Source organism: Chenopodium album, chromosome 9, assembly GCF_948465745.1.
Source record: "Chenopodium album chromosome 9, dcCheAlbu1.1, whole genome shotgun sequence".
NCBI classification, from domain to species: Eukaryota; Viridiplantae; Streptophyta; class Magnoliopsida; order Caryophyllales; family Amaranthaceae; genus Chenopodium; species Chenopodium album.
The window spans coordinates 56,370,947-56,443,035 of NC_137842.1; the positions used below are offsets into that span (position 1 = coordinate 56,370,947).

The window sequence follows — 72,089 nt, forward strand, 5'->3', positions numbered from 1 at the left end:
TAGCTATCTATAAGATCATCTAATGATCTCTAAACATTTAAATTATATGTTTGTGTACTTAATATACTTCTTGTTTTGCTTATCAACTCTAGTTGCTATTCAATATTTCTATAAAAAACTCCATTTGTATTTGGTTGTTTAACATGCTTGCAAATTGCAACATCATTGAATCTAGTGAGAAGCTCTCCTTAACATAACAAATTTTTTGACAAATCTAGACTGAATGATTGTAGAAGGCTTCTTGTGAACTTAATTCAAAATTTGTTGATACTTGTTAGGGATCTCAATAAAAGACGAAAGAGCTCACCATTATAGCCTTTATAGGGTATTTTTTAATATTACGATTTTTAAGTCTCTTATAAAAACAGAAAAGAATAGAGAGAAAATAAAAGGCTAATATGGGATCAAGAGTTCCCTTCAAAAAAAAAAAGAAAAAAAAAAGGATCAACACAATTGGTCTTACATGCATCCTGTAGACACCCATTTGTGTCTTCCCAAAATCAAGCCCAGTGATGAGTACCTTTCACGTCAAAACATAATCGAATGAAGTGAAAGTGTGGAAAGTCTAGTGTTGCGGTTAGTTTTTATTTCTTTTCTTTCTCTGTGTTTTTAAAACCTATTTTAAGAAAACAGCCAATTCAGTTTAGTTTGGTCCATGGCAAGGGTCCAATAATGGTGTAGTTGGGTCGGGTTCGAAAAAAGTTTTCCAATGATATATTATAAGCCCAATTCCGATGAATAAAGAGGAAGTTATGGCCAAATTACTAAACTGGGCCCGGTTTGATCTTTATATGCGGCCCAATGATCTAGAGGAGGGGCTGTTATTGATTTATCATTCCTAATGCGATTAGGATTGATTATAGTTTTCTAGAATCTTCTAGAACGTTCTTTTGAATCCTAATTTAATTAGCATTGATAAATTGACTTTTAAGAGTTTTAATTAGAATAAAAGAAGTGTTTTTAAGGAAAATACAGTTTTACCCTCTTGTACGCCTAAATCTTATCAAAATATGAAAACGCGTGGAAAACTGTTTGCAGCACCGTACGACAGCTTTGTCGTCTGGCGACAAGCGCGTGTTTGGCGACAACGTCATGTTTTATTCTTTTCGAAACTCTGATTCGTTTTTTATCATATCCGGCTGATTTTCTTTATAAATAGCCTCCTAAAACCTCCGTTTTCAATCATCAATCCTCATCAATTCTTCTCATCTCTCTAATCACCAACTCTCATCAAGAAATTCTTAATATTCTCTCTCTCTCTTTTCTAAACTAGCTTTTCTCATACAAAATTCCGCATTCACAAGATCTAGATGACAGGGTAAAGTCGTATCCCCTAATCAAAAGTAATTCCTAAATCCTCTAACTAATATAGATAGGGAAGTAGGGTCGAATCCACAGAGAAACGAGTCTTTCTATTCCTAATTAATTAATATAATCTAGATTATAAAGTAACCAAAATATAATAATCGAAGGAAACTAAACTACTAAGAGTAAAAGTGGGAAAGAATAAAAGTAGGAGGAGAAACAATGAATAAAAGGCCTAGGGCATAGGTTCACCAATAAATAATATTGCAGGGTAAAACATAATAATCAATCATCAATGCATAAATTAATCAGATCATAAAGGGCTTTCGCTACGTATTACAATCACAGAATTAATTTACCGGTATTAAATCTCATCTTTCGAATCTTGACTTAACCATTTATAAATTAACCTGCCTATTGAAACTAGACCTAAACATCAATTCTCATCTGTCGAATCTCGAATCAATATTGTCAAACTCATGCATAAAAGATCAGGCCTAATCTAGTCACAGAGCATTAAATCAATCAATAGGAAATTAATCTAGCATTGATAATTAACAACAATAAATTACCCCTTCATATTATTTATGGATCCCCACAAACCCTAGAAATAAAACTACTCACACATAATTAAATCTAAACTTATCTAAGTAATAAAGCAAGACATGATAAAAAGAATAAAGTAAATAACTAAGATTAAGAGAAGAGAAATCGTTACCAAAATAAATCTGGAATTAAGTGTAGAATTAAGAACAAAGGTTTAAGAGAAAAGAAATCTAAGAGAATAATTAAGAGAGTAAAGAAAGTGTAAAAAGTGAGAAGAAGAGATCCTAAAATCGTATTACGGAGGAGTATTTATACTCCGTACAAAAATCCTAAACTAAAAACAAATTAAAACGACGTTAAGCGTCTCCTAACAATAACACGCGCCCGATCGGGCGAGGCACCGCCCGATCGGGCGCGCCTTTTTATCCTTACTACTAATCTCACGCCCGGCCGGGCGCGTCACCGGGCGCCAGCCTAAGATTCTCCCGCCCGGCCGGGCGCGCCTCTGGGCGCCAGCCTTTTTGGCCCGGCGGCTCATTTGGGCCACTATTTGGACTTCGATTGGGCTCCAACTCTTCGGGCCAATCTGGATTTCCTCTTCCGGTCTTGAATACTCGGTCCAAATGCCCCGGTATCACCTATACCGAGCCCTTAATCACCGGTTCGATGGCTCTAACCGGCCCTGGGCTATAGAATCTGGTCGTGCTTCTCCAATGTTCGTGATTGCTCCAAAATATCTCGGGAAAATACTCCAAAAGCATAAATCCCTGCAAAAGTCAACCAAATCTACGAAAACACTAGAAAACACCAATTAGTAATAAAAGTGGCTCTAAAGAGCCAAAAACACTACTAATTATGACCAAGGGACGGGGGTAAAATACTATATAAAAACACCTAACATAGTTCGAAGTTGCCTTCGCTCTAGACGTGAAAGGTTTAATTTCTGAGGATTTGGTCCCAAATCTCTATTTCAATTATTTAATTTAATTGTTTTGTTTTATATTTTCCTTGAAGTTATTAACGTGTGTATTTTGTTATTAGAAAGAGATACGAGACATCCAAATAAGTGCTTTAATTGTTTGCATTGCTATTATGATATAGAAATCATGTCTAGGTTCCTATTTTGATTCCTAGTATCATGTTAGGATGCTTGATGTTTTGAATGACAACAATGATTTCTACTACTACCTCCGGTCCAAATTACTCGCAACTTTGGAATATTTTATATCTCACAAATAATACCCCAAAGTTGCGAGTAATTTGGACCGGAGGTAGTATTATGTTTAGGGAAAAGGTTGTAATATCAAATATGCTTATGATTCCTGCGATGCCTTTTATTGTCTTTCTTAATATTCATGTTAGTATCATGTTAGGGCTATATATTTGATCTTTGATTGTAATACCCTAAAATTTTCTACTTTAAGTTTCGGGACGAAACTTGTTTTAAGGAGGGTAGATTGTAATACCCTAAAATTTTCTATTTTAAGTTTCGGGGACGAAACTTGTTTTAAGGAGGGTAGATTGTAATACCCGAATATTTTATGATTTTATATAATATATTTTATAAAAATATAGTTTATTTTTATTTATTACCTAACTTTTCTAGTCTCATATTTTTTTAGAGTTTTAAAACCCTATCTTGTTTAAATAGCACTGTACAATTCAAAACGTATATAAACAATTTTAAACCCTAAAAATATTCTTAATTCTCAAAAGATATTTTATTTAAAAAAATATATAAAAAAAAATCCGTATGAATCTCTTTTGTGCGTGATGACTTCCATGATCCAACCCCAAAACTTGATTTTTCATTAAAGTCTTTCTTTCATTATTATTCTCCAATCTCCATACAATATTTAATTCTCCAAACTCATTGGATTTGCAAAATCAAAGCCCACAAATTTCAACGTCAGTGCACATATTTTGTCTTGAATGTTGTGGTTCGATTGTAACTAGTTGGAAGGTAATCACACTATCAACCCTTAGATCGTTTGTTTATAATTTGATTGTATTATTTATTTTATGTAATCATACGATTTATCATCTTGGAATTGTTTGATTAATTTGTTTACATTGATCTTACTCTATATTATTATATGTAAATTTTATGATTCGTTGTTATTTGTATGATCAAGATGTATTACTAATTAGTGTTTTGTATTATACGAAGTATGATTTAAGTGTCTTATTATTTGATTGTGTTATTATGTTAGGTTTTTATTGTTGTTTCTATAGGGAGTATTGTTTTATCGAGGTTTTAAGATTGTTAATGCAGAGTGTTATTTTTGGGTTGAGATTTGATTATATTTGGGTTATTAGTATTATTTCCCTAAGAGTTGAGATACTTATGAATCGAATTATTATGTCATTTGGGAACATGTGCCATTGTTGAGATTGTTTATGAATAATTATTTGATCAATGTATGAGATTAAAAGGTTGAGAATTATTATTTTGTTCTTGGTTTGAGGCTCGGCGTTATATAACTTAGTCCTTAACTTGTTGGTAAAAGGGTAATAATCATGAGTTAAGAATGAGGTACAATCTTTATTATTTATTTTTCTATGGTCCCCTACAGTGGGAATTGACCCGTATGTGGTCTAGTTCAAAGTGTTTTCTAGTTATTGGGAGTATTCAAGTTTTTATACTTGTTGGTTTTATTCGAATTACCCATGTCCAAGGCTAGGTATAAAACAACGAGCATGGCACACTTGTGGGTTATATGAGTAGATTGAATAAAGGTTTGTATTCTTATTCGAGGTTGAGTTGATAAAGGTTATTTTCATAGTACAATGTGTAATGTAGTTTTGAACTACATTGTTTAATTGAGCTAGTAGTGTTAATTATTCTATTATTCTTTGTGTTATGATAAGTGGTGATTACTCAGCTTTTTGCTGACGTGTGTATTGTTTTGTTGTGCTATTTGTGTTTGCGGCCATGTATTTTTCTTATGGTGGCCCTGTGACGATCTATTTTGGAATTTGTCCTTAATGATGAGCAGTCAAGATTGTTTGAGCAGGTTAATCAAGTGATCGTAGCTAAAGGAGCTCAAGTGATCGATTAGTATTTTTTATATCGAGTTTGAAAAGTTGTATAAATAGCTCACTTAGATTTATTGGGTTGTAATTATTGGGATTTTTGTAAGCCTTAACACTTGACAAGTTGTCGAGTGTGGCGGTAATACCTCCGATTTAGGTGTATGCTTCCGCAATTTTATTTAAAAGTTGTTTATTTTCCCTTTATTTATTGTTTATTAATAGCTAGTAAATCGGGGGTGTTACATTGATGCTTAGTGACATGCTAGGGTTTGTTATTAATCTTGTTAGTATCATGCCTAGGATCTTGCTATTATTATGCTTTAACATGATTATAATTATGATTATGATTATTTTTATAATTGTTATGATTATTATGAATATTATTGTTATGTTTCTTGATATTTATTGCTTGATCACACCTTTTATGCATGTTTAAAGGGAATTTGTACTTGTAATCACGCTTAATAAGACAATTAATAATCTTGTTAGGGTTAATATGGTTATAATTCAAGTGATCGCCTATAATAGATTTGTTTGTGCATTAATATTCAACCAACATAGATTAAACAGGTTTAGGGTTAAACCTATTGATTGCATGTTAGTCAGAAAGCGCACATGAATACGATCAGAATAAAGTATAGGTTTATTATTAGGGCAGGTTCAATCTCTTTTAGGTTGGATTTGTACCTTCATCCCCCAACTTCCAGTCATGGTTTCAGACCTATTGGAGTTAACGATATCTTGGATCGTTAAGGAGTGTAACCTTCACCCTGTGAACGGTTTACAAGTTCCTAAAACTTGTTGGCGACTCTTTTGCTCTAGCTTCCTTCCCTTTGGACGCCAGTTGCAAAACTCATCCAAAAGAAAATGCTACCCACTTCCCAACCGCCATATTTTGGCTTTCGATAAGTATAAATATATATATATATATATATATATATATATATATATATATATGTATATATATATATATATATATATATGTATATATATATATATATGTATATATATATATATGTATATATATATATATATATATATATATATATATATATATATATATATATATATATATTAAAAAAGAGTCATTTTACTTCTCTCTCATTAATTTTTAAAAAATTTCTGCAATTAATTTCTCTGATTTTCTCTCACCAAACTTCATTCTCTCTCCTCTACATGATTTTACTTTACTAAAAACTGAAAAATCAATAATGGATATACGAGAAGAGATGCAAAATCAACATGATCATCCTAAGAAAAGGTAAATTTTCTCTGATTTTGTCCAAATTTATGTGAATTTTTATCTGAATTTTTCGAAACTCTGCTCTTCAAACATTTTCTGTTAATTAGTGAAATTTACTGTTCATATTCTTTATGCATCCACTAAGGAAAACAATTAATATGTTCATATTTTGAATGGTTATGTTCACTGTTTGAAGTGCATGTGTTCATATGTCTATGTTCACTTGCTGAAAAGCATGCCTATGTTCATATATCTATTATGAAAAGCCTGTGTTCATATATTTTATGCCTATGTTCACTTTCTGAAAAAGTTTGTGTTCACTTTTAGGGAACCTAAGCATATGTTCATATTTTGCTTGATTTATGTTCACTTTCTAAAATGCATATGTTCATATTTTTTATGAATATGTTCATTTTCTTAAATTCTTATGTTCTTATTTTGAATGCTTATGTAAACTTTCTAAAATGCTTTTGTAAACTTTCTGAAATGTATATGTTCACTTTTTGAAATCCATATGTTCATATTTTTTATGTATATGTTCACCTTCTGAAATGCTTGTGTTTATACGCATTCAAAAAATGAACCAATGCATATGTTCATGTTTTGAATGCGTAAGTTCATTTACTAAAATGCATGTGTTCATATTTTAAATCAAAATTCATACACAGATCAAATTGATCAAAGCCAACAAAATGCAATTCATATGAATTCAAAAAATCGGATAAAACTTAATCAATCGAAATTAAGCACAAAATCACCACATAATAAATCGAAATTCATAAACAAAAATTATGAACAAAAATAAATCATGAAGAACGAAATTTACACAAAATTCATACATAATAAATCGAAATTGATCAAAGCTAACCAAAAATCAAACAAAAAAAATACAATTAAAACTAACATAAAAAAAATAAAAAATAAAAACCTAATTACAAATAAACAAAACAAAACACTAATCTAGGGAATAACAACTAATTCCATGTTGTAAGATACAAATTCAATCAAAAAAGTGAAATAAAAGTGAAAATAAAAAAAATTTAAAAAAAATAAAACAGGAGAGAGAAAATGAAGAACAAATTAAAGGAGAAGAAAAGAGAAGAAGAAAATTATATTGAAGAATTTGATGATAATTTGGATCAAAATTATTACTCCTTTCGTTTTTTTTAAATGCATCACTTCGATTTTTGCACTATTCACATACTATGGTTGACTTAATTTTTTTACGTCTATAAAATAAATAAATGTTATTATATAATACTTCATTCGTTCTTTTTTACTTGACCCGCTTTGATTTTTACACTTTGTGAATAATATGTAATGATAAACATATTCATGTGATATATTTTTGAATTCGTCTCGATAAGTACTATCATAATATATGAACAAAAAAAAATGATTTTGTTGGCACTTTTAGCACCGGTTAACCGGTGCCAAAATCATTGAATTAATTTTTTTGAGATTTTTTTGCACCGGTTAACCGGTGGCAATTCCGACTTTTGCCACCGGTTTGAACCGGTGGCATTTAAAACCACTTATTAGCACCCCCCACATTGGCACCGGTTCAAACCGGTGGCATTAAGGGGTTTTGAAACGGTGCCAATTTTGTTTTTTCACCTAGTGTTGGTACTTATGCAACTATAGGTAGCTCATTGGAGATAGGCATATCAGTATAAGGTGCTACAAGATTTGAACCCTCTTTTCTTGGCCTGCCCTTCTGCTTCTTTTGAGGAGGTTCACCAACAGGTGGTTAGTCTTTGTTAGGGCACCTCCTTTTATTGTGCCCTTTCACTAAGCAGTGGCTGCAAGTCATCTCCATGCCTACCCTTGATAAATGCCCTGGTTTGGAAGGGATTTCTGCAAGATCCTTTATCCTGTTCTTTCTAGGCCTTCCTGGGCCAATCTTGATTAGGGGAGGTTCCACTGTGTAGTTCACCTTTGGCCAATGTCTCTCACCTTCACATGGTGGAATTGATCCTGTTCCAAAAATAGTAACTTAGTTAACATGATATGTATGATATGTGAATAAACATTATTAACTTAAAAACAAAACAAACACATCACCTGCATAAGCTTTAAAATAAACCTCCCTCCAATAGCAGCTGCCAACATAATCTTCAGCATCTTGGTGCAAGAAGAAAATACAGGCAATGGCATGACAACATGGTATTCCAACCATGTCCCACTTTCTACATGTACGTACATGTCTTAGCCTCCAAATTAACAACCAGTTGGTCATAAATAGTGGCTGACAATAAAAAGAGTCTCTGTGGAAGGGCTGACATCACACATAGCTGCTTTCTCATTATCTTTCTCAAGCCTTATTTGAATCTTAGGGCAAAGCTTTGAGGTGCACTTCTGCATTTCAAGCCTTTTTTTTGCAGAAGTCTTTGCATCAGAGCACACCTAATGTCTTCAAGCATGTATATTAGATGCTTTGTTCTAGCATTGATTATGTAACCATTGAAGGTCTCAGCCATGTTTGATGTAATTGCATCTGACTTGACAGAGCAATCCAAAAAAGCCCTGCAGAAGAGCTTTGGGTTATAAGCTTTGAATGCCACTGCTGCATATGGGTCCAACTTGTTCAAATCCTCAATAGCATCATTATAATCAGCTAAGTTGTAACACTTAGCAATTTTCCAAAAATGAAGCTTCATTTCATCCTCCCTAAATGATTTAGGCCAATGTGCAAACACATGCCTACCACAGTGTTTGTGTTCTGCCTTTGGCAAGACACTCTTCACAGCATTCAAAATACCCTACAAATATCAATTCAGAAGATTGTGAATAAATTCACAACCTATCTAAACAATCAAACCTATAGCCATGAACACATTAATAACTGTGAATAAATTCAGAAGATTGTGACTCACCATGTGTTCATCTGATATAATGCACACACCCTGACCTTCATCAAGCTCCAAGCAGTCTTTGAGATGCAGAAAGAACCACTCCCATGACAAATTGTTCTCACCCTCAGCTACTGCCCATGCTATTGGATACATCTGGTCATTTCCATCCCTCCCCATTGCTGATAATAACTGCCCTCCCAAGAAAGTTTTCAGAAAAAATCCATCAACACAAATGACCTTCCTGGATCCCTCTTTCCATCCCTTTTTCAGCCCCTCAAAGCAAGTAAAAATCCTTTGAAATACAGTTGGAGAAGGTTGTTGTACAAAATTGTTTAATCTTGTGACAATTACCAACTCAAAGGTGCCACCATGGCTGATATTCCTCGTTGCAGCTATGTATCCTCCTACCTTTTGCTAATGCTCATGCATTGAACCATGGAGCATTTTATGAGCAACATACTTAACCTTGTATGCAAATCCCCTTTTCACAACAATCTTGAATGCCCTCTTCACAATTTCTATTATTTCTTTTGCTGGCAGTGAGGTTTGCTTTTGAAAACCTCAAGAAACTGTCTTGCTACCCAACCTGACTTGAGTTGTTTGTTTTTTTTTTCATGTTCTTACAGCAACTATGTTCTGGTTTCACCCTCCTAACAACAAAGGTTGCTCTCCTTGAATCCCAAGACCCATACAGGAAAAAACTACACCCCTGTACACATCTAACACTTAATCTTTGTTGTCTGTGTATATCACTAATTTCAACACTCACATCCCTACCTTGTCAAATACCATACCTAGCTACAACATCCCTAAAAGCAACCCTTGAAGAGAATCTTTGCCCAACCTTCCAATTAAAGACACTGAAATCTGTATCTGCACTTATAAGACCACCTGACCTCTTCCTCCTCTCAGATTTACTTTCTTCTTCATCTCCACTGTTGTAGACACCCATTTGTGTCTCCCCAAAACCAAAACCAGTGATGAGTACCTTTCACGTCGAATCATAATCGAATGAAACGAAAGTGTGGAAAGGTCTAGTGTTGCGGAAAGTTTTAATTTCTTTTCTTTTCTCTCTGTTTTTGAAAACTTATTTTAAGAAAACAGCCAATCCAGTTTGGTTGGTCCATGATATGGGTCCAATAGTAGTGTAGTTGGATGGGGATTGCAAAGACCTTTCCAACGATATATTATAAGCCCAATTCCGATGAATATTGAGGAAATTATGGCCAATTTACTAAACTGGGCCCGGTTTGAGCTTTATGTACGGCCCAATGATCTAGGGGAGGGCCTAATATGATTTATCATTCCTAATGCAATTAGGAATGGTTTTAGTCTTCTAGATTCTTCTAGAAGGTTCTTTTCATTCCTAATTCAATTAGCATTGATAAATTGACTTTTGTTGACTTTTCAGAGTTTTAATCAAAATCAAATAGCATTTTCGAGGAAATTATATTATTTTATCCTCCAGTACGGTAAACTTATCGGATTTTCGAAAATGCGTTGGAATCAGGCTTGGCGCCTAACCCCAGGCCTTGGCGCCTGGAACCAAGCCTGGCGCCTGGCGCTAGCCATTGGCGCCTGGCGCTAGTGCTGGTGCCTGGCGCCAGCTAGCCAAGGTTGGCGCCAGCCCTGTTTTCTGAGCGTCAAACTCTGTTTTGTTTAATTTATCTTTTTGGCTGATTTTCTATATAAATATCGTATTAAAACTCCATTTTCATTCATCAATTCTCCTCATTCATCTACATTCATCTACATTCACCAATTCTCCTCATTCGCAAGTTTTTATCAACAATCATTAATTCTTTAGCATTCTCTACAATCAATCATTCATCTCTCTTAAACATTCAATTCTTTCTTGCTTTGCTTTTCATATACAAAATTCCGCATTCGCAAGATCTAGAAACACCTAGCCATATTCGAAGCTGCCTTCGCCCTAGACGTGAAAGGTTTTAATTTCTGAGGGTTTGGTCCCAAATCTCTATTTCCATTATTTAATTTAATTGTTTGATTATTATTTTCCTTGAAGTTACTAACGTGTGTATTTTGTTATTAGAAAGAGGTACGAGACATCAAAGTAAGTACTTTAATGGTTTTAATTGATTTATGATGTAGAAATCATGCTTAGATTGTTATTTTGATTCCTAGTATCATGTCTAGGGTAACTTTAATATTAAATATGATTGTTGTGATGCTTCCTATGTTCTTCCTAATATTTATGATTGTTAGTATCATGTTAGGGTTAAAGATTTGATTTTTATTGCTTAGTGACATGCTAGGGTTTGTTATTAATCTTGTTAGTATCATGCCTAGGATCTTGCTATGTTTATTATACTTTAATGTTAACATGAATATGATGATGATTATAATTGTTATAATTTATAATGATTGTGAATATTATTATTATTATTATTATTATTATTATTATTATTATTATTATTATTATTATTATTATTATTATTATTATTATTATTATTATTATTATTATTATTATTATTATTATTATTATTATTATTATTATTATTATTATTATTATTATTATTATTATTATTATTATTATTATTATTATTATTATTATTATTATTATTATTATTATTTTGATGATGATTATTTTATTCATGATATTGATTATTTATTATGTTGCTTGATATTTATTTTTATTGCTTGATCACACCTTTTTATGCATGTTTAAAGGGAATTTGGTACTTGTAATCACGCTTAATAAGATATTAATAATCTTGTTTAGGGTTAATGTGATTATAATTCAAGTGATCGCCAATAATAGTTTATTTGTGCATTAATATTCAACCAACATAGATTAAACAGGTTTAGGGTTAATCCTATTGATTGCATGTTAATTGAAAAGCGCACATGAATACGATCAGAATAAAGTAGAGGCCTATTATTAGGGCAGGTTCAATCTCTTTTAGGTTGGATTTGTACCTTCATCCCCGAACCCTTATTTGGTTCTAGACCTTATGGAGTTGACGATCTCTTGGATCGTTAAGGGGTGTAACCTTCACCTCGTGAACGGTTTATAAGTTCCTAAAACTTGTTGGCGACTCTTTTGCTCTATCTTCTTCCCTTTTGGACGCCACCGTACTTTAGTGTATGATCACAGTGGGGTTCAAGCTAGTGGGATTAAGGCTTGAAATTATTCCCTACAACTGTTGTTTGGAGTTAGCATATCATCCTCACTGTCATCATATTCACTCTCATACCCCTGTTCAGTAGATTGATCTTCTTTTTCCACATGTGGTTTTTCCCTGTAGCTTTGTCCCATGATTCAATCCCTAACCTCCCTGCAGCTGCCTCTAACTGAAGTTGATTTGCTAGCTCTATTAACCTGGAAGAGCAAGATCTAACTCTCTCCTTTGTTGTTTGTACCCTTCATCACTCAGGTCATTCTCGTCCCCACATGATTCATCATTTACACCCTCATTCAAATGTTCATCACCACTTAAATTAAGCTCATCTTCCAGATCTAGGCTGCAGTCATCACTATCATCAAACTCATCCTCAACACCAACAATTGTTGTACCGTTATCTATCTCTGGGTTGTAATTTGGATCTTTTTCTTCCCCACTGCTCTCATACCCCCCCCCCCCCCACAAGCTCATCCCACTTTAAAGGAATATTTGCTCTATTATCTAACCATAAATCATCATCATCTGTTGGAAGGTTAAGTATCAGTTCAGATGTTGGGAAGGAATGGGTTAGTTAAGAGGAGCCCTGGTAGAATGTGGATACAGGAAGTAGTGGTTGCTTTGGTTGTATTTGCTTTCTCTTGGATTTGGTGTTAGGTTGGACACTTTTATCTACACTAGTTAAGGAAGGAGTCAAACTTTGTGAGGCATCTTTCTAGTTGGAAGCATCTTTTATCATTAAAGTTTTAAGTAGGGCCCTCCTTATTGTTAGTTTTTGTGCCATGTCTTCCTTTATCAAAGGTTGACAGATTATCTGTTGTTGTGAGGGTTCATTGAAGTCTTAACACTGGCAGTTTTACCCCTTCTATCACATACACCTCAATACCCCTATACTTGAATACTAACTCACGCAATTCATTCACCTCATAGTCAGAGTATACCTTCCTTAACCCTTGACTTAAGTTCTCTCCAGGTACTAAGTTATGCACACTTTCTACTGTCTCATACCCTCCATATTGCTTAGCAAAATCTTCCAACCACCACCAACACAATTCATCAGGGCCAATGTTAAAGGTCCTTCCTATACCACCCTCATACACTAACATACCATTAGCATCACTTCTAAAAGTACCCCCATACCAGTACTTTAGAGCCACAGCAGCAAAAGGATCAGCCATCCTCTAACATTAAACATCAACAACCAAAAAACACATAAACATTCAGCCAATTACCAACAATAACAATAAATACACAAATGACAATTATACAGCCCTATTTACCCACCAATTTACATATTACCCACCAAAATCAATTACCATAAGCACATGTCAAAAAATCACTAAAGCAAAGCCCTTTTTTAGCAAAAATCCAAAATCAACCCAGATACACGCAATTAACCATAAAAGGAAAGAAATTTTGGGTAATCTAAGCACGTACCTATAAACGCAGACACTTTCTTCAAGGACCACACCAATTTGAGCACGCCTTCTTCACTGATTTCACTAGGTACAGTAGCAAGTACGAATTTAGGTGGAGAGCAAACAGAGAGCAGTAAATATAAGGTGAGAGTGAAAAATGAATAAATGAAAGTGAAAGAGAGAGACTGACTGTAGTGAGGAAAGGAGGGAGCTTCGTATTGATGATGATGGTGACATAGTTGGTTGGAAGAATTAAAGAACCTTCAATTCATTTTCGAGGGAAATCAACCGCCCAAAATGTCAACTAATCATGTGTTGACTTTCCCAGCCGGTTGCAGGTTAAAAAGGCTTGGTAAAAGATAATATGTACCAAACTTAGGATTATTCGGGGTTAATCCAAAGGTTAGATTATTCTGGGAGAATGAGTGAAAGGTTGGATTATTGGTGTGAAATTTTCCTAAGAATGGTATGTTTCTAAAGTCATAAAATATGAAATAACATTGAGTAGTTCTAAAATAACATGTTCAATAACAATAAATATCATGTTCAGTAACTGGAATAATATGCTTCTATTTTATGTTTTTATGTTATTTCGTTTGTTAACTTGTTATTTCATGAAATAAATTATACGTGCGCTTTTTTTTAAGTTGGGTTTCCAACCTATTTATTAGATTGGCCTGGAGTATAATACTAGGTACTCCAGGAATACCTAATACTAATTGGCCCAGCACATTTTCAATAGTGAGTTTAATTTATAATGTTATGCATACTTTCCCTTTTGAGATGTTTTAATTAAATGTATCCATTTGTACTTTTTTTCTACTCCATGTGTTTTAGCAAACAAATTTTAACCATTTGACTCTATTGCGGCTTCATCAAACAAATTTTAACCATTTGACTCTATTGCGGCTTCATCCCAGTACTTTATTTATTTATTTTCATCTTCACCCACCTTTTTATCTGTGCCCGTGTGCCGTTTTCTTACACCTACTCACTTCTATAATTAAGAGTACATTAACTAGGTACAATTTTTTAAAAGAAACACTATTATAACAAAGATTAAGTGAGTAAAAACTCAATTGCCCGATTTGATGAAATATCACAGTATCACTCAAGGAATACAGTGAAATAATTAATCCAAACAGAATCTGATGTCATTAGCAAAAAAATTACTTGTGATTTCCATGATCGTTACACAAGTTACTCGAGCAAGATAAGCACACCAAAAACAAGCTTATCTACGAGTATAGATTAACATTAGGCATCACCCAATACCCCACCTCCAGGAGAGCCAAAAATCTAAGCTAACAATCAGTTCAACCCATTCCCCACCCAACCCCACCTCCACCCACCCCTCTCTATCTCCCATTTGCTCAATCGAGAGAGGCCCACATTTCATGATTAACACGCCAAAAACCCTTTAAACATCCATGTATCAAAGCCTGACCACTATCATCAGAAGAGTAATGAGTTATAACCAGGAAGACAATAGCTGGCTGAGGATCTTTTCAGTTACACTATTATCAATCAGAGCACAAGCATTCACATCAACCCCAAATACAGTAGTGAGCAAAAATTTCCAATCGGGTACCTACTGATGTTGGAAAATCTGCCATCTGTCCAGCTTCCTAGTGCCCCAAAAAAGAAGCAAGAACTGGATCAAAAATCTGCATCTCTAGAAGACCTTGATAATCAACACCATCCCCTGCAGTTGCCGCACCTCCAGCTGTCACCCTGAGAGACATCTTCTAAAGGTGAGCATTGGCTGTGAATCTGTAAACCACATGTATGACAGGCAAGATCAGGAGCCGGTGTTGGTTGTGAGCAGATATTACAACTAACAGCTATTGCAGCTTCCATATAGGTGGCTGGTACATGATCAATAACAGGCTCCATTTCATAATGCTCTGGGAATCCGCTCTGAGAATATTCACATTGCAAATCCTCCCAGGCATCTCCAGACATATCAACTCCTTCAAACTGATTTCCATCATCAGCCTCTAGCAACTCTGTAAAAGAAAAGTAGGTCTGTGGTTCATAATCAGTGTTTTCATAGTTGAAGTTCTCATAGTCCAATGCTGTTCCATCTTCAAAACTACCATTAGGGACATCCCACTCAGAATGAAAATTGGAAATGGTTTTTGTCTCATCAGATGTAGGTGGCTGTACAACAGGATAATCATTCCAGATAAGCCCATCATCATCCCTTTCATTCTTAATATGCCTTCTGACTGGAAGCTTTTGGGGGCCTGGCCCAAAAGGAGTGTTCCAGTCAAACTGCAATTCTTCTTGTGGCTCAGGTATTTGTTCAACTTTCGAAACAGACATAAGAAGAGGATCATCCACTGGAATGAAAACATCATCCTCCATCAGAGACATTGGAGTTGAAGGTACCGATTCAGCTTGCTCTGAAAAGGCTTCGGAAACAGAATCGGCTAGCACCGTCTCTTCCTTCGGACCTTTAATGAGTATTTTCTTTATCTGCGACTTTTTGTCTGCATATGGGCACGTTGGAGTCTTAATTCTGCGACAACGGCAACACTTATATCCCAACACATTGGAAAGTTTCGACTCGTCAAGTTCAATAGCATCAGCATGGTGCCAATCTGCAAAAGCACTTCATTATAGATTTTTACATTGAGAGAGAGAGAGAGAGAGAGAGAGAGAGAGAGAGAGAGAGAGAGAGAGAGGGAGGGAGGGAGGGAGGGAGGGAGGGAGGGAGGGAGAGAGAGAGAGAGAGAGAGAGAGAGAGGGGCTGCAAAGAAAAGAGAGCCTTCAGAAGCTTACTTTGGCATGATTCACAACGGATGTACATCAAATGTGGAGTATATGGCTTCTGACACAATTGACACTCTGGGCCTACTGAATTCATACCATAAGCACCCCTGAAAAGAATATTATTAGACCGAAATTCAGATCCAGCACCATCTACAGACTTCTTCTTCCAGATGAGACCCCAGTGCTGTTGTCGTTTTCGATACTTAGACAAACTAGAATCAGATGAAGCAGGTTTCTTGTCAGTCTCTAAAGTTCCAACAGGTGGCAGTACTTTGCCATTAGTTTTGGCCCTTGAACTTTTGGAGAGAGTCATAGAATTCTGATGATGTTTCAGCTTTGCACTTTTAGCAGCGGTGGCAGAATTCTGATACTCATGCCCCTGCACCACTAAAGGACTTGTTGGCGATTCAACAGAGCCGTTGTTTAGAGTAAGAGGTTTGCCACAAGAACACTGCTTGCAAGTGGTTACGAATTCAACATCATCATTTGTTAGGACAGTTGAGCTTATGGTACATCCCTTGTGGCAAAAACCTGAACAAAGAAATTACAGTCATAAGCATCAACAATATAACAATGAGCAAGTCAAAAAGGATTTCGTGCTTTAATTGAGTCATTCATAGACATCAAAGAATGTATTTTATATTGCTAGTCACGAAATAGACAACTCTTTGTGGCATGAATTAGAAATAATAGTGTCAAACTGTTAAAGGTGCCTGGAATTTGTAACTCATTTTATGTTTCAGTATGAGGACAATAAGAGATCGACAAGAAGGCGCAATCTCAAGCAACACCAATTGCCATGACATGAAATATACAATGATAAAAAAAAAGGAGTGCTACATGGTGACATTGTAAGAGACAATGCCTTATAAATATAAAAGTACAAAATGACAGGTTAAATCATGTATGAACTTGAAATGATAAATGACAACAAACAAGGAAAATTGACAATTTTGAGACCTAAAGCAAGAAAACAGCTCAACATAGCTTACCTTCACAAGCACTGCACACAACAGAAACCCTGAAACCACAACAAAGAACTTATCATCAGTATACTAGAGCCTGTCAAAAACAACCTTAAAATGTCGAAAGACAGAGTAAAGTGAAGTGAGGAAGCTTACCCAAGTAAAACATCTCGGTGACAAGACGCACAAAAACACATTTGCAAGTCATCTATCTTTCGTGAAAGATAGAGAAATACAGCTCTCTTACGAGAAGCTTTCAATTGTCTCTTTTGATGTTTGGTATAACGATCAGGTTTCTTCGAAGGTGGCAGACAAGTTTTCTCTGCATTTTCCTCATATTCTTTAATCAGATACAAAGGAATCCGTGTTTCAATAAACCAATATTTTTCCTTTCCATCTTGGGTTTCTTCTTTCTCAATAATGCTCTTCAAGAGGCGAGAAGAAAGATGTTTCTGCTGTCCAAAGACTACTCCATACAAAATCTTATTTTCCACAATCTTCTTGCCACAGACCCGGGCATTTCTAAAAGCAAAGGCTTCTGTTTCTGGACCCTTCCCATCCTGAAGATTTTGCTCAGGACGAAGAAGATCTGTCCACTTTATATGATAATCTAAATATCTCACCTGTAGATGCCATTTTATTTCAGCTTATTGAACTACAAAGGAAAGTTAATTGTGAAATACTATAACATTACTCTCTCTTAGTCAGGAAGTAATTGTCACATGTTTTTATAGAATGTCTGGAAAAAGGTATAACGTTCCATAAAATAACAAGGGTTTACGATTTGATTTCTCGAGAAGTCAAGATAACACCCCCCCCCCCCCACACACACACACACAATTAAAAAAAAAAAAAACAAAAAACAAACAAAAAAACAAAAAAACAAAAAACAAAACAAAAAAAGAGGGAATAAATGGAAAGGTGGACAGAGCAACATGTTAAAAAGGCAATTTTAGTAAAATCAAGCTATTAAAAGGCAGGTTCAAACAATGTGACAAGTACTTTCAGATGGAGTAATTTAGAAAGAGCAATAATTATTCTGTACAAAATATTAAAGATGAGTGACCTGGAGTGCAAGCCCTGATGCATTCATAGACATCTCAACAGCTGCTCTCCATAAATATTGTCTGCTTCTCTTGGGAACGTCTGATCCTTCTGTATAATATATTCCTGAAATCCTCCTTGAACCGCCTAAAGAGTGGGACAAATTAGCATTAGAGATCTGTCTGTATAACTCTCCTTAATAATGCTTAAAATCAGAAAACCCAAGAACTAAATGAGCAATTTGTTCTTCGAAAGGTATAATAATACCTTGACGGGCTGCTTTCCTAAGGACAGAACGAGGAAGTGTTGCTCTCTGGAATACAAGCTTTGATAGCTTTCCACTCCTCCAGTTTATATCACGCGAACTGTCATTAGAGTCCTCCGTTGTAATTTCAGCTGTAGCAAGATGCTTCCTACGTTTCCCGGGACCTCGTTTCTGAATTGACGCAGTTGCACAAGCGCTTTGAGACACAGATGATTCATTCATCCAACTATCTACTAGCTTAGTCCAATCTGAAGAGAGTGCATTGATGCAGAGGTTTTCTTCTAGCTACAGTTACAAAACAAAACATAAGGTCTCATGAGTAATGGTAGATTCATAAGAGTCTTCTTGATCAAGCACTAGGGATATAAAAATATAAAATATATATATATAATGTAATGTAAAAGAACAAGACAAAATCAAGTCAAGATATCAATTCCATAACAGCATTAATTTGACAATTTATTCATAAATATCTCTTTATTTTGCTTTTTCTCCCAAATGAAGAGGATAGAAAAGATTTTATAATACTAAATATATTTAGACATGAGTAATGGTAGATTCATAAGAGTCTTCTTGATCAAGCACTAGGGATATAAAAATATAAAATATATATATATAATGTAATGTAAAAGAACAAGACAAAATCAAGTCAAGATATCAATTCCATAACAGCATTAATTTGACAATTTATTCATAAATATCTCTTTATTTTGCTTTTTCTCCCAAATGAAGAGGATAGAAAAGATTTATGTTGATGACTACACGGAATAATCAAATTTGGTTAATGTTAGCCGACCCCACTTTTGGGATTAAGGCTTTGATTGATTGATTGATTGATTGATTTAGACATAACGCTCCTGATAGCACCAGAAGCAGAAACTACATAACCATCATAAATGTTAAGCGTAAAATTCATGAATGCCTTAACGTATCAAAATCCATGTAATTACTCCGACCAATAATATAGTGCCCGCTTCTCAGTTTTCACGGGAATTAAGGATAGTGGATGCCTAAAGGAAGTTTGTAGTATTCTTCAATGTAGGGGTATTTGTAAGGGAAAGGTAAATACTAAATAATGGCATTTAATAAAAACTTAAAATATACGAGTTTTTATATGGAAAGGATGAAAAAACAAATAGTGCCACGAAATATGGGGAAATGTAGGGTTATTTAATATGGGAAACGTTAAAAAGAAAAGGTAATTGTATTACGGTAGAAGTACAAGCACAATATTTTGGGACACCCAAAAAGGAATACAAGCACCAAATGATGGGAAGGAGGGAGTATTCAGTTTTTGACAATTTAGTGGCACCTCACAGAAATCCTGTTGCTAAAAATTGAACCATAAATGTTTCCTATTGTTTCTCCCTCTTCATAAAGCCTATAATAAGATGTGGAGTCTTTAAAAAGCAAAATTAAATAGTGAGTGTGTAACCTACAAAAAATAATGGATTTTAAGGGAAAAGATGACAATTGAAAAATTGCTTAGCTTGAATCCAAGCCACAAACTACAAAAAAAGGTGGGCCTTAAAGTTTAATTAGCAGATAAAAAAGAAAAAAGTTAAAGATGCAAATTTGAAAGACAAACTTACTTCAAGCAAAAGAGACTTCATTTCACTGCAGGTAGAAGCCTGCTCAACTTTCTTACGCCACAGTTTTTCATAACTTGCACTATGAAATGGTCCAACTATTAGCCCGCGCAGGCTTTCTTCCAAGTACAAGGTATATGCTGCTATACCATAAAGACCACCCTCTACATTTTTCACCAGCCTAAGGCCAGAGCAAAACTTCATTGCTGCTCGTGTAGCATTCAGTACAGCTTGATTTAGTAAGCAAGCCTTTCTGCTACAGCCAGTGGCTTTGCAGTTAAGACACCAACTACAGCGCTCTCTTGGAATTTCAAATAATTTTTTTTCGGTACTAGGCCAGAAAAACCGAGCAGCTGCAGAAGAGAAAGCTTTTGCCTGCAGCGTAACTTTAGCAGACATGACTTTCCTGGGATCGGATGCATGAAGCTCAGAAGATTGATTTTCATCAGATGAAAGCGCCGCAAAATTAGCAGCAGCAGATGCCGCAAAGTTTCCGTGCACATAATGATTTATGTACACAAGAGGTTTAAAAGCAGATCCAATGTATAAGCAACTATCCTTCGGTCGCTGAACTGCTCTGCCACCAGGTTGATTACGATCTTCATTTCCGTGCAAATTAACATTTCCAGGCAGACAAACACCATTCTTCAGCCCTGCGCTACTGCTGTTGTACCCATAGGTGACTGATGAAATTCCCGACTTAATAGATCCATCAGCAAGCCCTTGCTTTGATGAGCAATGAAGCTCAGCATGCTCAAAAACCTTGCTGGGCATAGTTGAAAGCTCATTCATTGCAGCACCATCCATTTTTGGCACAGAAATATCTTTTTGTACTGAAGCACCCAATGAAACATCATCGCAAACAGGTGTAAAAGCACACTTTTCATTGCTTAATGCAGACACGGAATTTAAAGCACTTTCCCCTACAAAACTGGCATAGTTTTCAAGTTCACCCTTGTTAAGAACCTGATTTCCAGTCTCATCAATAAGCAACTCGAAGTCATCATCTTTCTTTTCCAAAGCCAGGGTTGTTTGACTACTTATAAGAGCTGGAAACCAAACCTGCGGCAGTTCCCAGTACTTCAATATTGCCTGACAGATGCCTGAGTAAGAAACTGCATGATACTCCGATGAACAAAGGGATGCTACAACATTTGGAATATCATTACAATTGTAGTATCTGACAAACGGCGATGCCTTTAAGGAGACTTTCAGCCTGCAATAGCAGATTTCCAAAAAAAAGGAAATACAACATTAGTTTACATATATGTATGCCGAAAAAGAAATGACGTAAGCAAAGAAAGAAAGAGCGGATATTACACCGAATTTATTTAGCTGCATAACAACTATATTGACAATGCCGCAAATCTAAATATTCTGCTTTCCTTATTCAAATTTATTAGTATTGATTGATTAAAATACTTCTCTTCTCCAACAATAAATACAAATCTAATTATTAGGTATATAATTTATACTCATACGACAAACCTTTCCTCACATATGTTCTTAATACTGGTTATATATACCATTTACAAATTTCACATCTCAAATCTAATTCACACTAGTACATGTCTATTGTTACTAATTATGTCAACCACGACAAAGTTTACTGTATATCAGTATCCATTAACACTTCAGTCTTTCATTAAATTTCAAAAACAATAAGGAAATCAAGTAGAGATATGATGAGCTATGGGGAGCTAAAAACCTACACCATCAAGTGATTGCAAGTACCCAAGAACAGCTGTGCATATGGATCGACACCAAAAATTTCAGCTCCTCTCAATGATGTTTTCATTGTGATGGGTGGACTGAGTCTGCTAATTTTACATTCAGGACAAAACCAGTTCCCATCAGGTATAGATAACTTGTTCACACCTATACATCTAGAGTGATAAGCTGAAGGGCAGCCATCACAGCAAAGCAAAAACCCGTCCATTCCACAAAGCCGGCACTCATCCCCATTTACATCCTCATTAATGTTATCAGGCTTGGTATCTTGATCCTTGCCCTTCACAGTCATAGAATTAGATCCAAACGAAATACTAGTTTCTGCCTCCGGAATGACATTTTCCCTGTTCTTGCTAATGGAAGTTTTGGCAGATCTGGGATACACCTTCCTAGGCCCATTCTCAAGAGGATTTGATGAAATCCCGTCGAAATCAATTCCAACTTCAGATTCCTCCCGCTCATCAATATCTGCCCTTATTTCTTCAGCAACTAGAGCATCATCACACAAAATCTGTAGAACCATCAACTTTGTCCCAATAGACAAGGTACAATAATCTTTCTGCAAGGCATCAATGTAAAAACCTTTCCACTCTTTTCGATCCAAATGCCCCATTCCCATCAAATAATGAACCAAGTAAACTGGCCAAGTCAAGATATCAAGCAAACCCCAGTCAATGCATCTGCAGAAAGAATTAGATATAACAATATGAGACAATGCATGGAGGGCAAGTAAATAATCTATAACTATAACTTTCTTGTAAAATTGTACATGTGTCACTTTACTATGTAAAGTTTTCCCGCCTAAATGCACTACTGATGTCAATATTTTATTCTTTTTCCCTCATAATTGTTTAGGTTCTATTTTTTGAAAAAGAAAAATTACAGAGCATTAATTATGATAATCTCTTCACAATTATTTAAACACATTCAAACTTCCCATAACTATTCAAAATTTAGCTAAAAGTTTATATGTTCATGTTTTTTGTGTAAAAGAAATCTATCCTTAGATCAAATTGCCACTTGCTCATATATTTTAATCTTATAGATGTGTTTTTATAGCTTACCTTACTACCGGGTAGCAAGTAATAAAATTACCTTAAAAATAAAATTTCAATTAATTTTGTAAACTGTGCTCAATTAATTTTGTAAACTGTGCATTGCACGAGACTAATCTAGTTCGTCTAACAAATTGACCTCCAAACAATCATACAACCTCCAGTATAAATGAATTAATGTAACTACTGCTTTTGGAAATAATAGTTAAGTTAAACAGAATGATAGGTCAGCATGTGGAGCAATTGAGCAATATAGCAATATACATTACCTCAGGCATTTTGATGCAAGCTCCGATCCATCAGAAGCTTGCGCTTCAAGATGTCGTTTCAAGGCCTTCAAGAGAGCAACATGAATAGCATCCAATAATGTGTTTGGAACAGTGCATCGAAGACAACCAACGAGATCATCCAGAGTGAAGGGGCTCAAAAACAAGTGAATGCTAAACGAGCGAAGAAACCCATAAACTGAAAAAAGATGTGACACATATTCCTCTGGCACACCAACTGACCCAGAAGAAGGGGGCAATTCTGGAGGGAGAATGTCAGGGATCTCAGTCTCTGCCCTGGTGTCCCAACCCTGACCATATTCACACGAATCACTAGAAGAATCAGAAACATCGTCATCATCATCCACTTCACTCCCGCCAACCTCCTCATCAAGGCGCCCACTTGATGTTGGTACCTCAATCTTCTCTATATCATTGATCATATTTACAGAATCCGGTTTGTCAATAACATCAATTGGCTCTGCCACACTCGCTTTTACTGATTCATCTACCACCTTCCTAACATCCTCCTTTTTACGACCAATCTTACGAGCAACTTTGCGATCAGTTTTTGACTTTCCACCTGTTTTTTGAGCAACATTCTCATCTGTTTTCGACTTCACATCAATTTTTTGAGCAACATTCTCATCCAATTTCTTCTTCCTCTCCAACAACTCACCCACAAACTTCTGACGTTCATCCCCAATCAAAAACTCACGCAATTCCCCACTATCCAAATCCTCAAAATCCCCATCTTCATAATCAACCCTATACAATCCAGAATCATAAGAAACAATTTTACCTAAGAAAACACCATTGCCCTCAAAATCCTTTAATACATAACGTCCAACTACTGCATCCCCCTTAACCTCGACGGCCCGCCTCTTCGGAGGCCGGCCTCGTTTACGAAAATTCCCGGCATTCTTACCATCCTCCCCTTCATTACCACCATTACAATCACCATTACTATTTTCCACCAAATCCTGCACATTTCCTTCACCATCAACATTCTCCCCATTTTGCCCATCTCCCCTTCTCCGCTTTCTCGGCCGACCCCTCGGCTTACCCCCAGAACATTCCATCCCAACAATCCCAATCCCTAACACAATCTAGGGTTTCAAACAAAAAATCAAAATCGAACCTTTTAATCGAATTACACTATATATCGATTCGGATCCAACAGATCCTGAAACATCAAAAATCAATCAAATTCAACCAAAATTAAGCACAAATTCAGGAAAACAATCAAAAAAGGGGAGATGACAAATTCAGCAAAAAAGGGGAAAAAAAACAGTTGTTGTAACGAAGAAAACGTGGTTTCGAAAAAAGAGGGGGCATACCTTGATGTTGTTGTTGACTAGATGTCGAAAACCGCCATTGAAGGATTGATTGGGAAGAGAGAGAAAGATAAAGGGGGAATTGTAGAGAGAGAAAGGTGGTGTGAAGTAGGAAGGACTCTGTGGAAATTTTTTAGCCCTAATTTTAAATTTTTTTAATTTATTTTTTGGAAGACACTACTTTGAATTTGGACTCTCATTTTTATTTTTACACTGAGTTGTGGTTTCCTGGTTGACTCGGTAACTCAATCTTATCAACTCGACCCGGCTCATGGGCTCATGGCTCACGGCTCACATCATCAAATCTACTACTTGTACTAGCCTACTAGCTACTTTATTTTATCCTTTTTTTTTTTTAGAATATCTTTTTTTTTGGGAATATATTAGTTTAGACAAAATAATTACCATGTTTAGTAAATTTGCTTTTTGATGGCTTTTTATTAGCTTTTGATTTTTGGCTTTTTTATGTGGTCAAACAGTCACAAAATGTATTTGGTAATTGGTTTTTTTGTCAGCAAAAAAGCTAACTTTTAAGCCAAAATAAAAAAGCTGTTTTGAGTAGCCTTTTTTTTGTTGGTTTTTGGCTTGTTGGCTCACAAATTATCTAATAAACAACCAACAGCCAACAATTAATTTACCAAACACTTTTATATACAGCCAGCTTAAACAACTAATTTCAAAAGCCATTATAAATAGTCAAACATTCCAGCTGGTTAAACAAGCCAAGTGAATCAGCCAACAGCCATTTGCCAAACAAGGCCAATACTTCGTATTAAATAGTTACTTCCTCCGTTATTTTTTACTTGACCCGTTTTGACTTTTACACTATTCATCACCCTTTCTTTGACCGTCTTTTGTAAATAATATGCAATGAAAAATATATTAATATAAGATTTTTTTGAATTCGTCTCAATAAGTACTATCATAATATATAAATTTTAAAATTTTTATTTATAGAGAATTAAATTGATCGTTAAAGTTTTGCATTGACAAGCGTGATAAAAGAAACAAGTCAATAAAAAAAAAAAAAAACAAATGAAGTATTCAATAAATATCAGATAAAATATGTTTTAAGGAAATAAGTTCAAATGAATAATAAGTTTTGGAAATTTATTAAGACAAAACAAAATAGATTCAAAAAAAGTAAATTCTATCATATAAATCAAACAGAGTATTGGTATTCTCTCCGACATTTAAAAACTACTCCAAACTTACAATTGTATCTGTTGCACTTTTGGGATATTTCGATTCCTTGATTAGTTCTCCATTATAGAATTTTCATTTTTATTTTTATATATAGAATTTTCATTTTTATTTTTATATATAGAATTTTTATTTGTATGTAAAGAAAATTATGGTATGACCATTCGTCTAAGTATATACTTTCATTCTATTGATTTTTTACACTGTTTAGTCTTATACATGGTCTTATGTGGAAATTGATGAATGATGAGATTTATAATTTTGGAGCAATTATATTAGTTTTTTTGGTATTTGAAAAATGCTCAAATAGATGATTCAAATTAGATTTTGGACACCCTTTTGGAATTTAAAAAATAGGTGACAAATAGCTTATGGGAGCTTTGTAAGCTGAGTATAAAAAATTGTGTAATAACATAGTTTATCATGAGAGATGTGGTGATCAATTCTTGCAATCAGTTATAACTTGATGACAAAGTTATATGCACACACAAGCTAATTGAATTGGCCTCAACAAATAAGCAATGTAAGAATGCAATTGTGTCATTTTTTTTTTTTTTTTTTTTTTTGTGACATGGGCTTAACACACCAACAAACTAAACAGCAATAAAATTAAATGACGATAATCTATGATTTGTTGTGGTAGCAAGAAGAGCCCTATTGACTCAGTCCTTCAGGACATTGTGTATACTACACCAATCAAAAGTCGTACTTAGTTGTCGGATTTTTTATCCACCGTCCACTTGAGACTGACATCTTCACCACCGTTTGCCCTAAGAATACAAACCAAAGATGTTAGTATGTGTAATTTGTAGCAGAATGCAGTAACCGTTGTCAATTTGTCATGGTCTTTTTATGGACTGTAATTAATGAGTCTACAGCTTTTTCCTATTTTGACTTTTTTCATGGGACAATCACTATTCAAATAAGGAAAAAATTATAATAAGGATAGACAAATGGGTAACATGATATCATTGATATGCTATTATTAATTATTATCTACTATATACCCCTATTCCTCAATGACTCCGATTTATTCACTTATTTCATGATCTTTTTATTTATTTGTTATTTCAAATCTGGCCAAAAAGACTACAAAAAAAAAACAAGTATATACCTATATATATATATATATATATATATATATATATATATATATATATATATATATATATATATATATATATATATATATATATATATATATATATATATATATACCTAGGTTAATTCCCGTGCCATGCTCGGTCATAATTAAATTTTACCATAAATAAATAATAAATATGGTGTTAATTCAACAATAATTTATCCAGAAAATTTATTTGTAACAAAATAACTTAAATTAAATGTAAAGATTATTGAATTGGATTGTATAAAAAAAAATCTATAATAATAGAAACTTAGAAGATATAACGTTTTATATAAGAAAATTAAATTATTAGCTTAGGTAATTAGGTTAGTACCCATATACGAAGTCATATACATTTGTCCATAAATTTTTGACACACTTTTATCGGCATAATATGAAAATTTATTTGAGTTCATTTTACTTTAGGATAATTAGTATTCCTTAATCAACTTTTTAAATATATTTTTAGTGAGTAGTAGGTTTTTTAAAATAAAATAATCACATAAATGTTTAGAACAATTAGATTTAATTTTCTAATATATGTTATGTACGAAGTATACTATAACAAAATTATTTTGTTCTTATAAACGTTATGTATAGTTTTAAGATTAATACTCCGTACAAAGTATGCTACCAAAATGATTTTTCTTTAAAATTGATATTGATAATATTATAATAATCTTGGAAAACAATATATTCCAATACCTTTTTTTTTTTAATCTGTGTTAGTATTTTTGTAATTAAAAGTTTCCTAGTATATATAGAATATATGTAAAAATTTTAATTGAGTAATATTTGATTAAATATGTTGTCAAAATGAAAATGACTAAAAAAAATTAAAAAGGAAAGGGAAAAAAAAAAGCGGGAAATTTTTTAACCAGGAAATGACAAGTGTCATTCATGGTTTCGCCTTTAGTATAAGTTATTGATAAACGTTATATATAGTTTTAAGATTAATACTCCGTACAAAGTATGCTACCAAAATGATTTTTCTTTAAAATTGATATTGATAATATTATAATAATCTTGGAAAACAATATATTCCAATACCTTATTTTTTTTAATCTATGTTAGTATTTTTGTAATAAAAAGTTTCCTAGTATATATAGAATATATGTAAAAATTTTAATTGAGTAATATTGGATTAAATATGTTGTCAACATGAAAATGACTAAAAAAAATTAAAAAGGAAAGGGAAAAAAAAAAGCGGGAAATTTTTTAACCAGGAAATGACAAGTGTCATTCTTGGTTTCGCCTTTAGTATAAGTTATTGATTGATATATATAGAGGAGAGTTTTTTTCCCGAGTTTTAAGAATTAAATAATTTAGATGTCACGTAAGCAAAATTGACGAATGAGATTTTCCTGTATAAATTAATTAAATATAAAATATTATCTTTTGATATCATGAATTTTATCTAAATATATAACAAATTTTAGTATATATATATATATATATATATATATATATATATATATATATATATATATATATATATATATATATATATATATAGGTTGCCAATAATGGCCCTAACAAAGTATGTGAATATATCACTATTATGCAACTGAAAAAAGAGGAAATTCTAATCTAATTTTATTAAGATCATATCACATGCACAAATCCTTATTAAAGACTTTATGATGAGTAGCAAAACCAGTATATATAATGCATTTCAAATTTATGTATGAACAGGCCAAAGTTCATAAACGTTAAAGGCTGATAAATATATTAGGTTAGAAATAATACTCCAAGCAGCTCACTAAGGCCTCATTATGTTCAATTTATTTCCACTCTTTAAATTTTAAGGAAATATACATTCATGTATAGAGGGTTTATAATTTCAAATGTTAAAGAATACGTTCATGAAATATAAGTTTTGATAAGAGATAATTAGCTTGTATAGGATTGTTAAAGTTCAATCTACAACTAAAATAAGTGTAAATTTAGTAAGACTAAATAAATTCATTTAGTATTAAATAAGTGGAAATGAAGTAAAAACACAATTATTATAAGTTTAGAGTTTAGATAACACACAATAATGTATACAAACCAAAATTTAAATCTGACAAAATACAATTTAAACCCAATCATATAAAATTATTATTGCAAAAAATAATTGATTATTATAGATGATACTCTGTATATGACAATTATACACGCCCTAGCTTTTTAATTAGGAGACATGCAATCTTGTTATAAAATCTACTTCCTCTATTTTTTTTTTAAAATGCAACACACTTACTTGGCACGTGTGGTAAGGAGTTGTTTAAAGTAGGTAAACAAGCGATTTTATCAAATACTTTGTACACCAAGGTTAGAGATTTTGATTAACTTGTGCGTTTACATTGTCTAATCTCTTTTCAAAGTGCGTGCTGGAAATGTGTTGTATTTGAAAATAATAACATAAGAAACATGTAAAATAGACTAATTATTACTTCTTCCGTTTTTAAACACTTGATCCATTTCTCCTAGACGACATGTATGCCGATGCAAATCTTTAATCAATTATATCTTTAATTAATTATTAATAAAAAAAATCTAACAATTGAAAATTAATAATATATTCATTGAGACTATTCCAACAAGTACTCATAAGACTATATTTATTCTTATGTATATTAGAAACATTAATCTAAGTAGGATAAATGAATAGTGCAAAATGTAGAATGGATCAAGTGACTAAAAACATAGGACGAACCTTAGTTTTTTTTTTAGTTAATGGTTCGTCTATTTAAACCCAAATCATAATAATTTTTTTACTCACTCCGTTTTTAATTACTTGCTACACTTCTCCTAGGCACGTATGTCGGTGTTAATCTTTGATCAATAATATCTTTATTCAATTTATTAATAAGTATAATTTCTAACAATTGAATATTAATAATCTATTCATTGATACGATTCCAACAAGTACTCACAACACTATATATTTTCTTACGTATAAATCACAAACATTAGTCAAAGTAGGACAAATGGATAGAAAATTGAATAGTGCAAAAAGAAATAATGGAGCAAATTATAAACAAATGGAGGGAGTATTGTTCTTTACACTTTTATTTTAACTATGCGCACACATAGTTAGCCATGTTCGGGAATCTCTTTCATTTTTGTGTTATGTCACAATCTTAATAGTTGATAATATTACCAAGGGAAAATTCATAAATAAAATTTTTTTAGGGGTATAAGTGTTCAAACACTATTATTAAGAGTTTAATAAAATAGTTAACTAACATTAATAAGTATAAATAAATAAGTAAAGAAACAAATCAAACAGTATGATTGTCCAAGCACTATTAGGCCCTATTCTTTATAGATGATCTTCCCTGCTGAAATTTACTGTGCTCTGCTCTAGTGAAATCTCCTTTGCTGAAATATGCTCTGCCCTTCTTTGCTTAAAACTAATTATTTACAATAATTAAAATTTAATAAAAATAATTAATATTTATATATAATATTAGTTGATGATAATAATAACTAATATTTAATGGTAATAATTCATATTTTATAATATTTAACACATTTTCTAATGTTATAAAAAAGGTAAAAAAAAAATATTATAATAGCAATAACAATACTAATAATAATTAGCCAGGTGCTCGTTCGTAATGACTCGGGATATATATAGGTGCTCATGCAACTGCTCACATATTCAGCAGAATCGTTTTGCTATAGCTAGAGGAATGGGGGCCTAGATTGTATCTCGGCTTCCTACTAATTTCTTGTAAATCTATTGACTTTGTAAGTTTTTATAATAATAATAATAATGATGTTGAAATCTGCTTTGCATTGCTCTGCTCTGCTATGCCAGAAGCTCCAGAAAACAGGGCCTTATAAGAGTTATCTCTAATTTTTTTTTTAAGTTATAGAGAAGAAAAGGAAAAAAAAACAAAAAAAAACTACCCTACACATGTGGTATATATGAAAGGAAAAAAAGGCAAATATAAGTTTATTTGCCAAATAAACAAATTTTTGTTAATGTGGTGGCATTTTTGTAAATATATTAAAAAAACGTGGTCATTTATTCAGTACTTTTGGTGACTTGTCAATTATTGTTTGTAACTTGCTTTTACTGTTTGGTGAGGAAATTACACATATACCCTTCAACTATTACATAAAAAGACGAATATATCCCTCCACTGGTACTTGAAAAGACGATTATACCCCCAGATAAATAAATTTTGTTTATGTGGGGAATTAACTGGGCACAACTCGGAAAAAAAATGTCACACATGTGATTTGCATGCATAAATACGGGTATATATGTAAATAGACATTTTAAACACTATTCATAAGCGTTTAGTTAAACTATTAAATGTTTTTTTTACCACTTTTAACCCTTATGCCAGCTTGACACCTAATTTTTCTTTTTCTTTTTTTTTTTTTATCCTTACTTCTTAATGCCTGTGTTATTTCTTAAAAAAAATATAAAAAAATTGTTTAACCACAGTTGTAATAAAATAAATGATTGCATCTCATGTATCAAATATCACCCTTAAAACTTTAGCCAATCAATGTCAATAGACAAGTTTCATCGCATCAATCAATAAGGTTCTTGACCTAGCGATTAAGCTGAGGGTCAATATACAATAAGTTACATGTTCAAATTCGTTCCCCCATATTAAATTTATAAATCGTATTGCTTTTGTAACTCATTTATCAATTCATATAAAAAAGTACTCCCTCCATATCCGTATAAGTGCATCACTTTGACTTTTACATTATTCACTTACTAACTTTGACTTGATTTTTAAATAAAATCTAAAAGTCAAGATTAATGTAACTTTTAGTTAGATTGTCAATATGCATGATTTCACTGTTTCATTTTTTATAAATTAAACTAATACACAACATAAGGTACGTAGTATTAACGACCAAAAATGTACACCACTTAATTAATACATTTATTTAGATACAGAAAGAGTAATTCGTTAATAGAGTATAAAACATACTAAATTAGTGCCCGTGCGATGCACGGTAGTAATATTTTTTTTTAAAAAATAATTAATTTGTGGTTTAATATAGATATGAGGCAACTTATTATATATATAAAAAAGGAGGCAACACATGTGAAATAAACAATACAATGTGCATAAAATACTAAGGCCAAAATTGTTAATATTAAAATTGAGAAAAAAAATTATTGTTGTGTTTAATATTTTTTAAAGTAGTATACATTATACTGTATTACATAAATGATGATGTTTTCCCCAATAAATAAGTTAAGTAGAATAAATAAATAAATTCTTGTAAAAAAAAAAATAAATAAATTTGAAGATGACATCATATATTGTTTTGGCGGGAAATTTTTTAACGACAACTTGACATGTGTTAAATATGATGTAAGCATGTTCTGTTTAATTATTAGTTAACTAGGTTAGATCCTGTGTCATGCACGGTAATTTCAATATTTATCATTAGTTTAATACATTAATACAATTATTTTACTATTAAAAAATAATATCAAATTGCAAAATAGGATGAAAGTTCTATAATTACGATTTTTTTTAAATCATTAAAGAAAATGAAGGAAGAAATGCATGCACGACTAATAAAAATAACTATGGATTACATTACAAAGTTATAGATAAGATTACATTATTGTATATTATGACTTTGTTCCCGTCATAAAATAAATAAATAAATAAATCTTTGTTGAATGCGTAAAAATGAATATACTTGCCAGATAGAAAAGAAATATTATTGTAAAGTAAGTATTAAATTAAATACTTCTCTAAGAAGCTTTGAAAAAAATATATATATATATTTGGAGGGAAAAATTTTAACCAGATTATGACAAGTGTCATTTCTGATTTCACCTTTAATATAGGTAATATTGATGATTGATAGATTCCTGGGCCTTAGGTTAAGACCCAGGAATATGTTTTATACTACATCATTTGTAAATAAATATCGAAACAAAGAGTGAATAAAATTTGCCTTAAATAGATAAACCGGATGATTTACATAAAAAATGAGTATAGAAAACTAAAAAGGGACCCAAACCGAGTTTAGTCGTGTCACACCGAGTGAAATTGTCGGATCGTCCGAGTCAGTACCATAATAAAAACATGCAAATGTGATGCAAGTCATTTTTTTTTATTTATTTTTTTTTGACAAATGCAAGTCATTTGAAAACGTGCCAAAAATTGGTTACACAAACCATAATAACAGTAATAGGCGGGAAATCTGTTTTATTTTCAATCCTATTACCCGCCACTAACATTTGGTCTTTGAATTTTTCATTATGCTTCTTCTTTGATGTTATTGGCGCCAACCTATTTAATTTGTTTTTTCTAACGAACTATTTAAGTACAAAGTACTCAACTTGCAACTTTCTATAGGTGACTTGAATTATCTAATTTTGAATTTTTGATGTGTACATTATGATCAAATAGTTCCAAAAAAAAGAAAAAGAGAGCTCTCTCTATTTGAAAATAATTACAACAGATTGTCCTGATATAATTTCTGATTCACAAACTTGACTATAATTATATGTAATATCAAGAATAATGATCCAACATATTACAGAATAACATTTGATTTTACATGTTGATTCAGTTTTTTTTTTTTTTTTTTTCTTCTTCTTCTTCTTTTATCGACTTACCTTTTAATAGGATCTCTTAGGGAGTGTTCTGCGTAGTGTTTGAGTTCCTTTTAGGTAGTTTTTAGTGGTTTGATTTGGTTAGACCGCTACTTAACAAAAAATGTGAGTGTTTAACAAAGTAGTGATTAGAGTACTTTTAGTGGTGGAGCCGTGGAGGTAGCTTTTATGAAAAGTTATAAATATTAGCTTTTGAAGTTAGAGGTAACTTTTGAGGTAGACATTGAAAATTTAATCTATAGTTTTTAAAAATGGAAAAATTGCTGGGAATAATCCCACCTTTGGGGCGTCCATAAAAAATAATCCCACCTTTGGGATATTTTTCAATAATCCAACCTTTATATTTAATCCGCTCAAAATAGTCCAAAGTGACTTGTAACCGGTTGAATAGGTAATTTATTTTTTAATTAAGCCTAATCTACACGTGTCACAACATTATTGGTCTTAAAATAATTATTACTAATTAACATTAATTAACTTATTTAAATCTAACTTTCTTAAAATAATTAAAAAAAAGTAAAACAACCACCACCACCAGCCCTAGCCCCAACACCAGCCACCTCTCCGGCCCACCGTCGACCAAGACCAGCCGCCAGCCTCCTCCGCGCCCAGACCGCATTTCCCTCACGCCTGCCACCGCCCCTCCCCTACCCCATTCTGTCACCTCCTCTAACCGAAATTTAGGCGGGGAAAAGGGGGTCAAAATCGAGGCATGGGAAGGGTGGTGAAGGCCGAAATCTGGCCGAGGAGAGGGAGATGAGGTCGAAAAAGGGACAGAGGAAGGGGAAGGGAGCGAAAACGTGGCCGAGGAAGTGGGTGGTCGGGATAGGGACGGTTTCGAATTGAAGGAGCTTGGTGGTTCAGGGGGACGGGGAGGGGGCTGGGATCGGGACGGGATAGGGGTTTTGGAGGGGAGGGGGCTAGGATCGGGACGGGAAAGGGGTTTTCGGGGGAGGGGTTGCGACACCAACGCCAGCGCTGGTTGGGGCCTGGGTGGCCGAAGCCGTGGGCAGGGATTTGGGTTCAGGCGGCGACGGCGGTGGCTTGGGCAGTTGGTGGGCGTGGTGGGTGGTTTTTTTTTTTTATTATTTACTTTACTTTTTCTTTAAAAAATCTAACTTTTTTAAAATTTTTATTTAATTTATTTTTATTTTTTTGACCAATCACATGCCGCCACGTGTCATGTAACTTGTTATAACATGTTACATGACCGGTTGGGACTATTTTGAGCGGATGGAGTATAAAGGTCGGATTATTTAAAAATATCCCAAAGGTGGGATTATTTTTCGCGGACGCCCCAAAGGTGGGATTATTGTTGACAATTTTTCCTTTAAAAATAAAATATTAATTTTTATATGTAACAACTAGTCAACTGTTACTTAACCGAACTATCATACCTAAATTATTATCTTCACAACTAACAGCTTGTTGACAGCTAAAATCTACCTACTCAGCTAACAACTACCTTCACTAGGAGTGAACATGGTCTGGTTTGGTGCGGTTTGAATTTTGGTCAATTTTTCAAACCAAACTAAATCATATTAGTATTGAAACCAAACCTTTGCGATTTATGATGGGACGACATTTTTTTTCTTCTAAAAATGGTCAAATAATACTTCATTAAGGGCCTATTCTCTTCAGCTTATTTTTAGTTCAGTTAAGCTCAAATAAGTTCAGTTCAGTTCAGTTCAGTTCTTATCTTAATTTCTTTCTCTCATAAAATATTTAGTTCAGTTCAGCTTAGTTCAGTCAATCAGAACATGCCCTAATTCATAATAAAGTTTAAATAATTACCCAAAGGGATTAAATTGTACTACAAAGTTATTATAAAAATAACAATCAACTAATCAAATGCTAACACATAATAAAAATAATACATAACAATCATAAATTCATTATACATTTGTCAAAAAATAAAAATAAATTCATATTACATTATAGTCATTAATACTCCCTCCGTTTTTAAATACTTGCTCCATTTCTCCATGCGCGGAGTTTTAGAAGAAATTGGAGAAAATTATAAAATATGAAGGTAGTGGGGTTGGTGGAAGAATAAAGAATTGTAAAAAGCAAAAGCAGTGGAGAAATTGGAGGAAAGAGAAGATGAAATTAATAAAATATAATATTTGTTGGGTCTACTACGTGAGAGAAATGAGTTAAATATTGTAAAAGCTTTCCAAATAAGGAAATTGAGCAAGTATTTAAAAACGGCCGAAAAGAAAAGTGGAGCAAGTATTTAAAAACGGAGGGAGTATTTGGCGGCAACAACAACAAATTGGTAGCAAAATATGACCTATGGCTATCGAAGTATTGAGTTGACTATATAGTCTTTTTTTCAAATTTTTTTTTATAATATATACTTTCTTTGTTTTTTTTTTTTTTTAATTTTTTTACTTTACATGTTTCTTTTATCACGTTTGCCAATGCAAAACTTTAACGATCAATAACTTCAATTCTCCATAAGTAAAAATCATAAATGTTATATATTATGATAGTATTTATTGAGACGGATTCAAAAAGATCTCTCATGAATATGTTTTTCCTTACATATTATTCACAAAAGACGGTCAAATGAGGAGTAGTGAATAGTGTAAAAGTAAAAAAGAACGGATGAGTAGTGAATAGTGTAAAAGTCAAAGCTGGTCAAGTAATAATTAATTTTTTTATTTGAAAATTATATAAATATTAGAATACGGTTTATTGGTGTACGGATTGGTTTGGTTCATAATTTTTGAAAAAACAAACCGTAAACCGTAAGTACAAAAAATTTGAAACCAAACCTCTAAAATACGGTTTGGTCTGGTTTGGTTACAGTTCCAACCAAACTGTGTACAGCCTGTGTAACACCCTAGAAAATCCTTTATTTTAAAATACCTGTTTTGCCCTGTTTAAAAATTTTAAATAGGAATATCTAAGACATTACCGCCACCGTGAAAACGGTTAAGGCAACTATCAAAAACACACAACGGAAGACTAATTTCAAAACAATTCAAACCAAGTCAACTTGAAAAGTCAATCAACGAAAGTAAAGTCAAACCAAAGTCAAACGAAGTAAAATATAATCAACCTACAACTTGGAACCATTGTAGGCCCTTATTAAAACAAACCGAACTCAAAACCCTTTTCGTTAGTCACACATAATAATAAAGTCATAAATAAATAAAGCAATAACACATTCATATACTTATAAAAACTAGCATGATTCGCTCTACACTCATGTCCATTCATGAATATGCTTCATCACCTGAAAAGCTTATCTCTACTTGTTTCCACTACTCTCCATTAAAAATGGATCATCATAGGGTCAAGATAAAGACACGGCCAACAAACACACAAAACACACAATCAACAAAGTTGAGTACATAAGCGTAATTAGTACACTAACATGCATTTACCTATCAACACACAACTTACCTTGTTGCATCTGTTTTTTCAAGCATGCAACATTCCACAAAACTTCTCAACTAGACAACTACATAATTTATTTAGCGTTGATTACGCATCGAACGGGTTTCCCACTCAACCTCCCCCAATAAATGAGGTTACTGACACGGGAGCTAACCGTGCCAGCATCAAAACCACTCAAGGTGGCGGAATTCCTGCGCATAATAATAATAAATGTAATGTACATCGTCCTGTACTCCAGTAGAAGTTATGATCAAATATAAAGTCACATAACTCCCCCCATATGCTCATACTCAAGGTATATACGTTCCAAGAGTTTTTGTGTGTAATCTCTTTCACTTTACGTTATTTACAGATTATTAAACTTGGTGATGACTCTCAAACCATAATCATTCAATCAACGATAATTATTCAATCAATCAAATATACTTATTTAATTCTTGAATAATTGGTGACCACAAAAAAATTTAATGTTGAATACTTTTTAATTTTACATTGGTACCAATGACACCTTAAACGCATAAAGCGCCACAAATCCTATCCCTCGGTGTTAAAAACACCTTAAGTGCACTAAGGCACCAACATACAATTTATTCCTTGTGTACATAGACACTTATATAGTTATTTCCTCATGTTTATAGCATCAATAAAAATTATATGAAACCATAATAAAATTCCTTTTCAATATTCCAAACCAAATTAAACATTTAGCTTAATTAAACATGTTCTCTAACATGCCATAAACAAAAAAAAAGTGGTTCATAAATAATATTCAAAACTATTATTTTTCATTTAATAATCCATCATAAATAAATCATGCTTCATAATCCAATCACCAATAACATCCAAATCATAATTTTCATTCCAAACCTAGCATGATACTACTTGTAATCAATCAAACACATTTAGCATGCTACTACATCAACATAATTATGCTAAGTACGCGAACGTACCTTGTATGCGATCTTAAAATCGCCACGACTAATAAAAATCGCTCACTTTAAAGTCTCCTACAATTTTAAATCATAGAAGTGTATTAAAATCCACTCTACACAAATTTCCAGCAATATATACTATTATAAAACCCCTCATAATTTAATTAGAATAAGATGAAATTTTATTTAAAACATCATACTTTAATCCCAACTAATGGGTAGTTAAAATTCCTTAAAGAAACTTGATTTTAAATGCTCTGCCAAAAATTCCAGCACTATATTTTAATTAAAACTTGTTGTAATTAAGCCTTAAAACACTTTAATCAAAAGTTTAAACCATTATACATCATAACCCTTCAATAATTTACAAATCAAGAACCTAGGGTTTCAAAAATTGGGGATTTTTAATTAAAAACATAATCTGAAAATTAATTAACATACTACTCATAATCAAACATCAAAAATCAAATAAAAAAACTCATAATTAATATTTAGATCTAGGATTAAATTGATTTTTAAAACAAAAGTTTCAATTTTTTTAGTCGAAAGGGAGAGGTGGCAGCGACAACCATCACGCCAGCTGCCAGCACCGGTGGCTGCCTACTGCCGGCGGCCACCTGCTGCTGGTGGTCGGTGGTGAGGGAGGGTGGTGCCGAGAAGGGGGAAGGGGAAAGAAAAAGAAAAATAAAGAGAAAAGGGAGAGAAGTTTACCTTGGGTTTTCTCCACTCTGGGCAAAGTCTGATTTGCCTCAAGTGTTGAATATTTATACCCCTTCTCCTTAAACTTTCCTCTTTTACTTTTCCTAATCCCTTCCCTAATAAAACTTTACTAAAATAAAACTTTCCTTAAATTAAACCCCAACTTAATTAAATTAATAAATTAAATAATAAACTTTCCTTTTATAAATATTTCCAAACTTATTTAAAATAAATGATTAAAATACTTTAAATAAAAAAATTCAATTTAATTAAATACTTCTCAAAATACTTATTTTAATTAAAATACGTATAAAATACGAGGTATTACAGCCTGGCCTAACCTTTACAGCTATATTTTGCCAAACACACCCTTAGTTTATTTATATATTTGCCTACATTTAGGGTCTGTTCTCTTCAGCTTGATTTCAGTTTAGTTTAGTTCAACTCAAATCAGTTCAGTTTATTTCAGTTCAGTTCAGCTCTTAATTTCCTTTTCTCATAAAATATTCATTTTAATTCTATTCAGTTTAGCTCCAATAAGTTTAGTTTAGTTCAATTCAATTCAGTTCATGCCCTTAGTATACAAAAAACATTCTCCTTTGTCTCAATTACTTAATTAGTGTTTATGTAGTATGTAATTAAGATTTTTTTTACTCCCTCTGTTTCCCTAAGTGCTACTCCCTTGCATTTTATGTAGTCTCCATTATATTGCACTACTTTGACCATTAATTTTTAACCTTATATTAGTAAAAGTTATACAAAGTTGATCGATATATTGAAAATACATAACAATATGAATCTAATAAGATCCAAATTGATAATGTTTTTTCAGATATATACATAACTATATGTATGTGGTCAAAATTATAAAAACAACTTAACAAGTACATTGGATAATTATTTAGGAAAATAAGGTATTGTGTGAGGTCGAACTCACAATGAGTCGAATTTATTGTATCAGCATCAGAGTTTGATTTTTTTAAACAGGTTTTGTCTATTCCATATCATATTTAGAAGATTTTACATCACATTTAGGTTTTTTTTTAAGACAAGATTTTGACATTCTAATATCAAATTGACTTTTAAAAATCATAATTTGATATTTTTACATTAAATTTTGACCTCTATCTATATCGGATCTTGACATTTTAATATCACTTTTTGACTAATTTACATCAAATTTAAATATTTTAATGTCAGATACATTCTAATGTCAATTTTTAACTGCATTACATATTTACATCATATTTATATATTTTTATATCAAATTTTGGCATTCTCATATCAAGTTTGAAATAAACCTCGTAATGAAGTTTGAAATATATGGCTGTTGTCCCCCCTCTAAACCTGAATGGTTTCCATCTCTTTGTGGAGCATTCTTGAGTGATATTCCCCTAGTAGAAGAAATTTGCTCAGATAGTTTCCCATTAATTAGGATTTGGGATGAGACAGTAGTGATACAGGACATTATGAGGGAGATAGTATTTTGAGAAAAACCAATAGCATGGAGACAATTGTTTATGAAAGGCCACTATAACCTATCATAGGCTTTTTCAAGATCAAGTTTCAAAGCAAAAAGACCATTTGAGCCTCTCTTTTTCCTCATGAAGTGAAGGATCTCTGAAGCAATGATGTAAATAACTTCAGTACCCCTCCCTTTTAGGAAGCTATTTTGATGTGGTGAAATTAGGGAATGAAGGTGAGGTTTTATTCTATTCACAAGGATTTTGGAAATGATCTTGTAGGAGGTGTTAACCAAGCTTATTGGTCTATAACTTGTTATCTGAGATGGGTTTTGAATTTTAGGAACAAGACAAATTACAATTTTGTTTATTTTTGATGGGACTATTTTTGATTGGAAAATTTTTTTGGCAAAGGAAATACAGTCATGTTGAACTGTATTCCAGGAAGAATGGAAGAAAGAAGCATGGAATCCATCCACTCCAGGTGCTTTAAGAGGCCCCATAAGAAATAATTATAGTGTTTAGTATCAAGAATTGCTTATTAAATATGATACAAGGATTTATTTGGCTATGATAGCATTTAATTATGATTCCCTTATTAATTTGAGGGTGTTCGTTCTTTTTAGGTGTGTTTCACATTTTAGTTCCTCACTAGTGAGGATATCTGTTAAACGCATGACATATTTTGTTTTCCATATTATTCAAGGTGTTCTTCTCCATGGGCCTCCTGGGACGGGCAATACATTGTTAGCTCGAGCCATAGCAAGCAATATAAAAGTCAATTTCTTAAAGGTATATGAGAGTATATAGTACATTTAGGTTAAAACTGCTGCATTTTTTGTTGATGTTTTCTTTTAATTTTTTGGCAAGTAATAATTGTGATAATGTGTTTTCTTTTGCTGTTCTAGGCTGTTAAGTTCCATTATAGATAAGTACATGTAAGATTGATTCATGAAATGTTTAATTACGCTAGAAAGCACCTAGTTGGACAGTTATTGGGGTTTGGTGAGTCCGACTCATCGCGGAAACAAACCCAAAAACAAGACCGCACTCGCAATAAATAAAACCATAAACATAATTAACTTAACAACAAGATTAAGATAATAAGATTGCCTTTTGGAGCGTGCTTCGCCCGACCGCTAGCTTCGAAATTACGAAGCCTCCAACGATGATCCACTTGCAACAACGATCACCGACTAGGTCCAATGTCTTGGGGTTAGCAAGATCCGACCGATAAACCCGAGTAATTGAGTTCAAAGGCTTTCACAAAATGTGATACCTTTTCCAACTCTTGAGTTCAAAGGTTTTCACTACTAGGGATCCTTTTTCCAACTCTTATTCAAGCATCATTTCCAATGCCCTTACTTGGGTATTTATAGGAAATGATGAGAGTATGATTGTCTCTCCCATCAATGTGGGATAGTGAGGTTTTCACATTTTATTTTAAAGGTAAAATAAAATTATTTAAGCAAGTTAGAAATAAATCAACAAGTGTCAACTATACACGAGAGAGCAAGTGGGGACCACTTAGAGAAGGGGGACCAAACTTGCTCCCCACTCTCTCCCTCACCTTGCACCACATGTCCTCTCCCACTTGGGCACCAAGTCACCCAAGTGGGTTTTTCTTTGTTCCTCCCTTAGTCTCGGCCCAGCCACCCGCACCCATGAATTACGGGCTGCTGCTGCTCTCGGCCAGCATGCCGCGCACTCCGAGTGTGGGTTGCTGCCGAGGCTTGCCTTGGCTGCTAGCATTGGTGCGGTAACACGCACCAGCCAGCTAAGGCTCGGCTTGGTGCACATGCTAGCCACCATGCTACGCATTGTGCCCCTAGCACTCGGATTGCACGGGGCACTCCGATGCTAGGGGTATTTTGGGAAATACGTTGATTTATTACTATTTGCACGTCTCGTCTTTACTATTTTTGACTTGACTTCCGACGCTCGGTTTCGACGCTCTAAGCTCGAATTTCCGACGTCTAAATAAATATTACTCGGTCGACTCATTAATTCCTTCCGAACTAATTCGTCGTTTCGGCTCGTTGGTTGCTTGGGTATGACCCGAAGGGTTCAGTCAAGATTAAGCTGTAATATTAATTATGCATTAATATTACTGATCGGAAGCGGCCTCCACCTAGGCATTTCGATCACTCGACCTTACTGAATATATTAGCTTTTTAATAATTCTGAACCCACTATCAAAATAATACACTTGTTCGAAGGACACTATTCCTTTCAACAGTGACATATTTTTATATTTTTTTGAAAGTAGACATTGGCTTATCTAATGTAGCCATATGTAGAGTTTTATTGTAACTTGTACTTGCTTTAAATTATTTCTTAAAGCCATTGCTCTTATTTTCAGCCCTGCGAAATCTTCATGGACGAGATTGATGCTATTGGATGTCATCAACTTTGCATGGGTATGAATTTTGATCGTGAAATTCATCTGTTGGAGCTACTGAATCTGCTTTTGATCAACTAGGCAAGGTATTATGACCGAAATTTAGTACGGGGGTTGTTATGTTGTATGCATTGCTGTTGAACAACGAAGCTTCTACCGTAGTCGTCGACTACGGTCGATTATGGTCGACTACAATAAGAGATTAAATCTCAACCGTTTATTTGTTAATTGACTAATCCTAGGCGTTCAAGTCATCAAGTCTAGTCATCAAGTCATTACCCAGTCATCAAGTCTAGTAATCAAGTCATTACACAGTCATCAAGTCATTAACTCTAGTTTGGTTAAATTAATTTGTTCAACAACATTTTTTTTTGCTTCTTTTATTCAATTGAATAAAAATATCTTAATTCATCTTCAACCTATATTATCTAAAACTTCATGTTCAACCTACAACATTCATTCTTCTGGTTCAAATTAATTAAATTCTTATATTTTGTTTAATTTCATAATTAAATTGATCATCATATAATAAAAATTTTGGCTTCATATAATCATTTTTCCCTTTATTCATGGAGTACAAAATCAATGGAAAACTTCGTTCATAATCTCTTATTGTAGTCTCTTCACCCCCACCCTTTTCAAGTTAAAGTAATTTATTTAACGATTTGAATAATAATTGTTTCAGTATTAGTCAAAATTATATTGTGCTTGAGTTTGATATAATTTCAAGATTCATTTTCATTATTATTTTTTGAATAGCAATCCGCCACAGTTAAATGTTAAGGTTGAATAAAGGTTGAAGATGAGTATATGTTGAAGATGAATTATTGTTTTAATTTTTTAAAATCCTTTATTACGTGCGTTTTTTAGGGAAACAAATATTCCCTACTCCTTATACGTTTTTTAGGGAAGCAAATATTCCCCACTCCTTATACACCCAATATTTTCTACAAAGATTATGATGTGTTTTTTAAATAAAAAATATCATAACATATTTTATTAAATTTAGTTGTTACAATTATATAAATCTGAAAATATATCCTTATCCTTAAATATAATATCACAATTAATTATTAAATATGTATAAATACACAATACGAATTTTTTACTCTTAAGAAAAATACAAATTTTTTTTATAAATACACAATACATAAAATACAGAATATACGAAATTATATTAAAAGGAAATACATGATAGATTTATACGTATAAATATAGATTTTCATATGAATTTTATACAGATTTTTATACGGATTTTTTACGGATTATAAAATCAAATTTAATAAAGGTTTAACGCTCAATATTGAAAGGAAATACATATATATATATATATATATATGTGTATATATAATATATATATGTGTGTGTGTATATATATATATATATATATATATATAGATTTTTATACGGATTTTTCTTAAAAATACAAAATACGAAATTATATTCAAAGGAAATACATGATACAAGTTTATTTATATTCGTATATAATATTTAGATTATTTTTTTATACCCTTATTGAAAGGAATGGTGTCTTTTGAACAAGCGTACTATTCCGTTAGTAGGTTCAGAATTATTAGAAAGCTAATATATTCAGTAAGGTCAAGTGATCGAAATGCCTGGGTGGAGGCCGCTTCCGATCAGTAATATATTACAGCTTAATCTTAACCGAACCCTTCAGGTCACACCCAAGCAACTAACGAAGCGAAGCGTCGAATTAATTAATAAGTCGACCGAGTAATTAATATTTAGAAGTCGGAAATTCGAGCTTAGAGCGTCGAAAGTCGAGTCGAAAATAGTAAAAGACGAGATGTGAAAAATTATAATAAATCAACAATGACCAAAATACCCCTAGCATCGGTAAAACCGAGTGCTAGTAGGGGCGTGGCAAAAAGCTAGCAACCCGCACCAAGTGTGCGTGGCAATGCTAGCATGTGGCAGCTAGCAGCTCGCACACTTGGTGAGTGGCTTGCTAGGCCGTGGCAGCTAGCAGCCCACGCTTTTGGGCGCAAGTGAGGTGGGCCGAAGCCTCACAACCACCCCATGGCAGCCCACAAGGCAACCATGGGTGCCCAAGTGAGATGCCATGTGGCGCAACTCAAATGGAGGAGAAGAAAGGGAGGTGGCCGGTTATGGGGGCATGAGTGGGGGGCAAGTTTGGTCCCCCCCTCCTCCAAGTAGTCTTCACCTACTCCTCCTTGTATGCTTACCACTTGTTGATTTATTACTAGTTTGATTATTAATTTTATTTTAGATTTAAAATAAATGGGAAAATCAAATTCTCCCACATTGATGGAAGAGCTTTTCATACTCATGCATTTCCCTATAAATACCCAAGTTGGGGTATTGGGAAAAGCACTTGAGTAAGAGTTGAAAAAGGCATCACCATTGTGAAAACCTTTGAACTCATTAATTACTCGGGTTTTGGTCGGGCCTTGCTAACCCCAAGGCATTGGACTGTTTTCGGTGGTCGAGTTATGGGTGGACTATCGTTGGAGGCCGTCGTATTTTCGAGGCTTGCTTTCGATGTAAGAGCCCCTTCCGGTCGGGCAAAGCACGCTCCAAAGGTAATTGTTTTATCTTAATCTTGTGATTAATTTAATTATGTTTATGGTTTTATTTATTGCGAGTGTGGTCTTGTTTTTGGGTTTGTTTCCGCGGTGAGTTGGACTCACCAAACCCCAATAGCGGTATCGGAGCCTCGCTCGTTTATTTTAAAATCATAATATTTTTCAAGGTGTTCTTATGGCTTAATTATTCTGGTATTAAGTTGCTAATTAGATTAGTAGCTCGTTTTATCTATTTTAACCTCGTATTAGAGCTGTCTTCAGCTCCCGAACCCAGATTTCGACCCAAAAATAGTGAATTTTGGGTGGAAAAGGCATTCTGAAAATGGTTTTACCCTTTTAGGACTCGGTTTTTAGCCAAAAAACGACAAGAAATGCACTTTTCGAGGGATTTTTCGTTTTGACGAAAAATTTTAAGTCTTTCTAACCTTGAAAATTCATTGCATATTTATGGTGGTTATGTATTTGGTTCTTTCCTTAATTTATATGCAAATTTAAAACTCTTTAGGCATAATTACTTGGTGGTAATTTATGTTTGAAAGCTTGGTTTTATTTTTCACATAATTGCAAATTAATTGCATTAAGTGTGAAATTGTTTCTCTTTGAGGCTTCTAAGTACTAAAGATTCAATCTTTAATTCTGTTAAGTGATTGAAACTTTGAGTCACTAAATTCCATGTTTTTTTTGGTTAAACTTTGTTGATTTAATCATTTTAGTTGATTGGAATCATAAAGTTTAAAACTTGTGATAGAAATTTGTTTATCTTCATATTGGAAGATGTAATTTTTCAAGGATTCACAAGTATTAAAGTTGGAGTTTTTTTATTGAACTTTTGTTCATTTTTCCAACTCCCTTTTATTTTGTCAAAATCTCAAGATTAATTTAAATTGATTAAATTAATAATGAGAATCGCCCTAATTTATTTTGTTACACCAAGTTTAAACCAATTTTATTAAAGAATGGTTCTTGGAAATAATTTTGGTTAATTGCACTTGGATGAATTTATTTAAATTGGACTTGTTATTAATTTCATGTTTCCTCAAAATTAATTTTAAAATTAATTTAGAATTGATTAATATTGTCACACACAAAATCGGAAATTTTTCCAAGGCATAAGCACACAAATCGAGGCTTAAGAGCCCCGAGCTAGCTCTTGGCCAGCTGGGCTGCTCACGCAGCCCACGTGAGGCTGTCGAGGCTGCTGGGCGCCTCGTGCGTGTGTGCGTAGTGCTGTGCGCATAGGCAGCCAGCCTATGCGTGCGTGTGTGCGAGGGAAGGCTGGTGTTGCTACGCTGGGCTGGCTGTGGCTGGTGCGAGCACAAGCAGCCCGTGTGCATGCTTGGTGTCGCGGGGAGTGCGATTGGATGTGCTACGTGCTTGTAGCACGATGCGCACAATCCCATCATTGGCACATTAACCCCGGGTTTTAAGGCAATGCTATTTTAAAGCTAATTTATGCGTTGCTTAGTATGTAAATATGGGTAATATGCGTAGACGTTGCTTGCGTAGCAATGTAGTGCAATGAGTTCGTACAACATGGCCATCAAGGGCCACGTTATTGATGCGTGAAAGTTCGCTGATGTGGGCGGTGTAACGCTTAGCGACATTGGGCCCACTCCCACGTTCATTGAGTATCAAACGGTTGTGCGGGGTGTGAGCACTCCAAGTCTTGGTGCTAGGCACTTAGACATTTTGGCCTGCGTAATTTTTTGCTTAAATTGTCGTTTTAATTATTTTAATTATTTTGTTTGTTTAATTAAAATTTGGAGGCTAGCCCTCGGTTTTTTTTATCGACATTTGCAAAATTTAATTTTAACAAATATTTGGGTTTACCGACTTAATTAATTGGATTAATTAAGTTGGATGCGGAATTTAGTGGGAGCTTCATTTATTTTTTTCATAACCGGTTAAAACAACTTTGACTAGTTTTAATTAGGCATGTTAATTGGATTAACCACCTAGATTAGTTACTAATTCTCGCGTGTTTATGCATTGCTACTTGTTTATCGTTGTAAAATGCATGGGCCATTCACAGATAGTGAATGGATGAATGGAATGTATATCCTCTCACAGGTTTTATGAAATGACAACTAGTGGGGCCCGATTAGGATAGAAAATACGGACTGTGATTGTAGACACCCATTTGTGTCTCCCCAAAACAAAACCCAGTGATGAGTACCTTTCACGTCGAATCATAATCGAATGAAGCGAAAGTGTGGAAAGTTTAGTGTTGCGGATAGTTTTAATTTCTTTTCTCTTCTCTCTGTTTTTGAAAACTTATTTTAAGAAAACAGCCAATCCAGTTTGGTTGGCCCATGATATGGGTCCAATAATAGTGTAGTTGGATGGGGCTTGACAAGACCTTTCCAACGATATATTATAAGCCCAATTCCGATGAATATTGAGGAAGTTATGGCCAATTTACCAAACTGGGCCCGGTTTGAGCTTTATATACGGCCCAATGTTCTAGGGGAGGGCCTAATATGATTTATCATTCCTAATGCAATTAGGAATGGTTTTAGTCATCTAGATTCTTCTAGAAGGTCTTTTCATTCCTAATTCAATTAGCATTGATAAATTGACTTTTGTTGACTTTTCAGAGTTTTAATTAAAATCAAATAGCATTTTCGAGGAAATTATATGATTTTATCCTCCAGTACGACAAACTTATCTGATTTTCGAAAACGCGTTAAAAACAGGCATTGGCGCCTGACTCCAGGCATTGGCGCCTGGAACCAGGCCTGGCGCCTGGCGCTAGTGTTGGCGCCTGGCGCCAGTTAGCCAGGGTTTGCGCCAGCTCTGTTTTTTATGCGTCAGACTCTGTTTTGTTTATTTTATCTTTTTGGCTGATTTTCTCTATAAATAACGTATTAAAAACTCCGTTTTCATTCACCAATTCTCATAAACAATCAATCATTAATCCTCAATTCTCTCTTTAATCATTCACCTCTCTCTCTTTCTTTCTCAACCTTGCTTTTCACATACAAAATTCCGCATTCACAAGATTTAGAAACACCTAGACATATTCGAAGTTGCCTTCGCCCTAGACGTGAAAGGTTTAATTTTTAAGGGTTTGGTCCCAAATCTCTATTTCATTTATTTAATTTAATTGTTGTTTTATTATTTTCCTTGAAGTTACTAACGTGTGTATTTTGTTATTAGAAAGAGGTACGAGGCATCAAAGTAAGTACTTTAATGATTAATTGATATTATGATGTAGAAATCATGTTTATATTGTTATTATGATATTCCTAGTATCATGTTTAGGGAAAAGGTTATAATATCAAATATATTAAATATGATTGTTGCGATGCTTCCTATGTTCTTCCTAATATTTATGATTGTTAGTATCATGTTAGGGTTAAAGATTTGATTTTTATTGCTTAGTGACATGCTAGGGTTTGTTATTAATCTTGTTAGTATCATGCCTAGGATCTTGCTATTTTTATTATGCTTTAACATGGTTTATGATTATTTTTATAATTGTTTTGATTATGATTATAATTTTATAATGATTATTATTATGGTTAATATGGTTGTTATTATGATGATTATTTCCTTGTTATAATTTTATGATCATGATTATATTTATACTTTGATTATTATGTTGCTTGATATTTATTATTTATTGCTTGATCACGCCTTTATTGCATATTTAAAGGGAATTGGTACTTGTAATCATGATTAATAAGATAATTAATAATCTTGTTAGGATTAATTTTGATTATAAATTCAAGTGATCGCCAATAATAGATTTATTTGTGCATTAAAATTCAACCAACATAGATAAACAGGTTTAGGGTTAATCCTAATGATTGCATGTTAATTAAAAATCGCACATGAATACGATCAGAATAAAGTAGAGGCCTATTGTTAGGGCAGGTTCAATCTCTTTTAGATTGGATTTGTACCTTCATCCCCGAACCCTTATTTGGTTCTAGACCTTATGGAGTTGACAATCTCTTGGATCGTTAAGGGGTGTAACCTTCACCTCGTGAACGGTTTATAAGTTCCTAAAACTTGTTGGCGACTCTTTTTCTCTATCTTCTTTCCCTTTGGACGCCACCGTACTTTAGTGTATGATCACAGTGGGGTTCAAGCTAGGGGTTTAACGCTTGAAATTATTCCCTACAGTGATCCGTGATGTATTTTGGTAAATCTAAATACGGTCTGCGAACCGTTGAATATTTTTGTACCTTAATATTTAGATTAGTCCTAATCGTAGATACTAGTAGTTGCATTTATTTTGGTCAAGTCTTGGAAGAAGAAGCCATGAAGTTGCAAATGAAGACCTTTTGAAGATTTGAAGATCTCAAGGGGTCATGCTAGTTGCCAAATGCATCTCTATTTATGTTTTTCGATATATATATGTTTATGTATATAAATTATATGTTAGATGCATGTTCAAGATTTCGAATGTTGTGATGATTAATTAAGTTCACTTAAATCAACCAACATAGAAACCCTAGGTCCCTAAATATTGAGTAAAACTCGCCATTCCAAAACAACACTTACCAACCAAACGAGGGTAGTGGTGGGCCACGCCAAAGCGAGGCATCACTACTTCTCCAAGGAACGTAAGGCATACCGGGTATGCAAGTTGGTTTTGGTTGTACTCAACGTAAGACAAGCCAAAGCATGCTTAACCACTCTTTGTTTCTTTGGATCTTGGAATCGACTTATTCTCACCCAAAATGGGGACAACTTTTAAATGTGTGAATAAGACGTTTTAAATAGGTTTGATTAAAATTCATGAATTCAATCTTATTTAAGTATTATGAATGGTTTTTCATTTCAAATTCTTTCAATTGTAGAATCATGTCTTCAAATAACTCAAACAACCAATTCTCGTTACGCTCAATTCTCGACAAGGAGAAGTTGAGTGGGCCAAATTTTCTTGATTGGCAAAGGAACTTGCGAATTGCTCTCATGCAAGAGCAAAAGGAATATGTCCTTGATGAGGAAATGACCGAGGCTCCCAATGAGGAGGTGACTCAGACTGCCCTAAATCGATGACAAAGTGCCAATCGAGATGTCAAATGCATCATGTTGGCCACAATGTCTCCCGAGCTTCAAAAGACTTTCTTTGAAAAGGAGACAGCTTTTGAGATCATTTTTGAACTGCAAAATATGTTCCAAGAGCAGGCCCGAACTGAAAGGTTTGAAACCCACAGGCAGATCCTTGAGAGCAAGCTCAAGAAAGGAGAGCTAGTCAGCCCACATGTACTCAAAATGATAGGATTGTTTGAGAACATGGGAAGACTTGATGCGGGGTATTCAACCGAGATGGCAATTGACATCATTCTCCACTCGCTGCACAAAGGTTATGATCAGTTTAAGATGAACTATAACATTCATAGCATGGATAAAACCCTCACCGAGCTTTATGGTATGTTGAAGCAAGCAGAGCAAACGCTTAAGGATGAGGGGAAGCATGTTATGCTCATGATTAAAAAGGGCAAGCTGTTCAAATTCTAGGGCAAGAAGAAGAAAGGCTTTAAGGGGAAGGGTAATAAGAAAACCTTTCTGCCTAAGTCTAAAGCTACCAAGGATAACATAGAAAAGAAGGTATCGTCTTCTTAATCTGATTCCGAATGTTTCTACTGTAAGAAGAAGGGACATTGGAAGAGAGATTGCCTCAAGTTCAAGAAAGATAAGAAGAACGTAACCGTTACTTCTGAATCAGGTATATTCGTTATAGACTTTAACTTCACTATCTTAGCATCATGGGTATTAGATACCGGATGTGGCTCACACCTTTGTTCCAATTCTCAGGGACTAAGGAACGCTAGAAGGCTAGAGAAGGGAGAGGTTGAACTCCGAGTCGGCAATGGAGCCAGAATTGGTGCCGTATCTGTAGGAAATCTCAATTTGTCTTTGCCCATCGGGCTAGTTTTGGAACTAGATAATGTTTATTATGTTCCTAACATTACCAAAAACATCATTTCAATTTCGGCGTTGGGCGCCAAGGGTTTTGAATTTCGAGTAAAGGACAATGAATGTTCGTTTCATCTCGATAATGTTTTATATGGTATTACATAGGGGTGAGCAGAACCGGATACTCGGTTGATTTCGATGGACCCGGTCTTGGAACTGGTTATACCGGGTCCCAAATATTTGGAACTGGTCTTGGAACCAGTTATACCGGGTCCTAAATTTTTGGACCCGGTCTTGGAACCGGTTGGAACCAGTTCAAAATCCGGGTACCTGGTTTCTATTCTTTCCCCTTCATTTTCATAAGTTCATTGATTTTAGGAAGATTTTAATATCAACATTTTATGTCAATTTAATCCAAAAAAAAATAGCACAATTCTCATAAACATGCGAAAATAACTATAAATCTCAGGATATATAAATCACCAAAAAATAAAAATAAAAACAGAAAATTTACAAAGTATACATTAGCAAAATAAGCTCAACATTTTAGAATAGTATTTCAAAAGGTGGTAATTTTGGGGTTTTTGAGTTTGAGTTTGAAGAAGTTGAGTAACAATGGTGGCTACTTGAAAAGGATAGGAGGTAGGAGGTGAAAATGGTGGTGGATGTTTGCACGGGGGTGTTGCGTGGTGGCACAAGGGTGTTGGTGGTGGGCAGCAGCAGAAGGAATTCGTGGTGGTGGGCAGCTTTTGGAGGTGGTGACATGTGAACTTTTACTGTGATGGTGATTGATGAAGGGGTGAGAGGTTAGAGAATATGTGGAGGCTGTGAGAATTTAGGGTTAATGCAAAAGAATATGACTATATGAAACTTTATTGGGCTTGTTTAGTTATTTTAACTCGGGCTATTAAAATTGGACACTATCACACAAGTACTAGAGTATTACTCAGCAAGTCTCAGCTATACAACCGGGTACCCAGTGGGTACCGGGTCCAAAAATTGTGGACCCGAAATTGGAACCGGTACTAACCGGGTCCTAAATTTTGGACCCGGAATTGGAACCGATGAAACCGGTTCCGGGTCCGAACCCACCGGGTCCAAACCAGTTCCAGTTCCAAAACCGGGTACCAACAGTTTTTTCTCACCCCCAGTATTACACATTCTGAAAATGGTCTTTATGTGCTTTATTTAGACAAACAAGTTTATAATGTGAATAATACTACCAAAAAAGCTAAGACCATGGAGTCAAATCAGACTTACTTGTGGCATTGTCGTCTTGGCCACATTAACATCAAACGCATCAAGAAACTTCTACAGGAAGGTGTTCTTGACTCTTTCGATTTAGAATCGTTTGAGAATTGCGAGGGATGTTTATTAGGCAAGATGATTAAACAGCCATTCTCCAAGTTGAGAGAAAGGGAATGAGACTTATTAGGTCTAATACACACTGATGTATGTGGACCAATGAGCTCCACCACAAGAAATGGACACCGATATTTTATCACCTTCACAGATGACTATAGTAGATATGGTTATGTCTACCTAATGTCGCATAAATTTGAATCGTTTGAAAAGTTCAAAGAATTTCAGAGTGAAGTTGAAAATCAGCTTGGCAAGAAAATCAAAGCCCTTCGATCGGATCGAGGTGGTGAATACTTGAGCCAAGAATTTGATAACCATCTGAAAGAAAAGGGTATACTTTCAGAATTGACACCTCCAGGAATTCCACAATGGAATGGAGTATCTGAAAGGATAAATCGGACCTTGTTAGACATGGTACAATCAACAATGGGTCTTAGTGATCTTCCTATCTCTTTCTGGGGACACGCACTTCTAACTGCGGCACTAACACTTAATCGTGCACCATCAAAACTGTAGAAAAGACTCCATATGATTTATGGACAAAGAAACCTCCTAGGTTGTCTTTTATAAAGATATGGGGATGCAAAGCATATGTCAAGAAATTGATTTCTGACAAACTTTATCCCAAATCTGACAAGGTTTACTTTGTGGGCTACCCAAAAGAAACCAAAGGGTATTACTTCTACAACAAATCAGAGAACAAAGTGTTTGTTGCTCGCAATGGTGTCTTTTTGGAGAAGGAACACCTTTCCAAAATGACAAGTGGGAGGAAATCGAACTCGACAAAGTTCGTGAGGATGAGCAACAAAATAAGAATGACAGTCAAAGTGCTCAAACAACATCTGTTGACGCAGGTTAAAATGATCAAAATGTGTAAAGTCAAACCGACAATGCAAATGCTCAATCCATTACCCTATGTAGGTCTTAGAGGCCGAGACCTCAACCTGATAGATATCTTGGATTAGTACTAACCGAGAATCAGTACATCCTAATTATGGATGGAGATGAACTGGAAACCTACAAGCAAGCGATGGAAAGCACCGACTTTGCTAAATGGCAAGAGGCCATGAGATCTGAAATGGATTCCATGTTTGAAAATCAAGTATGGGACTTGGTTGACTTACCCGAAGGTTATACACCTATCGGATGTAAGTGGATTTTCAAGTTGAAAACCGACAAAGATGGAAATGTATTCATTTACAAAGCTAGATTGGTGGCAAAAGGTTACAGACAAGTTCTTGGTATATTGATTACGATGAAACCTTTTCACCAGACGCAATGCTTAAATCCGTTTGAATCCTCCTAGAGATTGCTGCATATTACAATTATGATATATGACAGATGGACGTCAAAACCGCCTTCCTTATTGGTATTTTGGAAGAAACTGTGTATATGACACAACCTGAAGGTTTTGTCGACCAAAACAATGCTGGGAAGGTTTGTAAGCTTAAGAAGTCCATTTATGGACTAAATCAAGCAAGCAGAAGTTGGAATCTGCAATTTGATGAAGTCATCAGTAAGTTTGGTTTTATCAAGAATCCAGATGAATCGTGTGTTTACAAGAAGGTCAGTGGGAGTGACATCGCCTTCCTAGTCTTATATGTCGATGACATATTGCTCATTGGAAACAGCATTCCGTTGTTAGAGTCTGTAAAGGCCTGGCTTGGAAAGTGCTTCTCAATGAAAGACTTAGGAGAGGCTCAGTACATACTAGGCATCAAGATCTATAGGGATAGATAAAAAAGGATGATTGGATTGAGTCAAAGTACTTATATTGATAAGGTACTTGCTCGATTTGGCATGGAGGAGGCCAAGAGAGGTCACCTGCCAATGTCACATGGCATAACCCTAAGCAAGAAGTAGTGTCCACAGACACCTGATGAGCGGGTAAGAATGAATCAGATTCCATATGCTTCGCTTATTGGATCGATCATGTATGCCATGATATGTACAAGGCCAGATGTATCGTATGCCTTGAGTGCTACGAGCCGTTACCAATCAGATCCAGGAGAGGCCCATTGGACTGCGGCCAAGAATATCCTAAAGTACCTGAAAAGGAACAAGGATAAATTCCCGGTGTAGGGTGGTTCAGAGGAATTAGTTGTGGAAGGTTATATCGACGCAAGCTTCTAGATAGACAGAGACGATTTCAAATTGCAATCTGGATATGTGTTCTATCTAAATGGAGGAGCGTTTAGTTGGAAGAGTGCCAAGTAGAGTACAACTGCAGATTCTACAATTGAAGCCGAATACTTAGCAGCTGCTGAAGCAGCTAAGAGGCTATTTGGATTCGTAAGTTCGTTGGTGAACTTGATGTTGTACCCTCCATAAAGGGTCCAATAGCCCTCTATTGTGACAATAATGGAGCTATTGCTCAGGCCAGAGAGCCAAGGGAACATCAGAAGGTCAAACATGTCAAACGACGGTTTCACATAATTCGAGAATTGAAATCAGAAGGTGAAATCAGAATTTGCAAAGTTGGAACGGATGACAATGTAGCCGATCCACTTACTAAACCTTTGCCTCAAGTGAAGCACAACAAGCACGTTGAGGCAATGGGAATCAAGCACGTAGGAGACTGGCTTTGATTTCCTTGTTTAGTGTTTTAGTTAATTTTGAACATTTAATGTAAGACACTAAGAAAAACCATTCAAGTTTTGGAGTAATATAAATTTCATGCAATATTTTATCACTCCGTTTTGCTATTTAATTGTGGTTTAGGATTAAATAATGAGTCCATTCGATTATGAGAATATTCAAAATAGGGTATCAAGACCAGTCTTGGTAAGGAAACACCTATTAAGTGAACATTGAATATTATAATAAAAAATTATCCCTAATCAAGGTCATTTAAACGGTGGAAGATTAATGACCAATTGAGATTAGTGTGTAGTCTGATTTATAGCACTGTTTCTTGTGCTACGAGGACATGATTGTCATAAATCATTTGCACAGGTATTGGTTTAGAACCATACTGGATCGACCTATGAGAATACTTTAAGAGATTAAAAACCGTCATAAGTATACTTCTCATTATGGCTATCGGAACCTATTTCCTCGATCATGAGTATTGTGAGTTCTCTTGTTTGAGTACTAGTTCGCTTTGATGTTGTCAAACGTCTGCCGTAATAGGGGATTATAACGGCAAAACTCAGGCGGCTAGGTCCTCTCAATAAGAGGAGCTACATTAAAAGACTGGGAATATCCCCCTACTAAAATAGGGAAGATGTCTTTGTTGTATACAAGGCCTCTCGTAGAGCGAGACTGTGAAAATGCATGGCCGTGCTCAGATGGATTTTAGAAATAATCTGTTTATTGACATTCGGACTCGGAATCGAGAAACACTTCTGGATGTAATAAGGATGACAAAATAATCTTACCTTATAGTTCATGAAGAGACATTAAGCGACATAGGAAAAAGGCTGTATACTAAATGCGCACTTCTCCGGAAGGACAAGTGGGAGATTGAAAGGAATGGTGTCCTTCGAACAAGTGTACTATTCCGTTAGTAGGTTCAGAATTATTAGAAAGCTAATATATTCAGTAAGGTCAAGTGATCGGAATGCCTGGGTGGAGGCCGCTTCCGATCAGTAATATTAATGCATAATTAATATTACAACTTAATCTTGACTGAACCCTTCGGGTCACACCCAAGCAACTAACAAACCGAGGCGACGAATTAATTAGGAATTAATTAATAAGTCGACCGATTAATTAATATTTAGACGTCGGAAATTCAAGCTTAGAGCGTCGAAACCGAGCGTCGAAAGTTGAGTCGAAAATAGTAAAAGACGAGACGTGAAAAATAATAATAAATCAACAATGACCGAAATACCCCTAGCATCGGTAAAACCGTGTGCTAGTAGGGGCGCGGAAAAAATCTAGCAACCTGCACCAAGTGTGCGTGGCAATGCTAGCATGTGGCAGCTAGCAGCCTGCACACTTGGTGCGTGGCTTTCTAGGCCGTGGCAGCTAGCAGCCCACGCTTTTGGGCGCAAGTGAGGTGGGCCGAAGCCTCACAACCACCCCACGGCAGCCCACAAGGCAACCATGGGTGCCCAAGTGAGTTGCCATGTGGCGCAACTCAAATGGAGGAGAAGAAAGGGAGGTGGCCGGTTATGGGGGCATGAGTGGGGGGCAAGTTTGGTCCCCTCCTCCTCCAAGTGGTCCTTACCTACTCCTCCTTGTATGCTTGCTACTTGTTGATTTATTACTAGTTTGATTATTAATTTTATTTTAGATTTAAAATAAATGGGAAAATCAAATTCTCCCACATTGATGGGAGAGCTTTTCATACCCATGCATTTCCCTATAAATACCCAAGTTGGGGTATTGAGAAAAGCACTTGAGTAAGAGTTGAAAAAGGCATCACCATTGTGAAAACCTTTGAACTCATTAATTACTCGGGTTTTGGTCGGGCCTTGCTAACCCCAAGGCATTGGACCGTTTTCGGTGGTCGAGTTGTGGGTGGACTATCGTTGGAGGTTTTCGTAATTTCGAGGCTTGCTTTCGAAGTAAGAGCCCCTTCCGGTCGGGGCAAAGAACGCTCCGAAGGTAATCGTTTTATCTTAATCTTGTGATTAATTTAATTATGTTTATGGTTTTTTTTATTGCGAGTGCGATCTTGTTTTTGGGTTTGTTTCCGCGGTGAGTCGGACTCACCAAACCCCAACACTTATTTTATTTTATTTTATTTACAAGGAATATATTATTTCGCATGTGAAAAGAACATAAACATAGTACGGTGTGTGCATAATCTCATAAAGACATAAATAAATAATATGTAAAAATAAGAAAATACATTCATGTAGATTGAAATTCTTTTACATATTCCAAAAAACTTCATCAAAGAGTTGATTAACTCTAAAGAGTAAAATGCTCAATTAAGATAATTTGATGTTGAATTCCCACATTTAAAAAGGATGAATAACCTTCTCTATATAAATACTCCTTTTTTTTTTTTTTTTTCCTCATTTAAAGTTTTAATCCCTCTAGAAACTTGGTAATAAGAGATAAATAATTTTTTTGGGCCATTATATCATGGTCGAAGCACCGTCCCAATGGTCCACATACTTCACAACTCTCAACTCACTACCAAGCATAATGGTCAAGAGTTCGATTCCCCCACCCCCTAAGTTTTTTTTCGCTCACATTCTGTTACTTTTTTGAAATATTTTTTTATTCGTATCAATAATACAAAAATATGTGTAATTAATTTTGAAAATATACTCGTACGTATTAAAAAACATTTGAGTACGTGTCCCCATTTCCAAATACGTGTGCATTGTAGTCAAAGGGAATAATTATCTTCCTAAATTATCTCTCTATAGTTAGCTAAAATTTAGCCTGTACATTGTAGTCAAAGGGAGTAGTTATCTTCCTAAATTATCTCCCTATAGTTAGCTAAGTTTAGCCTGTGCATTGTATATATTCGGTGATAAGCTTAATGAATCGTTGAAAGAAAATACTCCTCAAACTTTGTTTATATTAGCCTTCTAATATATCCACTTTTTATTTTGTCGTATGTATATTTATTAAAGGGATGAAAATAATTATTGGAGTATGGATTATATTTAGTCAATTATGTGAAAATATGGAAGAATACCATAATTGATTTTAAACTTTGAAAAAAAATATATTGGGATTATTAAATTTGCCTCATTATTATGGTTTGAATCAAGAAGAATATGGCAACTTATGACATGTCCAATACTCTTTATGACAACTACAATACTCCATGTATGCAAAGTGACAACTTAAATAAATATTGTATTTTACCAAAAAAAAAAAAAAAAAACAAAACAAAAAGAAGCGTAAATTTGGAAAATAGAAAAATTTAAATATCTGTAAGGGTATAAAAAAGAAATTAATATGTAGATCTAAAGAAATTGGGGATATCTAAAGAAATTAACATCTTCTTTAGATATCCCCAATTTAGCTTTAGGCGAGCCCAATATTTGATCTTTTTTTTTATGTAGATCTAGCATACATATATAAATTTCCAATTTAGAAATCTCAAAATAATATTTGGGCGTACACAAACATCGAATTTCATTGGTTAATCAGGACAATTATATTGACAAAGACAAGACTTGACTACAATATAGATCAAGTGTATAAAATGTTCTCCATTACGAGTATAAAAACAAAATTAATATGGAAGCTAATGGAAGTTTTGCATTGCCTTCGAACTAGGGAAGTACATGCGGAGTATGGACTCAAAACTCCAACATGATTGTAGGGTCTAAAAACCCTTTACTTTGGAAAAGAATATACAGATTGTTGAAATTTTCGATGACTACTCTGTAGGAGTTTATACGTACTATAAAGTGGAAAATCATGAATCATATTCATAAAGCACCTAATCCCAAGATCACATGCATAACACACAAGAAACATAATCATACCTTTGAAGCGTGATCTCCACGAAGCTAATTGGCTGGCAAATCAGGGAGATAATAGAGCCCCAAACGTTGCTCCTCTACTTAGTCTACGAGCTTCGAACAAGCCGTCTATTAATACTAGATTGGTTGAGCAAAAGAGGAAAATCGTGATCACCACATTTAATGGACTAACTGACCACCACAAATCACCACCACCACGAACCACCACAACCGGCGCCTAGGGAGGAGGAGAGTGCAGAGAGAGAGAGAGAGAGAGAGAGAGAGAGAGAGAGGAGTTTGAGAGAAACTGGTTTCGTGTTTGCTAATTAGGGTTTCAACTAAACAGTAAAACTGTTCTGTGGAATAACCTAGGCACCTAGTCTACTTATAATCATATTATAATTAGACTAGGTTAAGAAGCCCAAAACCTCTCTAAAACCCTTTACATAGCCGGCCATAATAGGGGATGAGGCCCATCATGGGCCTCATCCTCTCGTGCTCGATCTAAGACCTTTGTGTGACCTTATAAAATCCGTCCAAGTAGGCTTTGGCCTATTTTACTAGCCCAATGATCGTTAGTACCTCTAGATATGATATAACGACGACCCAAATGTACGAAATTAAATATCTCCATGATTTGATCCATTTATATATTTAGTAATTGCATATGACGAAGACATAAATCCTTCAATCTCCCACTTGTTTGAGACAAGTATGCAATGTTCAAATTCCTTAAGTCTATGTGTGTCGATTTGATAATATGACTGCATCACATGTCGAGATCATATTAATCTACAAATTATTTCTTAAAATCTGAGATCGAATTACAAAACCAAATGATTACTGAGTAATGCATTTGAACACGACCACGTATTTTCTGAATTCTCCTTCTTTAAGCGGCCATGACACATTCCCTAATTTAATAGGTAGACTCAATATAATATTGTAGCAACAAAGCTCCCACTCAACTTTTGAAGTAACCTGGAAACATCCTTTATAATCTCTAATTACGAGTAGACGTTTGAATGTACCACAGTTAAATTAATCATTGAATGAAATCAATGTTCCACTCATGTCAAAAGAATCCACTAATATATCTGGAAGCTCTGTACTTGAACTTCAAAGTAGGTCAATAGTTCAATCATGCATTATTCATGCATATCCAAGTGATTGTCCGAGCATTACTATGCCCCTATGTCCCATGAAACTGCACTATCCAATCAATCTTACATGCTAGTCCTTGTATTGAAATCATTTATGTCCATTTTAATGATTTCGAAATAGGAAATTAAATAATATATGAATTTTATTCACCTGTGGGGGTTTCATTCACCAGGTCATCAACCCGATGAGCCCATCAATTCATAAATATTTTGGACATTTTATTTAATTTTCAAAACCATAATTAAATAAGAGAAATAATACTTTCTGTTTAAACATAATTTTGCAAATATATGCATTCCTTATGTAATATGTTTTCTTAAAACATAAACAACTTGAATTAGTATAATTTGCTACAATCCAAGACTTTAATATGACTCTCATAATTTAGTCTGTGGAAGGGGGTTTAATAAATGATATTCTCACTCATAATAAAACTCTGCAGATCACGACATCCCTCTTGTCATTGATCTCATAAATGAGGTGATATCTCATATCTATTTGTTTGGATTTGTGGTGTGACCCTGACTCCTTTGTTTTGGTAAAGGTGACCTTTCAGTCACAAGACAATTTGATCTAAACTTCCTCTTTAACTACTCTTACTGTAGCTAAACACACATTTTCTGACATTGAGTATGCAACAACATTCTGCTTTAAACTTTTCAAGCTTACTGTATTTCTCCATACAGACATAAAATGTATCTAGATCAACATCTAAAGTCATCTTGCCTGTTGGAAAACTTAAATTGTATAACTTTTTGACAACTTGTATACTTTTAACGCCATAAACTAGAAAATTTCCTTAAATGTTTCTCAAGTACTCAAGGATTTGTTCTTGGTAACTTTCAGTATGCTTATTCTGAATTTTCTTGAAACCTGCTACACATGCACAAGTCATATGTAACATCTTGCTTTGTACATTTCATGGAATATATAATGAACCTTTTTGCAGAAGCATAAGGTATACTATCCATACAACTAAACTCTACTAGCTTTTGAAGGCACTGAGCTTTTGAAGGCACTGAGCATAATACCATGAAACATGGGAATACATCCTTTCTTAGAGTCTTTCTTCATAAACTTGTCAAGAACCTTATCAACATAAGTTTCTTGATTCATTCCAATCATTCTTAAAGATTCATTTCATGGATCTTGATTCCCAATATGTACTTAACATATCCTAAGTCTTTCATATAGAAAAAACTCTTTAACCACTGCTTGACTTATTCAAGCTTTGACATGTCATTTCATATGAACTGTATGTCATCTACGTACAAGATTAAGAAGACCAATTGCTCCTACTAAAATTCTTGTCTCTACAAGATTCTTTTTTGTTCTTTGAGGAAATCAAACTGTTTGATTGCCTAATCGAAACCAATGTTCCGACTTCCTGATGCTTACTTCAATCCATGAATTTCTGAAGTTTGCAAAACTTTCTAAGATTTTTGGATTTCAAAACCCTTAGGTCGTATCATATACATATCCTCCATCAAGAACATTTCAAGAAGGTGATTTTGATATCCAATGCTAAACTTCACAATTAAAAATTTTAGCAATCACTTGAAGAATCCGAATAGGCTTACGCATCTAATAGGTTTGACCCCATTCGTAAGGCTATCATGGACTTATACATCTTTATAGACATGAAGTCCATTCTGGATTTAATGGCCTTAAGCCACTTCTTGAGTTGGTACTTACCCAAAGCTTACTTGTAGGCTATGGGTTCTAACCATTCCAATAGGAAAAATTTAGAACCCATCTTTTCTCAGAATTTCAACAAACTGTTTGTTTTGATCCCTGTAAGGAGGGTGATCCCATCGTAAGGGGTACTATCCTTAAATTCCCTTGGCCACTTAAAAGCCTAGGACTTTACACTTGTTAAGGTGTAGTAGGATTTGAATTCCTGACTGTTTGGGGGACCTTGAATTAGAATTGATTCTATCATCACGCTTTTTTGTAAGAAACAAGTAAGAGTCGCCAATGAGTTTTAGGAAAAACTCATAAACCTCGTTCATGCCTTTCCTCCATGTGGAGTTCATGGAATAATTAGCACAAATCATAAGTTTACACATGCCCAAATTGGTCTATAAACCAGAAATTAGTTCAGGAGCAAGGGTACTAAGATAACGTTCCTTTTAGAGGGGAATCGTCATCCTAGCCCTAGTACGACCTCTACTAGCTCTTCCTTTTTCACAATTTCATCACCAAACAATATATGCAACGTGATACCTAAAACTATGTTAGTTGATTTTATTTACAAACATTAATTCACATAGGAATTACATTGCAAAAGTCGTTATTCTTATTTAATAATATTCGCGAAAGAACAATAAATAAACAAGATTCGCCTTGGCTTAAGTGATCAACCAACAATTATTTAATTCAATTCTAGTCTTTATTTAACGCAAGATACTATGTGGAATTGATTAATTAATTATTTTAAAAGTGATCAAACACCACTAATTAATTAATTAAAGTCCTTTTAAACAAGAAAATAAAGGTGATTTAACTAAGTGCTCGGGAATTTACCATTTCTCTTTGCTAGATCTCCGTTTAGAACACTTATGGACACCTTCTTGTTGGGGAACCTCCACTGCAGTAACAAAGTATCGAAAGGGTGAGTGTTTAGGACAAGAGGGCTAGGTTGCACAAGTTCACAAGTTATTTCGCCAGAGTTTTAGGTTAATTTCTGTCTATTGAAGCCTCGGTTTAAGCTCGTATTTATAGAGAATGATTAGGTTTAGGGTTTCGAGCAATCTGCCGCAGCAGGTGTCGCGCGCAACAGATGAAGTTGCGCGCGGCATCTCAGCGCAAGTTACATAGCAGCGCAACTTTTTGTCTTGCGCGCGGCTTTATGGTAAGATTCGATTTTATATTTTTCGTATAATTTCCGAATAATTACAAATCTTCTGCAGCGCAACTCTGAAAGTTGCGCTGGGTGTCGCGCGCAACTTAAATAGTTGCGCGCGGCAACCCAGCGCGACTTTGTGAGATGCGTGCGGCTTTTTCTACGGTAGCACTAAGTTTTAACCTAGGCGCTCCTAAATCCGTCATTATTAGGGTTTAAGCACGGGCTTAAGCCTAATTATGATCGGGTTTAGTTAATTGGACCTTTGTTTTGGCTTTTTCTTTAATTTGGGCTAGTCTTTTGTGTTTTGTGGCTTAACCAGTTATCCATAAGTATTCTTCACTTTGATCCAACACGAATATGGCTTTATTTATCGTCATTTCACTTCTTGTCGGGACAGAAGGCCAAAAGTAGACGTCTACAGTTAGCCCCCACTTTGATCGAGTCTAGAATAGACGATAATCAAAGTAGTCAAGGAAATAAATCCGAGACTCATTCTGCGAAGTTCTCTAAGGATAGAGAATCTTTCAGTAATGTTCAAGGATGTCGAAACAATCCTTGGTTGCTAAGTGTTTGAAACAAGTAGCTATTAAGGCTAGAAAAAGTCCTTCCTAGTCTTAACGCGCTAAAGAATCTAGATTGATCCTTTGCAATTGTAGAACGCTCTTACAAGTAAAAGTATTCTGGGTGATGTCAGATCATGAGAAGAGATCAGTTTTAAAAGAATAAAAGGGGAGGATTTCCTCTCAATCGTGTCATCATTGGTCTAAAGTCCCTCGATATGTCATTGAAACTTTAGCCTCACTTTAACAAAGTAAAAGTTGAAAAAGGGGTTTTCGGTAGTCGAGCCGGGTCCGGTATTTGAGCCGGAAGTCCACAAGATAGAAATACATGTCTCAAGACTGGAGGCATATATCCAAATTCAGTGAGAGGGAAGAAAGTCAGCAACTCTCTCATCAGTTTTGTCCACAAGATGAGTACACGTGTCTCAAGACAGGGGGCACATGACTACATGGGCGCGACATCGTCTCGTCGCTTCTTTATACAGGGGGTGGATTCGACACCATAACTGTGTGGTAAGTTAGTAAGCGCACCAACTACCGTATCCATTCAAGAATTTCCTGTTCCTGAAGGTTCGACGTGCCTATCGACTCGTTGAGCTAACGCCTACAGTAATTCTCTACCTTTTAGTCTCGAGAGGTAGATCTCGCAAAGCTTGACCCGAGTGAAATTTTGCGCAACACCTATGCCGTATAATTTTGCGCCGTATAATACGCCATTTGCATTTTTACGCTGCATGAAAACGCCTTCCTTTTTGCTTCGGACATGAAAAAAGAAGAAAACCAGACATTTGTAACGTCAATACAGTAAAATGACACACTTGTCTATGGGTGCTCTTACGTAAAGCACCACCACGGAACATCTTAAGGCACTCTTACGAAAAAAGTTCAAAACGTATGCTTGGGGAAGGCACAAAGCATGGTGTGCATGCAATATGATGCAAAAAACTAACAAAAAAGAAAATAAACTACAATATGCAAAGCAATTTAAAAAGATTTTGATAATTTGCGCTCCATTACGTCTAATAACGAGCAAAAATTGTTCAATAAATGATCAAACAAATCAAAATCAAAATCAAAAATCCGGTCTTTTAGTGACCAATATCCACGCGCAACTCAGAAGGTCGCGCTGGCAGGCGCGCGCATCTTTTTGAGTTGCGCTGGTATGTCACGCGCAACATCTAAAGTTGCGCGCGACATTTATGTCAGTAAAATGAAAATCACAGACGCGATTTTTTCATTTCACCTTTTCTCTCTTTCCTTCACCATTTTCGACCCTTTCTCTCTCTAAAAAAATTGGTTTTTTTTTTTTTTAATTTTTGAAGCTAAAGGAAGCTAATTTCGTCCTGAATTCATATTTGCCGTAATCTAATGTAAGTTTTTTGCTAAAATTTGCTCTTTTTCGGCTGAATTCGAATGATTTTCGAATCGTTAAACCCCAAATGAATTTGGGGTTTTCGATTCGGCTTATTTTTCTTGAAATTGTTTGCTCTATGTTGTTATGCTATGTTTAAGGAGTGTTTTGCAACAAATTTCATGAAAAATGGTTAAGTATTGAACCTTGTATGAGCGTTTCTTGTTTCAAGTTCGTTCTTGCTTCTTTTTTCGAATTTTTGCTTGATTTCTGTTGTTTTGTTTGCCCATTTCGGTTATACTTGTTAATAATGCAAAAATTGAAGTATTGGAACTAGCTCTGCTTCCATAATTAACATTTTGAAAATTTTGAATCCGAAAAAATGGAGCGAAGTGTATTCTTAGCCTATTTTTTCCATATTCGAACTCCAAAATTGTTTGGTAGACGATAATCATGTTTATTTTACTGTTATTCGTCTAGAATACGTTGATTCTTTGAGATTTTAGAATATAATCCCTTGAATGCTTAGTTGAAACTGGTATAGGATGGCTTTTGTGGGTGTTAAAAGCCCGCATTTACTGAGTTTAATTGCAGGTATCGTAGCCCCCAAGTTTGGGTGGCATTCGATTTTCGTATTTTGCCCTATCGGTAGCGTTATGCTACCGAAATGGGTCTAGAATATGTATATTAGTTTAGTTTAAGAAATAAAATAAACTAATTGAAGAAATTTTATTCGTCATAGCATGGACTCGCCTCCGTTTGTCGATGCTAAGGAGGTTCTTGTTGGTCCGGACGAGGCGGTTCCCCCTCGGAAGAGGATGACCTGTCCTTGAGAGGAGGTTCGAGAGCGACGCGTCGCGGTTGAACGACGTCGCCAGGAGGAGGTGGTTTGGGAGGCCCCTCCCAACTGGGACCCTAGGGTCCTTAGACCACCACGTTTCGATCCGAGGGTGTCGCGACATCGTGATTTTTCCGCGCTTTCGTCTCTTTTCTTTTCCTTTGTTTCTTCTCCTTTTTAAACCATAGCCGTTTTTTTATTTTTAGAGTGAGCCTGGCATGCGTTTGTACGGCTCTGGTGACCTGCGAGCCCGTTTTGAGAGTTTGCCCGAGGTGGCAAAGGAGATGGTAGCACTTTCTGGGATTGATTCCCAACTGGCGGCTCTTCGGGATTTATTGAGCAGTCTGCGTCGTTAGCTTTCCTCCGTGGATTGCTGGAGTTTTGGTGGGATTCCACCAACACTTTCCACTTTCCATGGGGAGATATGACGGTTACCCCTTTCGATTTCTCTATGATTACGGGTTTTCCTTTCGGAGGCGAGTCTGTAGTTATAGAGCTCGTTAAGGGGTCAAACGAGAGATTGCGCGACCTTGTGGGGGACCGTCTTGCGTCGACCCTTCACGTGTACGCGCAATCTTGTCCGTACTCGGTTCTTGCTAACGAGTTTTTGGCTGACAAGCTTGACCGGGCAGTGTACCCCTGAGCAGCTGGCTCGGATATACATTGCCCACGTTCTTTCCGTCACCATCTTGAGTGATCGAGGAGAGCGTTTTGCCATTGGGTTACTTATTTGCCTCAGCGATTTGGGGCAATTTGGTAACCTGAGTTGGGCGGAGTTGTCGTATGCTCGTATGCTTACGGCTATGGGCAAGGCGACCCGGGTCATGGATTCCGCGGCAGCTACTGAGGTGTCTTGGATCTCGCTTACATGGCATGGTCGTATCCTTGAGGTACGTGTTTTAAGCCTTTCGGTTATTACTTTCGTTTTTTTCCTTTAGGCTTATCTTTTCTCGATTTCAGGCTCGGGGATACTCGTACCTGCCTTTCTTAGCCCCAGGGTTCTTGGGGCTACTCATTTTCCTATCGGCCATCGATTGGTCTTGATTAAGAGGAGACGAGCTACTTCTTCCGGCGACTTTCGTCAGAGGATTCTCTCGGCGACTCGTGCGTAGGTGAGTATTCCAACTACATGTTCTCTTTTCGTTTTTTGATTTTATTCATTTTCTAACGATTTTTCATGTGGTTGTGTTTTATAGATCGATCTCCGTCCTTGGAGTTTGATCGTCGGAGTCCCTGAGGCTATTCGGTCTGGCATGGTTCGTTGCCGTTTCCGGGCCCTCTATACGGGACTTTCGGTATTCCAGAGGACCGATGCTTGGTTTTTAGGCAAGCATGTTCTCTGGCAGCTTTCGACCAAGGAGCCTTTGGTTCCTGCGGATCCCCCGATCCGGATGCTACGTCCGGACCTGCTGTCTACCGAGGATCGAGCTTAGGCGATCCTTGGTTATCCATCCGCTTCTTATCCGGCTTTTATAGCATCCAGGCTGACTCCTTTTTCGGCCTTTGTTCCGGTTTGTTTTTCTAACTCTTTTTTTTTGTGTTTCTATTTATTTTTCGGAATTTTGTCCTTTTTATCGTTTTTTGTCACATGTATTTTTAGCGGGTCGAGCTAGATGGTTGGGTGCCTCCTACAGCGGAGACCACGTATACCGATGCTGTCGGATCGGTAATTCGTGAGACCCTTCCACCAGCCGAGGATGATGAGGGGATACCGTTCGTACCTGAGACGGTTGAGTCGATATGTCTTTTATGTATATGTACTTAAATATTTCTTATTATTTATTTTTGTTTCATATACATTTGTTTACTAACTGTTCTTGTATTCTTGGAACAGGTTCCGCGAGAGACCATGAACGACATGGTGAGGACTTTATGTGCTTTCCGAGTTGCTTATCGGAGAGCCCTCATGACTTTGTCATGTCGTGATCATCGGATGATCGCGGTAAGTTTTATTTCTTTTTTCTTTGCAACGAAGTTATTACATTTCATGTATTAATTTTCGTTTTGGATTTTGCAGGATGTGCAGCAACAGTCTAGTAGTCGCCGAGCACCCTGATTCCTCTTGTACACATTTATATATTTTTTTTAGGAAACTTATGTATATATATATTTTTTCTATTTTTTGTATATTTATTTTTTTTGTATATATGACACATATGTATATATGTCATTATTATTATTATTTTTTGTTTCCATGTGTACATTAATGAGAAAAATTTTCGAGGGAGGGAAAGGGTTCCCGACTTACCCCCCCTCGAAAAAATAAACAAACTAAAAAAAAAAAAAGAAGGCAAAAAGAAGGAAAAAGAAAATAAGAAAATAAGAAAATAAAAAAAGAAAATAAAGAAGTAGGAAAAATAAAAATAAAAATAAAGAAAATAAAAAGAAAAAGAAAGTAGGAAAACATGGAAAAAAGAAAATAAAAAGAAAATAAGAAAATAATAAAAGAAAATAAAAAGAAAATAAGAAAGTAGGCAAGAAAAGGGACACAAAGTGTTAGAAGGCAAGCATATGATTCGTCTTAAGATCTCGTGAAGATTCCGTCATTATATGAGCCAAAATACGGAAATTAACCCAACTTACATGCCGCGTTAGGGAAGTCGCGCGCAACAGCGTGAGTTGCGTGCGGCTGTCGCGCGCATGTATTTATGTTGTGCACGGGTGTCGAGTTGCGCGCGCCACCTGTCAGTGAACTTTCCTTTAAGCCGAATTTGCCAAAAATTTGCCCCTATTGGGTCTATTTAAACGTGGTTTTGTGTAGGATTTTGATCATCTCACATTCATTCGCTTAGTAACATAAGGAATTATAAAGAATTAATCTCTCTAAACTATTATTCTTACTTTTTTTTTTGAACAATGGTGAAGACCTTTGAACAACGTTTAAAGCAATGGGTCACTTCTTTTTCAACCGAGGACAAACTAGCTTTCAAAATTTACCATTTCGACCCTTTATTGAATTATATGCAATTAGTGGTTAACTTTGATTTTCTTCATGCCGTATTTAACCATTGGGACTCTAACCACCATCTTTTTAGAGGGGATGAAATTGTCCCCCTTCCTGGTGAGTTCGAGGCCTTGCTAGGTTTCCCTACAAACACTCTCCTTGTGACTTATTCTCCAACCTTGTCGGATCCCAAACCTATATTCCAAAGATTTTTTGGTTTGTCCGACAATGATATGACCAACATAGGAACTGAAGAAGGCGTGAATTTAATTCAATTTATTGAACACTTCATCGCCCCTTGTGACAACATGACTAAACAATGCTTTAAAATTCGTGCTTTATGTTATTGTCTTGTTGTTTATTGTTTACTTAGGACAGGCAAAGAATACGAAGATTATTAAATGGTGTCCATAGTAGAGCAAATAGAGGGATGTCATTCACCCGCTCCTTTGGTTTTGGCGGAAACCGTTCTGTGCTTGAATCGCCTTAGAGGAGATCCTAATGAAAACAGTTTCATGGGAAGTCCACTCCTATTACACATACGTTTTTTTTTTCGGCGTTTATCAACGCAAGTCAAGAAGTTGCGATGGAATGACCAGCGCAATCTTCTGAGTTGCGCGCGGAGGGTGTGCGCAACTACTTTAGTTGCGCGCGCCACCTGCTTGTGTAAAAAAAATCGCAAACTAATTTTTTGTTTCTTTTTTTTAGATTTGGCTCATGGAGCATTTGCGAATTGTTGATCAGCCTAAAAACCTTGAAGCTAATGGAGTAAAGACATTCCCGGGACGTCGAATCCTTTACAAGCATAAGAATGAAGAGGAATGGACGTCGATTTTCTGTCATGGAGTTCCTAAAATACGGTTTGTGATTCCTTGGTGGAACATAAATAGTATGATTAGGAATAGTCTCAATTGCCCTTACATTAGGCTTTTAGGCCTATCTAATACTACTTATATTTTTCCTTGTAGGGTGATGAGACAATACGGGATGAGGCAATATATTCCTCTGCAAGATCGCGATGCCCCTAAAGATGTGACTTTTAAACCCGAAAGGATTGCTCTTTGGATGGAATATTGGTCAAGTCTTCCAAGGTGGGTAATACAAAATCCTCCTGCGAGTATTACATTATCTTCCTTTTACAAGGCTTGGATGAATGCGGCAGATAAGGGTGAATTAAACAAGGCTAGATCTCAACTTCAAGCCGCCACCGCTCGCAATCCACCTAAGCCTTTGATGCATTCAACCACTACTACTCCTCCTAGTGGCCAAAACAAAGGAGTGAGAAGAAAATTAGACTTCTCATCTCCTAAGGCTCGTTCGAAGGAAACAAAAAGGAAAGCTCCCTCCAAACCTGCGCAACAAGGTGTGAAGATCAAAGAACCTTAACCAAATACTCGCAAGAAAGCTCCAATAGTCAAAGGGAAAGGAAAACAGGTTGCAAAGGCCCCAATCCCAAAATTGAAAAACAATGTTTGGGTGAAAAAGAAGAGTGTAGGGGAAAGCTCCAAGGTTTCTGAAAATGATGCGATGGAAACTACTCCTCCATCACGTGTGACAATCGAGGACATAGTAAATCCTTAGAGTGTTACACAATTTTACCATTAGTTTTTTTTGAATAAAGTGTAATCACTACTATTTTTTTTTCGTTTACTATCTAATTCAATAATGCATATATTTTGAATTTTGAATGAAATAAAATGAGCTTTATATTTTTATATTTTGATATGACCGAATCATAAAGATTGCCTACTTATTTGCATTACGAAATCAGGTCTTTGCGTGGTTCTAATTTTTTTATGTATATTTTTTTTTTTATTTTTCTTTAATCTCTTAGATAGAAATTAAATGAAAAATTAATCAAACCTTGGTTAAAAGAATTAAATCAAAGTTTAATTTTATTTTTCGAGTATATTTAAGAAACACCCTTATTTTACCGTAAGTGGAAATCGCTACTTCATTCAAACGCAAATATTCGGGTTCGCAGTTCGTCATCAGGTGGTGCGCGCAACTTCTGGAGTTGCGAAGTTGCACGAGCCTGTCGCGCGCAACAAAATCAGTTGCGCATGACATCCGCGCGCAACTATTCCAGTTGCGCGCGACACTTGTGCTACGAATGTCTCGAAAAAAATTTTCTTTAAAAAATCGTATTGTTATCCCCCCAAGTGTGAAGATTTATTTCGTGATGTTAAAAAAAATTGAACACTTAGAACGGTTTATTATTTCTAAATTACCCCCCAAGTGTTATGCATTTTACCGTGTTATTCGGTAAAATGCATAACACTTAGAATCTTTCAATTGAATGCTTAATTAAAAATGGTTGTATGAGTGAACGAGTTTTATCCGGATTTCATATGTAATATTTCTTAAGGCGATCAATGTTTATTAATTGGCGAATTTCATCTCCTCCAATATCCATTAATCTGACGGCTCCTCCTGATAGGATTTCAATTACACGGTAAGGACCTATCCAATTAGGTTTGAATTTCCCTCTTGGATCGGTTGGTGGACCCCTAACCTCCTTTAGTACAAAGTCACCTTCTTTTATATTTCTAGGTTTTACTCTTTTGTTGAAGTGACGCGCAATGCGCCTTTGGTAGACTTGTACATGATGCAAAACTCTTAATCGTCGTTCATCGAGGAATAAAAGCTCTTCATACCTCGCTCTTACCCATTCAGCTTCCGGTAGCTTACTTTCAAGTACGATGCATATGGATGGTATTTCCAGTTCGACTGGTTGAACTGCGTCCATTCCGAAAACTAAGGAGTATGGAGTTACTCCTATTGATGTCCGTATAGACGTTCTATAACCCCATAATGTGAAGTGTAGTTTATTCGGCCAGTCTTTGTAATTTTCTGCCATTTTCTTAATGATGACTGTTATATTTTTATTTGCCGACTCTACTGCTCCATTCATTTGAGGTCTGTATGGGGATGAGTGATGATGTTTTACTTTATAACGAGTTAAGAGGGTCTCGACTTCAGCTTTGAATTAAGATCCCTGATCACTAATTAATTCATGTGGAACTCCATATCTACAAAATATGTTTCGTTTGAGAAATTTTGCGACATGTTTAGAAGTGATATTCACGTAAGAAGCAGCCTCAATCCACTTAGTAAAGTAATCAATGACAACTTATACGTACTCGTGTCCTCCTGATACTGCTGGAGAGACTTTTCCAATTATGTCAATTCCCCAAGTCGAAAAAGGTCAAGGGGAAGTGAGATTGTATAGTTCGGATGGTGGAAGGTGTTGTAAATTAGCGAACATTTGGCACTGTGGACATTTTTTAACATATTGTATGCAATCATGTTCCATAGTGGACCAATAGTACCCTTGTCGTAAAATTATTTTTGAAAGCATTTTTCCATTCATGTGAGGTCCACAAACACCTTTGTGAGAATTTTCCATAAGGCGTGTGGCTTCCGATTGACCTATACATAGTAAGCTTTGACTATTAGGTCCTTTTTTGCATACTTGACCATTTATTAGACCATATTGGGCCGCAAGTGTTCGTAAGGCTCGTTGGTTTTTCGATGAAGTATTTTCGGGATATGTGCCATGAGTAATATATTGGAGGATATGATCATACTAAGGATTATCTCCTTCGTCATTTATTTCCTTTATTGCGTTGCAATATGCTGGTTCTTCTCTTCTATCAACGCATAATGACATCATATTTAAGTGATATGGAATGTTGATCATTGAGGCTAATTTTGCTAGCGCATCGGCAAATTGATTGTCTCATCCCTTGGGAGATATTTAAAATCAATATGTTCAAAATGCTC

At 34.9% G+C, this 72,089-nt stretch overlaps 2 protein-coding genes across 3 annotated transcripts; both read right to left on the minus strand.

Annotated features, from left to right (window-relative positions):
* Positions 1–6,488: 6,488 nt before the first annotated feature.
* On the minus strand, positions 6,489–10,145 carry LOC145559922 (uncharacterized). Of its 2 annotated transcripts, none has more exons than XM_081621197.1 (3): positions 9,007–10,145; positions 8,195–8,892; positions 6,489–8,107 (listed from the first exon to the last, which is right to left on the minus strand). In XM_081621197.1, the coding sequence occupies exons 1-2, from the start codon at positions 9,160–9,162 to the stop codon at positions 8,452–8,454; spliced, it is 597 nt and encodes a 198-aa protein (XP_081477323.1). In that variant the 5' UTR covers positions 9,163–10,145; the 3' UTR covers positions 6,489–8,107; positions 8,195–8,451. The 2 variants fall into 2 exon arrangements, 1 of the variants encoding a protein (XP_081477323.1); XR_014093029.1 differs by having other exon boundaries at positions 6,492–8,107; positions 8,195–8,933; positions 9,007–10,137.
* Positions 10,146–14,613: 4,468 nt separating this feature from the next.
* On the minus strand, positions 14,614–24,711 carry LOC145558595 (DDT domain-containing protein PTM-like). Its single transcript, XM_081619884.1, has 10 exons — positions 24,580–24,711; positions 23,243–24,425; positions 21,900–22,598; positions 20,191–21,403; positions 18,601–18,883; positions 18,356–18,480; positions 17,446–17,912; positions 17,317–17,345; positions 16,334–16,855; positions 14,614–16,152 (listed from the first exon to the last, which is right to left on the minus strand). The coding sequence occupies exons 2-10, from the start codon at positions 24,319–24,321 to the stop codon at positions 15,239–15,241; spliced, it is 5,331 nt and encodes a 1,776-aa protein (XP_081476010.1). The 5' UTR covers positions 24,322–24,425; positions 24,580–24,711; the 3' UTR covers positions 14,614–15,238.
* Between the last annotated feature and the right edge of the window lie 47,378 nt (positions 24,712–72,089).

What these genes read in the sequence shown, in the direction of transcription:
- LOC145558595 (XM_081619884.1), bottom strand. Translation starts at nt 24,321, where the DNA reads ATGGAATGTTCTGGGGGTAAGCCGAGGGGTCGGCCGAGAAAGCGGAGA. An exon ending in CATCAGGGCTTGCACTCCAG is followed by an intron (nt 17,913 to 18,355) that starts GTCACTCATCTT and finishes TGGCATCTACAG; the next exon opens with GTGAGATATTTAGATTATCA. An exon ending in TGTGTGCAGTGCTTGTGAAG is followed by an intron (nt 16,856 to 17,316) that starts GTAAGCTATGTT and finishes TTCTTTGTTCAG; the next exon opens with GTTTTTGCCACAAGGGATGT.
- LOC145559922 (XM_081621197.1), bottom strand. Translation starts at nt 9,162, where the DNA reads ATGGGGAGGGATGGAAATGACCAGATGTATCCAATAGCATGGGCAGTA. An exon ending in TTATATCAGATGAACACATG is followed by an intron (nt 8,893 to 9,006) that starts GTGAGTCACAAT and finishes TGATATTTGTAG; the next exon opens with GGTATTTTGAATGCTGTGAA.